This window comes from Garra rufa, chromosome 22 (genome assembly GCF_049309525.1).
Source record: "Garra rufa chromosome 22, GarRuf1.0, whole genome shotgun sequence".
Classification (NCBI taxonomy): Eukaryota; Metazoa; Chordata; class Actinopteri; order Cypriniformes; family Cyprinidae; genus Garra; species Garra rufa.
This window is the reverse complement of record NC_133382.1, coordinates 19,761,226-19,833,314: the sequence shown is the minus strand read 5'-3', so window position 1 is coordinate 19,833,314 and position 72,089 is coordinate 19,761,226. Positions and strand designations below refer to the sequence as shown.

The following is a 72,089-nucleotide window of genomic DNA, read 5'->3' as shown; positions in this document are numbered from 1 at the left end:
GAAGTTAATGATCAGTGTGACATAACTTAGCGACTCTCCCATAACAGGCTAACAAGTCGTGACAGGCCAGGTTTTAATACTCAGGCGGTACTGCAGTGATTTTTCAAGTTTCAAAGAATGTGCATTGTTTCATGGCAATTATTTAAATGTCGTCTCTAATGTCACAACAAATCAACAAAAGCAACCGTGTCCTAACCAGGCACACTGTGACAAATTTACAGCAGCAAACAGTTTCTCCACACTCAGTGTGAAATTTTTACATTACATTTTTGTTTTTCATTTCTGCTTTTTAATTTCAGTTTTGTTGTTATTATTCTTTCAATTTATTTTATTGTGCAGATATGTTTTATTGTTTCACTTCTGGTTATGACATGGTGCATCGTTTAGCCCTATAAAGCATGACGTGAAATAATAGTTGGAAAAAGTGTCATATTTCATGCTTTAGGCTTTTATGGCTCACATAGCATGATACAGAAGAATATGAAGCTTATACCCAAAGAACAACAACAACAAAAAATCTAATTTTTTTTAGAGGGACAAACTGAGCAGAAGTATGCAATTTGGTGCAGTTGCAGATATTGTGACTTATCTCGCAATTCTGACTTTCTTTTTCCTCAGTATTGCGTGATACAAACTCAGAATAGCGAAAAATGTTAGAATTGCGAGAAATAAACTAGCAATTGTGAGAAAATGTCAGTCTTTTTTTCCCTCAGAATTGGCCATCATAACTCGCAACCGTAAGAAAAAATTTTAGAATTGCGGATTTATATCTTGCAATAGTTTATATATAATAGTTTATATACCACAATTTAGACTTTTATACCATGCAATTCTGAGATAAAAAGTCTGAACTGCAAGATACAAACTCGCAATTGCGAGGAAAAACTCAAAATTTGAACTTTTTTCTTAGAATTGCTACTTTATATCTCATAATTCTGACTTTATAACACGTAATTGCGAGTTAAGTAAGAATGGTAAAATATGAACTCGCAAATCCGCGATTCCAGAACTGTAAATGAATATCTCACAATAGCAAGTTTATATACCGCAATTCATACTTTATAACTCAGAATTGTACATTTATATCACGCAAACTCGCAATTGCGAGAAAAAACAAGAATTCTTAGAATTGCAAATTTATTTTTCACACTTCTGATTAAACAAGCAATTGCGAGTTAGGTTGAATTGAAAATTTATATCTCGCAGTAGCGTGTTTATATATTCAGACTTTATACCTCACAATTGCGACTTTATAAATCATACAGTTGAGGAAAAAAAGTCTGAATTGTGAGATATAAACTCGCAATACTGAGAAAATTTCAGTCTTTTTCCCTCATAATTGGACATTATAATTCACAACTGCTAAAAAAAAGTCCAGAATTGCACATTTATATCTCACAATAGCGTTCTGACTGTATACCTCACAATTGCGACTTTATAAATCATGCAATTGAGGAAAAAAAAGATATAAACTTGCAATTTTGCGCTTTTTACAATTGCGAGCAATTCTGACTTTTTAAACTTGCAATTCTGAGAAAATATTAGTCTTTTTCTTCTCTCAGAATTGGACATTCTAACTCACAACTGCAAGGAAAAAAATCCAGAACTGTGAATGTATATCTTGCAATAGCAAGTTTATATACTGCAATTCAGACTTTATAACTTGAAATTGTGAGTTTATATCATGCAAACTTGCAATTCAAAACTCAGTATTGCTAAATATAAACAAGCAATTCCGATTTTTTCTTAAAATTGCTAATTTATATCTCACAATTCTGACTTTATAGTACGCAATTGCAAGTTAAGTAGGAATTGTGAAGTATAAACTCGCAATACTGAGAAAATGTCTTTTTTCCCCCAACATAATTGGACTTTAAAATTTGCAACTGCAAGAAAAAATCCAGAGTTGCGAATTTATTCAGAATTTATACCTCGCAATTGCGAGTTTATGTAATGCAATTCTGAGAAAAAAAGTCAGGATTACAAGATATAAACTCGCAATTTGCGAGAAAAAACTCTGAATTGCAAGATTTAAAGTCGCAGTTCTGAAAAAAAGTCTCATAATAGCGATTTATGAGGTATAAAGTCACAATTCTGAGCATATATCAGTCTTTTTTCCCCTCAGAATTGAACATTATAGCTTGCAACTGCGAGGAAAAAATTCAGAGTAGCTAATTTATCACAATAGCGAGTTCATATACCGCAATGCAGACTTTATAGCTTTCATAACAGTTCTGAGAAAATATCAGTTTTTTCCACTCAGAATTGGACATTATACCTTGCAACTGTTGCATTTCACAATTCTGACTTTATTTCTTGCAATTGTTTATATCTCTGCAAATGCGAGTTTTTGTCTTAAAGGAACACTCCACTTTTTTTGGAAATAGGCTCATTCTCCAACTCCTCTTGAGTTAATAAGTTGAGTTTTACCATTTTTGAATCCATTCAGCCGTTCTCCTGTTCTGGCGATATCACTTTTAGCATAGCTTAGCATAGATCATTGAATCCTATTAGACCAATATAGCATCGCATTCAAAAATGACCAACGAGTTTCGATATTTGTCCTATTTAAAACTTGACTCTTCTGTAGTTATATCGTGTAGTAAGACCGGTGGAAATGTAAAGCTGCGATTTTCTAGGCCGATAAGATTAGGAACTACACTCCCATTCCGGTGTAATAGTCAAGGAAGTTTGCTGCTGTAATATCGACTATTACACCGGAATGGGAGTGTAGTTCCTAATTTTATCGGCCTAGAAAATCGCAGCTTTACATTTTCTGCTAGTCTTAGTACTAGGGTTGTCACGATACCATAAAAATGACTTACGATACTATACCAGCTGAAGTATCACGATACCAAGTAGTATCACGATACCATGCAGTATTCTGTTATTTTAAAATTCAAATCTACAAAATGAATAAAAAAATTCATGAATAAAAAGATGTAAATGAAAACAGGCAAGATTTTTCTCTGAATACTTCACTAATGTGAATAAATGACTGGCTATTGTTATCCATGAAATCATGTCAACAAAAGTCATCTGAGCACTGCACAGAAGCTTCATAGAGTGACATTTAGATGTGGTATTTATGCATTTAGACTGTACTTATAATTGCATAAATAATGATATAAGATAAATGTTTTAAATACAAAACTCTGAATATAGAAATATGTTGGAAAAGAATGGAACATGACGGGAAACTTAAAACCGCCGGCAGATGGCAGCAGTGTTCATGATTGAATCACTGAGTTGTTCAAACGATTCTTTCAAAACGGCTGAATCATTCAGGGGTGAATCAAATGACTTGTTTTTATGAATGGCTTAGTGAATCAGTGATTCGCCCAAACTAACGCGAATTCAGATTCGAACACAGAAACGAAACTAAAACATCTTGCTCGTGTCTTATTGCTGAACTGTCACGGGCATTTTTGCTGCCATATCTTAAAATGTCCAATTTATATATATATAATGATTGATAAGAACCAAGGTCAAAACCACTATGTTAATGAATGGAATTGCATTCGTGATCGCAAAGATGCTTCCAGAAACAAATTATTACACATGTTCTAAAAGTGGGCAAATGAATAAAAATACGAAAATTCTGTCTAGTAAAATATTTTGATGTTTAATAATTGATTCTTGGGCTGATATTTTTTAAATAACATTAGACAGTCGTCTGAATCAGACCCTCTCTTCTGAAACTGCAGCGTGAACAAGGACGTGCGCGTGCAGCTTCTCATTTCAAACTGAACTGAAGCATGGTGAAACACTGAATAGCATAAAGCCTATACACCGCTTGTACTACACAAAGCACAGCAGAAAGACATTTTGGCAGTCAACTTGTAATGTTTCTGCTGGCGTGCATGAACGTTTTAAACAGTGTTCCTGCCGTGCATACAACATATCTTATGGTGCTACCGTTTGGACGATACTACCGTTTCAAAAATGCAATGGCACCGCGGGTATTTGTAAGCTTTAGTATCGCGATACTACCGTAGTACCGGTATACCGTGCAACCCTTCTTAGTACACGATATAACTACAGAAAAGTCAAGTTTTAATTAGGACAAATATCGAAACTCGTTGGTCTTTTTTGAACGCAATGCTATATTGGTCTCATAGGATTCAATGATCTATGCTAAAAGTGATATCACCAGAACAGGAGAACGGCTGAATGGATTTCAAAGCGGTAAAACTCAACTTATTAACTCGGGGGGAGTATAAAAAGTAGAGTGTTCCTTTAAGTCTGAGAAAAAGCCAGAATTCTGAAATATAAACTCGCAATTGAGAGAAAAAAGTCAGTATTTTGAGATAAAAAGTCACAATTGCCTTTTTGTTTTCTTTATTCAGTGGTGGAAACGGGCTTCCATAAAATGCTCCTCAGAAGCCTGATGCAGAACTTTTGACCCTCACATTTTACAGTGATTTTTGCTTCAGTCCGGTAGTGTTGATTTTTAAATATCACTAATGATTTAGAGTCTTATCTTTTTACTTTTATAACAATCTAGTTTTGCAGCATAAGGACATGTACCATGACCTGAAGAAAGGTGTTTTTAGAATTACTAAATGGCTGTTTACTTGCTAAAAAAAACCCATATAAACCATCAATCTGATGAAAGAAGGCATGTCATGTTTGTGTATCACATATTACACAGTAGGCTTTACAGGGTTAAAGCAGCTCTAAGGAAACTCTGTGGAATAGAACAAATTGTCATTTGTTATATCTATAACAGCAGGATGGAACATCATGTGAGAATGTTAAACGCAATCAAAACAAGAGTCATGATTTGCAGAGATGCTGGAAAGTAGGGTAGGAGGTGGAGAGGCTTGGATGAAATGAGTTCAGGAGGCTGTTATGTAACAAGCTCACAAAAACAGCAGAGCTTGGACGCAAACTTCTCTTTTTCACTCGTTCCTCCCATAACCTCATTTGCTGAGCTCAATCTAACGTCCCTTCTGCACTTCAACAGCTTATATTACTCGCGTCAGGCAGTTGGCCTAATTTTCTGTATACTCTGTTTCTCATTCCTTCAGATTTTCACTCATTTGAAAACTTGTTAGTGAAGTCCAATTTGAATCGAACTAAGGGGATTAGTTGTATAATCCTGTTTTGTGCGTCTGGCTCTCGTGTGGATAATATTTCGATGACTTTATGGCAGTGCAATGCCATGTGTCATTGTAGAAATATAGACAGCATGAAAACTAGTCTGCTAGGGCCTGTTTTTCTGGCTAGTGCTGGAAATGAAGTAACAGTGATGGTGTTTTTCAGAGGGTGATTGAAAGCAGAAAGGAAAAAAGCAGGAGAAAAGTGTGTTTTAATGTGGTGCAGATATCTAACCAAGATTGTTTACAGTGCTTAAAGAACTTTTTGAAAGTTAAGGCCTGGAAAACCCTTGAAAATGTTTAATTTTGTTAATAAGCGAATATCTTTTTACACAAAATTCACGCAATTCAAAAAGAGGATTGAAGTAGAGATGAACCACATCAATTGAGTCATTTACGCTGGAACCGCTCCGATTGATTCAAACTCGTGACTTTGATTATTCATTTCAAGCAATTGACTAGCAAAAATGAGATCAAATAAAAGAACCATTCATTTTCAATTTCAACATCACTTGTAATGATTTTAAAAAGCATGTAGTGATGGGTGAAATGGAGCTTTTCGAAATTCCGAACAATTGCGTTGCAAAATGATTCACTTTTTCGAAACGCTCCAATCAGATCGCAAATCATTTGTATCAGATCAGGACTTTAAATCACGTATCACAAATCATTTGCTTTAGATCGGAACAGGCTCCTGACTCATTTTGCAAATTGAATGATTCAAATCGAATGATCAAGGGAATCGCTAATCCTTTGCTTTTGTTCAGCACTTTGGAGCAGGTTAGCAAATCTTTTGCTTTAGGTCGGAACGGGTTCCTGAATCATTTCGCAAATTGAATGATTTGAATCAAATGATCGCATGGATCACAAATCTTTTGTTTAGTTCGGAACTTCGAAGCGGGTTCGCAAATCTTTTGCTTTAGATCGGAACGGGTTCCTGAATCATTTTGCAAATTGAATGATTCAAATCAAATGATTCGTAATCTGTGCCCGAGTCCTGATCTGAAATGATGGTTTGCAAATCATTATTCAGATCGGGACTTCAGAGTGTGGATCGCAAATCTTTTGCTTTAGTTTGGAACTTTGGAGCGGGTTCGCAAATCTTTCGCTTTAGATCGGGACTTCAGTACAGGTTTGTGAATCATTTGTTTCATATCAGGATTTCGTAGTGATTTTGCAAATCTTTTTTTTTTTTCTTCTTAAACAGTAGAAAACATCAAACCATTAAGGCAGTACAGTTATAAAAACAAAACAAAAGAAAAAAGAAAGTACTATAGTAAAAGTGTAGCATACTTTGTAATAATTTAGTAGCAATACTTTGCATGTGCTTATTTTTGCCTTTTTTATTAGTATATTTTTTATTTATCTGTTTCTATTTTTTAGAATTTGAAAAAAGACATAAATGAGATCTCTGATGGAGGTCCTTGAAAATCAAAAAAGCACTGCTTGAAAAGTCCTTGAAAGTCATGGAATTTCATTTTCCAGTATATGTATGATCCCTGCCTGATGGTAAAAAGAAGAGAACAACGTAGAATGCAGTTGAAAACAAACCATTTTGAGATACAGAAATGTTTCTCATGACTTTAAATATATATTTCAAAATAATTAGTGGTTGTTATGGAACAAGCTCATATTAAGTTAAACCTAAAATAATGCTGTAAATATAAAAGCGGATGTGGCAGCTCAGTTTGGTACTCCACCCTAAGTTAACCTTGCCCAATAAAGATCAGCCAGCAATGATTCTGACAGGTTTATTTGCATTGCTTGTAATAAAACTACATGTCATTAGTCATTTGGGTGTTTTTGATCTGTCCGAGAGCCTGGTGGACTATGACTGGATTATTTGATAATTGATAAAGATGGTGTTTTGTTCTTTATGGCGACTTATGAGCCATAGGCTGGCAGTAGACTCTCTCTGTGGTCATTTGGCACTTCGCAGTGCTGGGCCCTTGTGGATAGTGACAGCATGAGCGGCAACTGCTCCAACAAGTGATGATGACAGCGATGAGCTCGTGGGCTAAAAGCAGATCACGGTAATGTTTTTGTCTCTGGGGAGTTTGTGGTCTTCATTTCCCTATAATATGGAAAAGATTAGATGACTGTTTACATTAGCATATTCAATCTGAACGCACACAGGTCTTCTTAAAGTAATAGTTTAACACAAAAATGACATCATTTAGTCACCTTAATCATTCCAAACCTGTTTGACTTACTTTCTTCTGTGAATCACAGAATTAAATATTCAATTTTTTTTGGTCCAGTGTTATTTTGGACTCTCCAAAAACAGTTGATTAGTTCATATAGTCATACAATTTAGATCAACATGTTTGTGAGTAAATTACAGAATTTTCATATTTGAGTGAGCTGTTTCTTTAAGTGATTAGCATTCACTTTATCCATATTTTCAGTCACCATCCTTTAGTGTTTTGCTTTGTGGAATTCTGTTTTTGTGTGTGTTTCATGTTTGTGAAAATGTGTGTGAGTCATGTTTGCAAGAGCTGTAGCGCTGGGATAGCAGTGGGTAACCCTATCCAGTGCCTGCACAGGTGATACTGAGCTGAATATAGAGCCTTTTGGCCAGCTGGCCTTACTATTTAAAACTGAGAGAGGACCCAGGTGGGGGGGCGTGGGATGAGGGGGTTCGCCAGCAGTCCAACATGTGCGATGTATGTGAGCCTGTCAAGTCCTGACAGGCAAACTCCTCCTGTACATTATCTGCCAATAAGAAAGGAAAGGTCAAAGGAGACCTACATTCTTTCTGTGACCTCCTTCCTTCCACTCTCTCTGCTCATGTCACTGGGACTCCCGAGAGCTGTGCATGACACCATTTCTGAGAGCGATGTGAGAGTTTTTCATATTAAATGTGTTGGCTTGTTAACATAACAAAAAAAAATTCGTTTTTTTTTATTTGCAGTCAATTTTTACACTTCTTGTGCATGTGAAAAACACGATTAGAAGATGAACGTATTATAAAAGATCTAACAAGAACAAAGATTTTTTTGTCTGTATATAAATGAAAGTGTTACTGATTATGAAAACTGTTTTTTTTAATAAAATAAAAAGTAGCACTAACAATTGGAAGAACCCATATATATATACTTTGTTTTAAATTACTTTTGGCCTATGTAATTCTTAAAAATATGATACAAAATGTATGTATTATTATAGTATTACTGTTCAAAAATGTTTATTATGTATATAATTAAAAATATATACACTGCCGTTCAAAAGTTTTGGAACTGTAAGATATTTTTGTTTTTAAAGACATATCTTAGGTTCATCAAGGCATTTATTTGGTCTAAAAATGCAGAAAAAAAACAGCAATGTTGTAAAATATTATTACAGTTTAAAATAATGTTTTTTTTTATTTTAATATACTTTAAAATATATTTTATTCCTTTGATACAAAGCTGAATTTTCAGCATCATTACTTCAGTCTTCAGTGTCATATGATCCTTTAGAAATCATTCTAACATGCGGATTATTATTATTGTCATCAATGTTTGAAACAGTTGTGCTGCTTAATATTTTTTGGAACATGTGATTCTTTTTTTTTTCAGATTTATTTGATGAATAAAAAGTATTTCATTCAAATATTTTATAAAACAGAATTTATTCGCAATAAAATAAATAGACATTTTCTTACAATATAAGTCTTTACTATCACTATTTTATCATATTAACACATCCTTGCTGAATTGAAGTATTAATTTCTATAAATAAAAGTAGGAATAAAAATGTACTGGCCCCAAATTTTTAAACTGTGGCTTATATTCTTACAAAAGATTTCTATTTTAAATAAATGCTGTTTTTTTTTTTTTTAACTTTTCATTCATCAAAGAATCCTAAAAAATGTATCACAGATTCCAAAAAAATATTAAGCAGCACAACTGTTTCCAACATAGATAATAAATCAGCATATTAGAATGATTTCTGAAGGATTATGTGACAATGAAGACTGTAATGATGCTGAAAATTCAGCTTTGCGTCACAGGAATAAATTATATTTTAAAGGTTGTATCAGCGATTTCTAGCCTAAAACATAAAGTGTCAATTTCAGCTCACCTTTCTTCACGATCCGCTCGCTGCCTGCCCCATAAATTGTCTGTGAAAAAAACGCGTCTCTCTGGTCAGCCTAGGGTCCGAGATATGCCAAAAAAACAATCGACGCTGTTAACTATTCCACAGATAAACAAACAGCGTTCCAACCAATCAGCGTCAGGGGTTTGGTGTTGTGGACTTTCCTACTGGTGCAGGGATGTGAGGGAGGCGGAGCGAAAGTCCACAACACCAAACCCCTGACGCTGATTGGTTGGAACACTGTTTGTTTATGTGTGGAAAGGTTGGTAGTGCCGATTGTTTTTTTGGCATATCTCGGACCCTAGGCTGACCAGAGAGACGCGTTTTTTTCACAGACAATTTATGGGGCAGGCAGCGAGCGGATCGTGATGAAAGGTGAGCTGAATTTGACACTTTATGTTTCAGGCTAGAAATCGCTGATACAACCTTTAATGTATATTAAAAAATAGAAAGCAATTATTTTACATCGTAATAATATTTTACAATATAATTTTTTTTCCTGTATTTTTTTATCAAATAAAAGCAGCCGTGATGAGCATAAGAAACTTATTTTTAAAACATAAAAAATCTTACTGATCCAAAACATTTGAACAGTAAAAACATAAAAAAATACTTAGCAAGGATGCATTAACTTGATCAAAAGTAGCAAAAATACTTTTACATTGTTGCAAAACTCATATTTCAAAATAAATGCTTTTTCTTTTTGCTGTTTTTTAACAAAGAATACTAAAAATAATTGTTGTTTTCAACTTTTATAATAGGAAATGTTACTTCAATTCAAAATCTGCATATTAGCGTGATTTCTGAAGGATCATGTGATGCTAAAGACTGGAGTAATGATGCTGAAAATTCAGCTTTATTATGACACAAATAAATTACATTTGAAAGTGCATTAAAACAGAAAACAGCTATTTAAATTTATAATAATAATTCACAAAATTACTGTTTTTACTGTATTTCTAATCAAATAAATAGCCTTGGTGAGCATAAGTCTTTTTTAAAAGCATAGAAAGTGTACCTACCCCGAACTTTTGAATGCTAGTGTGTTATATATATATATATATATATATATATATATACAGCATATATATGCTGTCCTAATGAACCAGTGAAAAAGAGCTGAGGGAGTGAATGGGGGTCTGCCAGATTGTAGCGCGTAAACGAGAGGCAACAGCTGAGCCGAAGCAAGCAGTCATTGGCACTCAGCAGACCCTCCTCTCTGTTTGAGAGCGAGAGACGCGCTGTTCTGTGAATGTCTTCTGCTGAGTCCAGAGCAGGCTCTGTGCTCTGTCGTCCTCACCTATGTGCTTCAGCTTCATTTTCTGCCTCTGCGTGACGCAGCTGCAGAGCCTCTGCATCCACCTTTGAGGACAAAACCGAGGATCAGATTTTGGATGAGGAAGAAGCTGTCTGTTCTCAAATTCTGTGATTTGAAGCGCTGTAAATACCGTTGTTGTGGACTAACATACCTGCTACGGAATTCTTTGCATTTTCCTCACTTTGGACCACCAATGGAATATCAGTTTTGAGTTTTTTGAGATTTGCAGAGACACTGGATTCAAATATGTTGGACACAAACCACTGCCTTCACATTGATGCTTCCTCTTTTGAGGATCAACCCATCCGAAATGAAGATAAGATGTCTGTGGGTTTGGACTCTGACAAACATGCATATCATAACCTCAAAGAAGGTGGGCATTTTATGCTTTTATAGAGTATTAATAAGCAACCCTCCAGATGTGCACCTTAATATGTTTAATTTAGCTTCATTAGCGTTTATCCTAAGTCTTAACGTGTCAGATCTGATTATTCTAGTGTCTTAGTGGTGAGATCACCCTAGCTGCTCGTGCAGAGCCAAGAGCGAGCACCGGTTGACCCGTAAACCGTGCCAGGTCTGGGGGCTTTGAGGACAGTCAGCAAAAGGCGTGTTTAATTAAGACCCCAGACACACAAGCTCATGGATTAACCCAGTTGTCTGTATGATTCGATTCTTTCAACTCCCTTTTGTTTCAAGATGTTGACGCCACACTTTCCAGGTCTCCCACGGAATTTTCCAGCCTGGCGAAGAGAAGATGCTGAGAGTGTTGGCATTTCAAAGTGTCTGATTGATTTACAGTATCAGGCCAGGTTCTCGGAGAGGTGCGAGAGGTCTTGTGTTTCTCCTTCAGTGGGTACAAAAATAGTGCAGAGTAGCTCTAAGGAGTGGGTGGTCAAAAACAACTGTTAAGATGAAGCGGGAATAGGATGACTTTAGAACAAATAGCGAAACTTTTTGTATTCAATTTGCAAGTGAGAACCAGAGTGGGTGTTTTGGGATTTTACAGGAACTTGTGACAAAAAGGGGTCGTGATTTAAAAGTGCAGGACTCACATCCTCACAGCTGTTCACCAAATGATGCTGTTGAAGAACCATTCTGGGTTTCCCAAAGAACCTTTCAATGCACAGTTCCTAAAAGAACCATTTTAATACTCTAAGAGCCTTCCTCCACTATAAAGAACCTTTTGTACAATGGAAAGTTTCCATGGATGTTCAAAGCAGCGAATTTTACTTGCCTGATAGGACAACTAAGGAGCACCACAATTTTTGCGAGAATAATTTTTTGCTTTTGGTGAAAACGGCAATTGATAATGGATAATGTATTGACAGTAACAAGGTCACACCAGTTGAGGATCACGCAGCCTGTCTGTGTGTCTGTGGAGAACTCAACACAAATGAACACAACTGCACACAGAAGAAACATACTTTGGTAAAAATTTAGTTTTTATATAACATAGCCTAGCAACATGACACGACCAAGAGAGTGCAGTTTTCCCTGAAAACCATGATTGCAAATTTGAAATTGATTTTATACAATAGTTCAAACGAGTTGTTAATATACATTTTAGTACAATATTGTCAGTGCTGACACTTTTTGCTCAATTTGGTTAATGAAAATAGTTCAAAACAAAGACAGCAGAACACTCTCGTATCTCTGAGCAGCATACAGCTGTGTTTGGTTACTAAATGATTCTGCGTTTCTGAATTAATCATTTGAGTCAATTCAGCGGTCCGTTCATAAAGACACACACTTGCTTCATTCTTGAATGAATCAGCCGTCTGAATGAATTGTTTGAAGGCATGACTCAATGATTCATTCATTAAGCGTCACTTACTGCCACCTATTGGTGGTTTACTTTCGTATTTAAAAGTAGCTTATTTTTGCATTCTCATATTTTTATATTAAAATAACCTGATTTTAAACCCCAGGCTCATAACACTATTTATACTGTTGCAATTTTGCAATGTAAATGCTTTCATGCTACATTGTAGCTTCAATAAATGTGTATCTAAATGCCACTTCAGCTGCTTCGGTTTCTTCTGCAGTGGAAAGATTGGGCTTTTGTTAATACCGATTTCATTTGATTGGCAAAAGCTATATAGTGTCTTATTAAATTAAGTGAAATTATTAATATAATATAAGAATTTGAAATGAAAGATGACGCATGCATTTAATGACCTGGAAATCAATTTAAATACATTTTAGTGCGCAGTAACTTTAGTAATATAAAACGTAATTTCCCAACACCAAAATTGTGGCCACTGAAAATGCCGAGTAGCTAGTATTTTGGGAGTTTTGGAAAACCACTATCCACAGTGGCTGGTGAGCAAAGAAGTTAATGTCAAGCCCTGGTGTTGATGTAATTTCAACTGAAACAGGAAGACATTTTTTTTAAATAGCCAATAGAGTTACGTTTATATCACAGCTTAAGCCAGAGCCATTGAGCTCAGTAAAGTCACTTTTGACACAGTTACAATCTCATCCATATCTCTATAAAATACAGCATTTTGTGTAGAATTCAAAAGGGCCCAACACGTTTTGCGGTCTGTACTGATTCACGCATATGATCCGCTCCGTGCGGAACCAGCGGATCACGTGACACAGCACAAAAGCAGACTACATTCGCCACAACAGAAGGCATATTTACACATACAGAAAATACTAATTCTCTGAACAAGTGAGCGATTTTAGTCGCAGCTTCAGTGTGTAGGGGGCGGGAAGCTTCCGATTCTAGGGAGCATTTGATTGGACAGAAAAGCTGAAGTGCAGGGTGATGTCATCAAAATCGTGGATCCATATTGGCTATAAGATTTGAATGCTTATGTCTTCTAAATGCAAATTTTGTCATTGTTTTGGGGCACACTAGCTTATAGATAACCTTATGACTAACATATTCCTACTAAAAAGCCAACTTCTGATTTTGATTTCATGGGGACTTTAAAGATTCTTCATGGAAGCATTGATGCCAATGGAGAACCTTTATTTTATTTTATTTTTATTTTTTAATATGTAACAAAAAGGAGTGTTTGGCAGGTCTTGGCATGTGCAGACAATGTTCTGGTTTCCTTTTCCCCAGACGTTGTGAGTATGAAGGTCAGAACAGCTGACTAGTGCACACAAAGCAATGCCATGTGGGTAATGATGTCATTGCACCAGGACTGACAGGTGCACGCTTGCCTCTAAAGCGTCCCGTGATGCCATCAATACTCACGGGCCACATCCCTCTCAACGTGACATTTGACATAATAGCACTGTAACGGCTTTTTCTCTCAGAACAAAGCAATAATAACAAATCTCTCATGCTGTCTACACACCACCCTTTTTATAATCATTGAGCAACTTACCCGGTGTGTTGTGCCAGCACATAAGTTCCTGATTTGTAGAACGCCTATTGCCTCTCGGTTGCGCTTTTTTGAATTCAGGAAAGTAGTTGAATGTGCTGAAACGGGAAGTGTGAAAAACCACCCAAACAACTTAAATATTCACAGTCCCTCCCCTTAGCATTCACTCTTTAGTTAGAAAGAAACCGAAAGAGGGCCCTTTCGAGCTCTTGTCCTGACTATGTTGTAGTTATCTGGCTCTAGCTGTCCTGATGTGAATTTCGAATCTGTCATTCTTTGTATCTAAATCCATTTCCTTTTTCCCCATGCAGTTCTTCAGCTCAAACTACAACAGAGAAGGACGCGAGAGGAGCTGGTCAGCCAAGGAATCATGCCTCGTGAGTCAGATTTTACTCTTTTAGTTAGCCAAGCATCATGTTTACATATGTGTATGTATTTGCAGCAAAAGCAGATTGCAAACAAATAGGTTCATTTTGGGATTGTTTGTGAATGCTGCACATATAGTTGGGCACTCAAGTCTTTGCAAAATATAAAATATAACAATCTCAAACTAATGACATTTATAGTAATACAGCACAAATGCACTTTTCAGATTATAAAACAAACAACATATGCAAAATGAAGAAAGTATTTGCTGATAACTCATGTCCTCTGATAGTTTATACTTTATTTAGCAAGTAAAATAATTGTCACACCAGCAATGTTTGCACTAAATTGCGTATTTCTTATCAGTTTTGGCCTCTGCATAAAATTAAGATGTATTTTCGTCTTCGAGTATGAGTTCCACATTCTCACTATGAGCCGTAAAAGCCTGGCGTGTCAAATGTGACCCTGGACCACAAAACCAGTCATAAGGGTCAATTTCATCTGAAAGCTTAAAATAAATAAGCCTTCCATTGATATATGGTTTTGTTAGAATAGGACAATATTTGGCTGAGATACAACTATTTGAAAATCTAGAACCTGATTATCAAAATTAAAATATTGAGAAAATCACCTTTAAAGTTGTCCGGATGAAGTTCCTTGCAATGCATATTACTAATCAAAACTTATTTACGGTAGGAAATTTACTGAATGTCTTCATGGAACATGATCTTTACTTAATATCCTAATGATTTTTGCCATAAAAGAAAAATCGATCGTTTTGACCCATACGATGTATTTTTGACTTTCGCTACAAATATACCCATGCTACTTAAGACTGGTTTTGCATATGCAAATCTTTTTTTTCTGACTGTGATGCCATGCTTTATTTAGTCGTATAAACAAATTGTTTATGCATTACACAGTATTTGTGGATACTGACAGGAAAATCCCTTTTGGACAAGTTGATTTGGAAAAGTCATTGCAAAAATGGCTTTGAGAAAAGCTAGCATCATGTTTTCACATATCACTTGCATTGATATTTTTATATTTATAATATGCAGTGACATATATACATTTGTGCAAGTGTGACTTTTGTGTCCAAAAACTTATTCTGAGATTAAGCCACAATGACATGCATGCTCTTGATGTGCTTCTGTTTGTTGCTATGTCAATAAGTTGCTGTTGTGGTGCAGCTATGGCCGCAAGTATTTCATAGTACTATGAAGGATATTGCAACATTTACTGCCACTCATTCTGCATGAAATCGGCAATGAAATGAAATATTTAAAAAAAGCTTACTGTATGTGGCAATCAACACCCATTCAAAAGCAAAAATACTGAGCTGCCAGTTTACGCATTATGCTGCATAATGCACCAAAAGCATGCAGTTTGCTTATAGACTCCCTTCAGCGGGCATTAATTGATGGGACTGTTCTCTAGATGTGGTCTGGAATAGAAGACTGAGTCTTGATTGCTAACACTTAGTCATTGTGAAAGGCCCGTTGTTGTGTTATCAGGTGGATCTACTTCCCCTATTGTTTCCACTTCCTTATTCTGTGTTCTGCTCATCAGGCAAGAGGATTTGCAGTCTTCACACTGTGCTGTCTATGTGGCCTCTGTGGGAAGGAGGAAGTGCCCGAGCAGCTTTAGCTTTGCTCTTTAAAAGCGACAACCAAAAGCCAAAAATGAACTGTTTGGTTGACTTTAAACAGCACTAAATGCGTGTGTTACAATATTAGTTGACAGTTGCACTTGACAAAATTCTTACATTGCTGCACACATAAGCCTGCAGGATTACATTACCATTTCAAAACTGTTTAATGTAACTGCATGAGAGTAGTTGACACATAATGTGTCAACTGGCTTTTTCATCAAAGATTTTAGATTAAATATAAAAAATTCAATTTCATGTTTCATGCTAATGTTTTTAATGTCATTTATCCACAATGCGACTTTTTCCAAGCACACTGCTTTGAAATCATTCTAATATGCTGATAAAACCCTTCTGACCCCAAACGTTGTACGGTTTATTTTTGTGAGCCTCTGCTGCACAGAAACTAGGTGGATGATCATTGCTAACCCTACTTTGTGGTTTCAGAAATTTCAAGTTAGTTACACAATCTTGGCTGTTACATCACATGGTATCCCTTTAATTTTACAGCTCAGTCACATGTGCAGTTTACTGTCCTTGTTAGTAAATATATACTGTACATATACTGTACAAGTACAGTTTACTACCAGTGTAGGAATGTAGTTGTTTGGTATACTATAAGATAACCAGTACTATTTAGCAAAAAATGCATTTTTGTAAAAGTAAAGAGTAATAAATATAACTAAGTTATTTTATATCTGTAAAAATACATTGATTTTGACTTCCCAAGTGCATTTTTTTTAGGCAGATGGATGTACACACTTTCTGTTATTACACTGAACTCCCTTTGTTCTTCCAGCAGGTGATTTGACCCAATCTTATACAAGGGGATGTTCTCTTTTTTCACGTATGACCTTTTAGTATGACCTTTACTGTTGAGTTTTTCATTCTCCTTATGAGCATGAACCTAGTTCCTCAATATTAAAAATGATCCATTAAGGGAAACAGGTGGGCACAGATACATGACTGTTTAAAAAAACAAAACTTGGAAGTCATGGTAGTGATGGAGTGAAAACACAAATGAATTGGTTTATTGTTTGGAGCATTTCAGTTCACACAGAAAGCTACTCACACAGAATACTTTGTTGATTAATCTGTTGAGTACCTGGCAATCACAACGACTGAATAATAATAAAGTAAGATTGTTTCTGTTTCTGTTCTGTACATAGCACTGAAGAGTCCGGCTGCTTTCCACGAACAGAGGAGAAGTCTGGAGAGAGCACGCGTGAGTGACTTCATCTCTTTCCTTTTTCCCCCAAGAAAAATCACCTTTTTGTCATCTTTGATTGACACTTGTTTTCTTTTTTTACTGGTGCAGACTGAGGATTACCTGAAGAGGAAGATCAGGAGTCGGCCAGAGAGGTCAGAACTGGTTAGGATGCACATTCTCGAAGGTAAGTGTCACATCATTCTCTTTTAAATATGAAAATGTATTTATTTATTTAAATAAATCTATTGCAATGTAAATAGATTGCACTTCCAGTGTAATTGCAATGTAATCTATTGCAAGTCATGTTTCTGTTAGGCAATATCTGCCTCTTGCAGTGGACCTTTTTAACTGACTGTAATGACAGAATTTCAGTTATTAACATTATAAATCTAAAGTTATATATATATATATATATATATATATATATATATATATATTTAGAGGGAAATGCATACAAAATGCATGTTATTTTTTATTTAATACTGGCCTGAATAAGGTGCTTCAGAAGAAAACACTATGCGTTAAGAGCCGAGGGGTGAAAACTTGTTGAATTTGAAGATCAGGCTAAATTTAAACTTATTTTGCCTTCTGAGAAAGATGAAAGTATCTTCTGTAGCTTCTGAAGGGCAGTATTTAATGAAAAAATATATATTTAGGCAAAATAAGAAAATGTACACTGCTTTATTCTGTTAAAAAGACAGCAAAAGCATACAGTTATTGACTGTAAATGGGATAAATAGATCAAATGGGAATGCTAAAAATATATATTTGTTGTAGTTTTTGTTCACCACTATAAAGGTTTACCCAACTATGAGGACCTCTGCTTCTGAGAAAGCCATAAATGTGAAAGGGTCCATAGTCATAACCTTATCCTTATCTGTTCCTACTCAAGAGTGAAGTAGTTGTCTTACATTCCTTAGAATTGTTTCCATTTCTGTTACAACAGAAACAGGCAGTTGATCGACATGCAAAAATACTATAAAAATTGAGTCAGTAAACTTTCAGAGGGGAATTTAGGTGGCATTTACTTTAAAGGAAGTGATTCAGTTGTTAATGATTATATTTGTTTTACCCACAGAGACCTCAGCCGAGCCCTCACTGCAGGCCAAGCAGCTAAAGCTGAAAAGAGCTCGACTGGCAGATGATCTCAACGATAAGATTTCTCACCGCCCTGGTCCCATCGAGCTTGTCCACAAGAACATCCTCCCTGTGCACGCACTCATTGGTCAGTCTGTAACCACCGTCAAAAACTACATTTGTTGCATGCATTATTATTGCAATGTCAGCTATGTCAGTGTTACTTTTTAAAGACCATAAGCATTTTCTCCACGAATAACAACAGTGCAAATCTATTGTTTGCAAAGCTGACAAAAGAGGAAACTTTATCTACATTTATTGTCAATAAGGTTCCTGTGTCATTTTAATTGTATAGCAGTTCAGTAAACTTCAGTGAACAACATTTACTCATACTGTTTCGTTCACAACTCGAATCGCCACAAATTCTCAACACAAATTCTCTTAAATATAGTTACGTTTAAGTTTAACTGTCATCAATGTTTTAAAAGGATAGCTACCCAAAAATGAAAATCCTGTCATCAACACAATTTCTTATGTGCATTTTCAGGTACAGAGTCTCCGAAGGGTGAGAGCTCGTCACTGGACGAGGACAGTAGTGATGCCCTGTCACCAGATCCCCAGTGCAGTCAGGATTCTCCGTTGGGTCTTGCCCCTCAACACTCCCCATCTGATATGCTGAAAATAAATGGAGACCTCTCACCCACTCAGGTATATTGCTGTTTCAGTTGTTCAATGTTAGATCAATGGAATATTCATTGTGTGCTTTCAGTAAGCTAGAGGGCAGCACTGCTCTACAGTTTAGGAGATCTTGCATCCAGACTCACCCAACATGTTGTTGTTTTAAAGTTTGTTTCCAGAACAAAAATGTACTCACCCCCCTTGTCATCCAAGATGTTCATGTCTTTCTTTCTTTCTTTACTCATGAAGAAATTATGTTTTTTGAGGAAAACATTTCAGGGTTTTACTCCATATAGTGGATTTCTATGCTCCCCTGAGTTTGAACTTCCAAAATGCAATTTAAATGTGGCTTCGAACAACCATGAATGTGGTTAGCAATCCCAGCCAAGGAAGAAGGGTCTTATCTAGCGAAACTATCGTTTTTTTTTTTTTAAATACACTATTGTGTATTTTATTTTTGAAATGATTTTTGAAGTTGAGGGAGAAAATAAGATGGGAGTTTTTCAACATACCCTAACTGCCTTGAACTGCAAAAAATGTTCAGGCAGAGCAAAACAAGAAGATCGTTTGAGGTTAAAAAGTATATAAAATAAAAAGTAGTATAGTTTCGCTAGATAAGACCCTTCTTTCTTGGCGGGGATCGTTTAAAGATGCATTTAAACTGCATTTTGGAAGTTCAAACTCGGAGCACCACAGAAGTCCACGATATGGAAAAAAAAATCCTCAAAAAACATAATTTCTTTATGACTGAAGAAAGAAAGACATTAACATCTTAGAAGACAATAGGGTGAGTACATTTTTGTTCTGAAAGTGAACTTATCCTTTAAATCTGTGTGATTGTTTTCTTTTATGGTACACGAAAAGATGTCCGAGCTGCTTTTTTCCATTTGTATTTTATTTTTTTCAGTGAACTGTCCCTTTAAATTAGTATTATAAGCCACAAAGGAACATGTGCAGGGTTGAGAATATAGACGACAATGTGAGAAATGTATTTAAGAGCACATACTCTATTTAACCGATGTATTTTTTTTTTATAGTTCCTTGCTCAGGCCCCACCTCCTCTTCTCGTTGCGTCCGACGCCTCTCCACCACAAAATCTAACCAGTGAAACTCACATGACAAACTCTTCCCGTCCACCGACGGGACATAAGGTAAACTAATAGCCATCAAATCTATCATTGGTTTAGTTTTTTGGCCTGAACCCATACAAATTTTCATCACTCATTTTTCTTTTTATGTTCCTTTGCTCTCATCATAACCTGCAGTCCAAGTCCAGCACAGATCGGACATCTCAACGATCCAAGAAACCCAAAGATAACAAGCCCAAAGTGAAGAAACTCAAATATCATCAGTATATTCCACCTGACCAGAAGAACGACCGGGAGCCGCCCCCTCAGCTGGACTCTTCGTACGCAAAGATCCTCCACCAGCAGCAGCTTTTTCTTCAGCTTCAGATCATTAACCAGCAACAGCAGCACTACAACTACCACACTATCTTACCCGCGCCTCCAAAGTGAGTACAACCACACTTTATTGTTATGTTGTGTTACAATATTCTGTGTACCTATTGTGTCTGTGTATGGGGTCAGTAAGATTTTTTATCCAATTTAAATGATTAAAAAATGACATTTAAAAACAATATTATTGCAAAAATTTGATGAAATTTAAAATACCTCTTTTCCTTTTTAAGATATCTTTAATTTATTAAAGTGATGGCAAAGCTGAATAAAATATTAATTTCTAAATGTATGTAAACTAAATAAGACCCATATTACATGCAGGTTGCATGAACTGGGTTCTGATGCAAAACTAGTTGAGATTTCTAGTCCTAGATTTCAGGAGTTCTAGAGAAGTGTACACATGACTAACTGATTTAACTATAAATCAATCATTAATCTGTTCAAATTCAGACTTCCTGCTGAAAAGCAGCAACCATCCACCAATCCAGGCCCTTCCCCTTCCCAGACTATTTCCACAAGCTCTACAGTCTCCTCCAGTCAGAACGGGCCCAGTCGTCAGAGCCAGCCTACAGTGTGTGGAGCTAAGCCCAGCACTTTGCCTGCAAACCTGGATGAATTCAAAGTGAGTAACAGTTATAATTTATTTACTTACACTAAAGCAATAACACCAACCACTAATTGTGTCCATCTTGGTTCCAGTATTTTTTCCACTGGAACCTCATTAAATCCTCATTATATTTAAGCCATAAACCAAACCAACCAGTTCTGAAATGAATCGCAAACTTTGGAGAAAATTATGGAAAATGTCAAATCCAGCTATTTTGCTTTATGGTGGATAATGTGAAACTGATTTTTGTTCATCTCTCTTCCAGGTTGCTGAACTTAAACATGAGCTCAAATTGAGGCGATTGACAGTATCGGGCACCAAGAACGATCTCATCGAACGACTCAAGAACTACCAGGAGCAGAACAGTGGTTCATCATCCACTGCGAAAACCATCCCACAGGTGTCAGTTCAGTCATCTTGTGCTGCCCCGAAAGACACTGCTGTATCAATGTCAGCCTTTCCTGCAGCGGCTACCACTAGGGTCCACAGTACAACACCACCTCAAATTATGCGGTTCAGCAGCACTAGCTCCTCTCCTCCTGCATCTCCTACCCCCTCTGATCGCTCTCTGGCTGGATTAAGTCCTGATGAGACCAGCTGCAATGGCGATGTTTTTGGAGAAATGGTAGGTCTTTTCTTTTCAATAGGCTGTAATACTTAGAGGTTTATGTTCTTTTAAGAACTTGTGTTTCTCCATTAACAGGTTACTTCACCTCTCACCCAGCTCACCCTGCACCCTTCTCCAGACCACCCATCCCCAATTAAAGAGGAATCTCATGGGCAGATGCAGGGCTCCTGCAGCTTTTCTCACCTTGGTCCGCTGCCAGCTGCACAGCCTCAGGATCCAGGATCTGCTGGATCTCCTCTAGACAAAGACCAAATGCTTCAAGAGAAGGACAAGCAGATTGAGGAGTTGACACGGATGCTCAGGCAGAAGCAGAGGCTGGTGGAGACCCTGCGCTCTCAGCTAGAGCAGGGTAAGCGTGGAGCGGCCACAGAGGTTATGGACAACACTGACAGCGGTGAAATACCATTGCTGTCTAACGGAGTGGAAGTGAAGATAAAGGAAGAGATTAAGGATGAAATGGACACATCAGAGGACCTGCAGAAGCAAGTCCAGCCCCAGAAGAAGATCCAGACCCAGTGTTCACAGCAGACTCTACTCAGGCTGCAGCAGATTCACCGGCTGCAGGTGCAGCAGCAGCAGCAAATTCTGGTGGACTTACCAAACATACAGCAACAGAAGACACAGTTACTGCTACAGAATAAACAGCAGCAGATGGACATACCGAAACTGCAGCAAGATCAAGGAAAAGCACAGACTTTGCAGTTGCAGCAGCAGAAGATGCAGCTTCTGCAACAGCAGCAGAAGGCGCAATTACTGCAGCAGCAGAAGACGCAGTTACTGCAGCAGCAGAAGACGCAGTTACTGCAGCAGCAGAAAGTACAGTTACTACAACAGCAGCAACAGAAGACTCTGTTACAACAGCAGCAGCAAAAGACTCAGTTGCAGCAGCAAAAGAAAAAACAGTTACTTCAACAGCAGCAGCAGCAAAAGCTGCAGCAGCTCATCATTCAGCAAAAGCAGCTACAAAGCAATCAAAAGAAGCAGCAGCAGCCGCAAAATCAGTCACAGCAGCAGTTACAGACACCACAGGTCAACAACACTTCCAGCTCTTCTAATAGCTCAGATGTTTGTTTGGATGGCATTAATTCATGCAGTTCTTGCCAGGGTTTCACATTGGTTTTTTTTTGTTTGTTTTACAGGTTTCACAGGTGTTTGTCAACCAGCAGTCTAGCACTCAAATTACTACGTCTTTCCCACTGGATCTTCTGAAAGCTCATCCCACACCCACATTGGTCACTGACAGCAATGGCAACCGTTATCTGATTGCACTCACCAGTAATACTGTAGACAGCCTGACTGGAAAGTCTCCTCAGAGCAAATCCAATGGGCGGATCACTCTACAGGTGACTAAACAACAGTTCATCTATTAATATCTTATTGATTTAATTTATATATACAGTACTCTTCAAGTTTGGGGTCTGTAAAATTTTTAATGGTTTATAAAATGCTATTTGAATTTGAAATAACTTTTATTTATTTAACTTTGTATTTTTTATATATATATATATTTAAATGTATTTTATTTCTTCAAAGGCAAAGCTGTATTTTCAGCAGCCATTACTGCGGTCTTCAGTGTCACATGATCCTTTAGAAGTCATTCTAATATGCTGAAAAAAAAAGGTCTTCGTATCAATGCTGACATTTTTAGAGGTTCAAACGTGTAGCGCTGAAACCCTATTTTAATTGTTAGAGTGCCCGAGGATCAGCAATCTTCACGTAAAACTGATCGGGCAGACCAAACCTATAAATATGTCACATTTTTTGAGGGCGGAAACAATTGCATGTTGAACGTGCACAATGTTCATATCATGCAATAGACCTCCTCTTTCCAAACAACTTTGGCTCCAGAACCAGTGCTTTAAATCAAACCATTTGTTACATGATTGAGAAAATGTAAAAAACCTTTTTGCTCAATCTGGGAAAAACCACTGCATTGTAATACTCTGTGCTCTCTAGGTCAATTATCAAAATTTTAATGAAATGCACCCTCTGGGAAGCTATAATGGGGTTGTTTAGAAATGTGGCATACCCAAAAGCCTATAAAGACTAAATGAAAACACAAAACATCACGAAACCTTGTGTGATAGGTGATTCTAAGAAAAAAAACAAAAAAAACAAGCAAAGTTTTAGGGAGATCGGACCACAGCTGGAGGGTAGGTGGTTACACACTTGCTAAATAATATGTATTGTCTTTTTTATATGTGCTTAAATGCCTTAAAGCGATCGAACCCCAGTAATCGCTACTTGCAACTATTTTTTCTTAATATTTTTTAATATGAGTCACAATCATTGGTTTGTTGTCTTTCAGAGATTGCAGTCGACCCCTACCAAGCTCCCTAGCCAATCACCTGCTGATATGGCTAGTTCTACTAACCAATCACAAGCTGTCAGAGAGCCCATCACCAAAGTATGTGCATATATGAATGAATGTGCTTTTTCAAACTTGTTACAGTTCTGAAATATAGCATAAAATAGAGAACTCTTTGTTGATTTTAACTCGGAAGTCTTTAAAGGTTCATGAAATACTAAGATGTATAGCAGATATGTATGAATAGTGTACGACAATAAGCACGCATTATTTTCAATCTATAAGAATGAACATTACATGGATTTGAATGAGATTTGTTTGATTTACACCGTATTTGAACACAATCTCATTATTATTCAAAAGCAAGGGCTTTTTCAGTCAGACGTGTCAACAAATGCAAAAATGTTAGTTGTGCATTAAATTGCAGACATAAAATGACCTGTGTGCATTTGTGGATTGTATTATGAGCTAACAAAACAGTTTACATGTGTTATAATTATAGTAATTACTGGAATATAAGGAGCTGGGCTGCAGATAGTTGTGCTTTCTTTCCTTTCCACAACTGACCCATGGTAAATCTCCCATTTTTCAGGTTCAGAAAGTAGGGCTCCACTTGGAAACCACAAGTGTTAAAGAGTTTAGCCAGCCAGTGTCCGCACCACCCAGTTTTGAGCCCTTCTTCTGTGAGGAATCCAATCCACTGAGCAAACCCTCCTCACCCCCTTCGTTCAAGGTACTGCACGTTCATTAAAAATCTTATTACTCATTTTTCTTCAGTCTTTTTTTCTTTCTTGCTTTGTTTTGAGCTAAAGCTAGTATTTCTTTTTCCATCTTCCTTTACCCATCATCTCCGTCAATTTTTAGGAGGACATTTGCCCAACTTTCGATCGTCACACTTTATTCACCCCTTCCTCCCCAAAGCTGAGCCCTCACCCTCCTCAGCGTTTCAAAGTATGGCCTTTACTCTCATTCTTTCTTTCTCCTTTTCTTTCTTTCTCTTTCATTCTTTCACCTTTTTTTGTTTTAATCAATTGTTTTTCCTTGTGACGTTGGTGATATTGTCTGTTTACAGGATAATGTCTCAAACAACCAGCAAATAGATGATCTGTTTGAAATCCTGATCAAGAGTGGAGGTAAAAGAGACTTGATACTTTACAAATTGATCGTTTTATTTAGCAAGAATGCTTTAAAATAAATGTTTATAATATTTTAAAGAATTATATTTCAAATCAATGCCATTTTTTTTAAACTATGTATCAAAGAATCCTGAAATGGTTTCTACAAAAATAAAATGCTGATTTGCTGTTCAAGAAACATTTTTTTTATTATTATCATCAATATTTAAAGGATTTTCAGGATTTTTTGATGAATAGAGAGATCCAAAGATCAGCATTTATCTAAAATAAAAAGCTTTTGTAACATTATACATATTTTTTTATTATATTTTACACATACACTGCCATCTGGACCATTTCTAATGGTCAAAAATACCAAAAAACAATAAATAATATTGTGAAATATTATTTAAATTTAAAATAACTGTTTTCTATGTTAATGTATTTTAAAATTTTTGTTATTTCTGTGATACAAAGATGAATTTTCAGGATCATTACTCTAGTCTTCAGTGTCACATGATCCTTCAAAAATGTTGAAAACAATTGTGGTGCTTAATATTTTGTTGGAATATATTTTTTTTTTCTGCAGGATTCTTTAACAAATAAATTGTCAAAAAGAACAGCGTTTATTTAAAACTGAAATCTTTTGTAACAATATAAACTACTATCTAAAAGCTTGGGGGCAGTAAGTTTTTATTCTTTCTTTTTTGAAAGAAATTAATTCTTTTATTCACCAAGGTTGTGTTAAATTGATAAAGTAATAGCAAAGACTTATATTGTTAGAAAATATTTATATTTTGAATAAATGCTGTTCTTTTTAACCTTACATTTATTATCCTGAAAAAAAATATTAAGCAGCACAACTGTTTCCAATATTGATAATAACATAAATCAGCATATTAGAATGATTTTTGAAGAATCATGTGACACTAAAAAGTAATGGCTGAGAAAAATTCAGCTTTGCATCACAGGAATAAATTATATTTTAAAAATATATTAATATAGAACACCATTATTTTAAACTGTAATATTTCACAGTATTACTTTTTTCTGTATTTTTGATCAAGTTTAATCTTACTCTTAATCTTCCCAAACGTTTGAGCAGCAGTGTATTTATTATATTTTTTGAAAAAACAGTTATAATTTTATTTAGCAAGGATGCTTTAAATCGATCAAAAGTGACGATAAAGACATTTATAATGTTACAAAATATTTCTATTTCAGATAACTGCTATTCTTCTGAACTTTTCATCAAAGAAACCTGAAAAAATTCTACACAAGATAAAAAAAAAAAAAACGTTTTTGAGCAGCAAATCAGAATATTAGAATGATTTCTGAAAGATTGCGTGATTTCAAATTCAGCTTTGAACTCACAGGAATATATTACACTAAAATATGTTCAAATAGAAAACAGTTATTTTCAGTTATTTTTCAGATTTTTTTTTTTTTTTGGCTGTACTTTGGATCAAAAAAAGCAGGCTTGGTGAACTTTTGACTTGTAGTGTATGTATTAAATACTAATAAATCTCTCCTCTTTTCATTTGCAGAAATTTCATCTGGATTCAAAGCCAGTCAAGATCCCTCTCTGTCAGACCTCCGCTCCGGCCCACCCACTCCATCCCCACCTCCTTCTCCACTCCACCTCTCGCCACCCGCACATCACCCCGACCCCATCCCCGCCCCTTCCCAGCAGCTTTCGGACACCCAGGACAGGCCTTGCTCTGGAACCGGCCGTCTGGAGGACTTCCTAGAGAGCACCACCGGTGCTCCTCTTCTCGGCGTGGAGCCAGGCGGCCCGTTGACGTTAATCGATGACCTCCACAATCAAATGCTGAGCACTTCCAGTATTCTGGACCATCCCCCAACTCCAATGGACACCAGTGACCTGAGCTTCTCACCCCACCCAGCCAGCCTGGACTTTGAAGACCCCACCTTGGATGGCATGGATTGGCTAGACATCCCTGTGGTAGGAGGAGGCAGCAATTCTAACAGTGGGGGAATGGTTCTTGCCCCTCTGAGCTCGCACACCCCACCCAGTGTATTTTCTGCAGACTTTTTGGACAGTTCGGATCTGCAGCTCCACTGGGACTCATGTTTGTAGCTTTTGGTCTTAATTGCTCGACGACACAATTTAGCACCTTCAACCTTACTGTGTATATGCTGTACACAAAACACTCCAGACGCACATGCTGTTTCATATGCTGAAAAGCTTCATTTTTTTCTTCATATTCCAGTACCGAATGGTATTTAAACAGTTCCTGCGTCTGATAGGTTCTCTTAAGCACTGAATTTTAAGCTCTCATCATACCCAAATGTTTTCCATTTGCCAACAGAGAGACCAATCGGGAACCCCGCCACCAACTTCTCACACCTTAGACAGCTCAACTAAAAAAGAATCTGTAGTTTGGTCTAGCTTTTAGACTAGTTGTCTATGCTAGTTTAGGATCCTTTTTCACTTCAGGCACACGTTACTACTCTCCACTACTTGTCTTTAGCACCAAATAGTGTTATTTCCACCCATCTACATAGAGCTATAACCTCATAACAATCATTATATGAGGCTGTTTCTGCTTCACAGGTTTCACACTTTTCCTTCCCTCGACAAACTAAATGGAGTAAAAATATGAGATGTCATAGACATCCTTGCTTTTGAACCCTTTTGGCTTGTTAGTTCTTCCAACATTGCACTTAAGCCGACCCGACTGGTGCTCTGGTCAACAAGACCCAATGTAATGGGCTCTGCAGGGAACCAGGTTTGGTGACGTTCACCAGATCTCTATGCATTGCTGTACTTTAGGATCATGTATTGATGAAACCTTTGCTCCTTTCCCTCTGATTGTAGCGGTTCGCTGGTGGAGGTCAGTGCTGGGGTTCAGGTTTCAGAGTATTTGGAACTTCTTGTTTTTTAAAAAAGGAAAAAAAAAATAAAAGAAAAAAAAATGCAGTGTGGAGTGTGTTTTGTTGTATTTGTTCTCACATACACACAGTACATTCATCCAGCATGGTCTTTTCTTCTTTTGATATTGAAGCAAGTGGGGTTTTATTGCCTTATTTCTGTGGAGGCTAGTCTGTATAATATTAAAATAAAGTATTTCGATGAAAAAAAAAACTGAAAATGACCTTATTCATTAGTGGACATTTGGTATTTTTAAATACACAAATTAAAGCAACTTTATTTGGCAGTTGCTTTTGTCTGAAAATAATCTGAAAACTTGTGTTGCTTTCAAAATATGTAACTCTGGACCACAAAACCAGTCGTAAGTAGCACAGGTATATTTGTAGCAATAGCCAGCAATAAATTGTATGGGTCAAAATTATTGATTTTTCTTTTATGCCACAAATCATTATGATATTAAAGGAACACTCCACTTTTTTTGGAAATAAGCTCATAGGCTCATGCAGCTTTACATTTTCCACCGGTATTATTACACGATATAACTACAGAAGAGTCAAGTTTTAAATAGGAAAAATATCGAAACTCGTTGGTCATTTTTGAAAGCGATGCTATTGGTCTAATAGGATTCAATGATCTATGCTAAGCTATGCTAAAAGTGATATCGCCAGAACAGGAGAACGGCTGAATGGATTTCAAAATGGTAAAACTCAACTTATTAACTCGGAGGAGTTGGAGAATGAGCCTATTTCCAAAAAAAGTGGAGTGTTCATATAAGGAAAGATATTTTTCATGAAATTTCCTACATAAACATGTCAAAACTTAATATTTGATTAGTAATATGCATTGCTAAGAACTTAATTTTGACAACTTTAAATTTTTTGCACCCTCATTTTCTAGATTTTCAAATAGTTGTATCTTAGCCATATTGTCATATCCTAACAAACCATACATCAAGGGAAAGCTTATTTCGCTTCCAGGTCTGTTCTTGACCTTGCCATTGCAAATGCCATTCTTTACTCTTTGAGCTATACAGCAAAAATCTAGGCCGTTTTCTATCCATTTTAACCTTGCAGCAAAAACATAAAACATACATTTTACACAGTTATCATTTTAAATATCATTTTAGTTGCTCAATTAGACAATTGAAAAACCCTAAAAAAAAAACAAATGTGTGCTGTGTGAAGGATTGAGATTTCTGTTGATAGGAGAGAAAATGCTGGAGCCTAAATTAGTGGGATATTTTGGTTAAAATTTAAATTCTGTCATAATTTTCTCACCATTAATCTATATGATTTTCTAAAGATGTTGATGACTGACAGTCTCAGTCACCAGAAGCTACACTCTTAAAAATAAAGGTGCTTCAAATGGTTCTTCAAGTGATGCCATAGAAGAATCATTTTTTCGTTCCACACACAAAAAAAAAACATTTCTTGCTTACCTTTTTATAATCTGAAGAACCTTATTAGCCACAAAGAACCTTTTGTGAAACAGAAAGGTTCTTCAGATTTTAAAGGTTCTTTATGGAACCATTTAGACAAAAAGATTGTTCTATGGCATCGTGAAGCACCTTTATTTTTTAAGAGTGTACTCAAGTATATTTGGAATGAATAGCATATATTTGAATAATATTTATTTAATATTTTTAATGTTACACTTTTAATGTCACACTTTGATGTGCGATATCATCGGTGACCAAAAGAGTGCGCAAGAGATCTACAGCCCAGATTATTATATGACCAGCAGAGGCTCACTGATGCTGAAGCCACCGAGGTCAAAATCTTTCAAATATGCTGCAGTTTTCTGCATCAATAACCATGACCGACGCGTTGAATTTTACCTGCCTGTTGTGCCTGGTGAGTGCTGACAGTTTAAGGGAATTCGGGAATGAGTCACCCCCCAAATGTTAGGTTATTGTGGGGCCCAGGGCTCCAACGCTGTCTCTTCTGAGGTAAATCATATTACATTAATATTCACAAACTGTTTTACTCACGGTATGAATGTTTGGAAATAATATTTAACGTTTTTGTAGCACGCCAGCAGTCACCTAATAATTCAACGTAAAAACAAACGTAAAGTAGCTGCTGGAACACCAAAAAACCTGGTCAACCAACCTGGTTTTAGCTGGTTATAGCTGGTCAGCAGGCTGGTTTTAGAGGGGTTTTGGCCACTGTCAGGTCAGACTGGGAAACCACCAGCTAAAACCAGCCTGACCAGGCTGGGAGACCAGCTAAAACCAGCTAAGACCAGCCAACCAGCTGGAGATTATTAGCTGTTCTTTTCAGCAGGGGATCTTAAGGACAATTTCGAAACATTTATGTAAATCACATTTAAATAATAAATGTGGCTCCAACACTCCTTATTGTTGTCTTTTCTGCAGTAAATCACATTACATGACCATTTACAAGCTGTTTTATTGACGTATAAGTATAAGTGCTTGGAAATAATATTTGACATTTTCAAGTCTATTACCCTGTTAAAAAAACAGCATATACTGGTTAGGTTTTGATGCTGGGATGCTGGTTTATGCTGGTCCTTAGCTGGTTTATGCTGGTACCTAGCTGGTCCTTAGCTGGTTTATGCTGGTCCTTAGCTGGTTTAAGCTGGTCCTTAGCTAGTCATGTGCTGGTCCTGAGCAGGATGAACCAGTTTAGGACCAGCACATAGCCAGCTAAGGACTAACTTAAACCAGCTAAGGACAAGCTAAATCCAGCATCCCAGCATCAAAACCTACCTAACCAGCATATGCTTTTTTTTAACAGGTTTTATTATTTGTACAAATCATAGCCTTTAAATTCTGTCAATTTTATCACAAAATACAAAGAATAAATGTGTTTTTCCACTCTTTAATGTGGTGTGAGATCACTGTATTTTAGTTCAAGCAGCATGTGAATCAGTCATCTTTTTGTCTTTTCTACTAGTTATAGCAGGAAATAAACAGGAATAAATATCAAAAGACATGTTGAAACAAGTGTCTCATGTACTTAAATGTCAATAAGACAGCTTGTAAATTGCATAACAATTGTAACCTAACCGCAGAAATGACAACAATATAACTTTGCCAGCATTGCTTTATTGTTTTTATAAATCACATTTTTTGTTTGTTTGTTTTTTTTTGGAGTAGGTGGAATTTTCTCAATTATTAACTTTATTCACACAGTATAACACAACTTTAAACTTATTTTAAATTTTTTGGTACAAAAACATGGCCCAACATGCAAAAAGACTGAAATAATGTAAAAAAAAACCAAACAAAAAAACTACTCACTACTCACATTTTAGGTGTAATCAATTAAATTAAATTTAATTATTTCAGCAAATTCATCCACAGTGTCCTCTGTGTTAAATGTAAGGCTTTGTGTAGCCAAGTCTCAATGGAAAGAATGGCTTCTTTTGATGAAAAAGAAAATTAAAATGAAAGAAAGAGAATGAAAACGTGAGCTACCAGTCTTACGAGTTTTTTTTTTTAAATTAATTAATATTTCATTTGGCCGTGGCAGTGCAGCGTTTGCAATAGGGCTGCAACGATTCGTCGACGTTGTCGACAAAAATCGATAATAGAAATAGTCGACAATGAATTTAATTGTCGATGTTGTCGCCAGACAACCGAGTGAGGCATCTTTCTGCCGAGAGTCGCACATACGCAGCTTCTATGCTGAGCGATAACATACAGAAATGGCGGCGTCCAACGCAGCAGCTGCGCGTACCAAAACACGCCCGTTTCACACATACTCCGTCTCCGTTTTTTTTTCCCACACCCATGTTAACGGATTAGAACGTTCACAATGTACGGACTGCAAACGCGTTCTGTGTGAAAGCAAAACGAGTCTGTGCTTCTTCTGCACCGCATACGTAACGCACACGGACTGTAGACGCACTGCAGACTGAGTATGTATGAAACAGGAGTAAAGTTTGTGAGCATTTTAGCCTGCTACGGCGAATTAAAATATTACCTGCATGCATGGGCGTAAATCCCGGGGGGGACGGGGGGGACATGTCCCCCCCCATCCGAGGGTTGTCCCCCCCCCCCCCCCCCTCTAAAAAAATTATTTAAAAAAAATCGCACTCTCTATTGTGAAAAATATATGTATGTATACCTACTCGTGTAAGTAGAAAAACCCCCAAAAAAATGCATTTAGAAACAGTTGAGTTCCCCCTCCCCTTCCTTACAGTGGTTTGGCCCACTGCCTGCTTTACACACACGAGTCAGGTGTGTGGCTGCGGCTCAATTAATGCTGAACTCCAGTAATGCTGAACTCCAGTAAATAGGGTATTTCATTAACTTTAAATAAAGCGATTCTCTTTAATGTAGTTGATGCAGACTCATTTATAAATTAGTTGCGGCAAAAATGCTGATTACCGATGTAATTTTCCATGAATCTGCTATATTAGCAATTAAAACATTACTTATCTAGTTAACGTTAGCTTGTTTACCATAGCTTGTTGCATAATGCAATGCAAGACGCCAAAGCAGTTTCCCATGCATTGTTTTATTTGTGACGACTTGGCATAATGTTAACTTAACATTAACGGCCACAATTAGAATGTTGCAGGTATACCTCACTTCCCTGATGTCAAGAGATAAACTATCGAGCGTTATTAGTAGGTCCAGCGTTTAGCCCTTTTGTTAGCGCGTCCGCCTCCCGTGCCGGAGACCCGGGTTCGAGACCCGCTCGTCGCGAGCGTGTGGCGTTTCATTTAGCTGTGCATTTACTAAATGAGCACTGTGTTACGTCCGAACAAACCTCACTATAAATAAAATTGTAAACCTTTTTTTGTTTTTGTTTTTATTGTTGTCTATCTTTATAAGTACAATTTGACTGTATTATTTTGCGTCCCCTTCAAAAATTGCTCATGAGAAATTTTATATTTATTGTCCCCCCCTACTGTTAAATGAAATTTACGCCCATGCCTGCATGGTTTGTAAAGCAGTCCTTGCGCATCACGGCAGCACCTCTGTGATGCACGAACATTTAAAGAGAAAGCACGTCGGACAGTTGAATGAAACGGAGTTTGGCTGGCCTCGGTAAGATTTAAATAACATGGAAGCCAATACGTTTTGTTTTGGATATACATTTTTGTTTACTGTTTTATTGCTGCTGATGGTTTACAGGAAGAAAATGTTTACTTGATTTTAATTTATTTTTTCTTATAAAACAAATGTGCCTGTCCATTAAAAAAATTATAGAGTTTCTTAATTTATGCATTTATGTCTGTACTGACCGAGCACTGTGCCTAATTGGTTTTAGACAGGGCATTTTTATTTACTTTTAGGATGAATTGGCCTATCAGCAGCAAAATATGCATTTTTTATTGAAGTACCCCCTTCTTTCTTGTGTTTACTATAATTTTCCACATAATTAAAGCAATCTCATGCTAAATTTGAGAAAAATTGAATAATTATCCGATTAGTCGACTAATCGTTTCAATAGTCGGTGACTAGTCGACTATTAAAATAGTCGTTAGTTGCAGCCCTAGTTTGCAAGTCGTTTTAAAGAATGACGCAGTTCTATGGACGTCTGAAAAGTTTTATTTTGCAAAGAGACATTGTTTGTGGTACAAATCCACATTTGAATACGTCAAATCCAGCCAATAACTTTGATTCTCAATTTCAAGCGTTACTTTTTTGGTGTTATTGGTGGTTCTGCGACTCATATTTACTCAAAAATGTAAATATAAAATTTACTTTCAAAATAAATGTTATGTAGCCTCTCTAGTTTTGGCTTTTCCAATCGTTGTTAAAAGCCCTTATATAACTAGTTAATTAACCTAACACAGTGTTTACACAATACTGCAGGCATTACCAACGTAACAAAGAGTAGTTTATACAAACACTCCAATGTCAGATATCTTTAAACGTTACAAAGCGTCTGTGTAGTTCCTAAATACAATTCTCATATAATTAAATAATACAATTAATGTACATGAATACAGAAATATATTTAATATGCTTAATAGAAAGTTGAAAACAGGAGGGATAAATAAAAGCAAAACACAACGCAGTACAGGAACAAATAGGAAGCACTTTTAAGTACATATATTTGTAATACTACAAACTTTTAAGGAATATCACATTAGCAAGAGTGCTGCTGGTCTGAATGATCAGCACAGCTCTGCTAATATTCAGACAGTAAGTGTGATATATTACTATTATACGACAATTTAACAAATAACAGTGCACAACGTGGAGTAACAGTGATTTCCCTTCCTCGCTCAAAAAGCTCTGTAATCACTATGCTTTTACATTTCTCAATCCCGCTAGCTGGGGATTTTAGTCATACCAGAATCTGAATTAGAATCTCCAGGTGCTTAGCGACACAGTTATCTTGGATTCTGAAGTATCAGACTTTTCCCCTTCATGGTATTGAAGTAGATCTTGTTTTTGTATTTGGATACATTGTTACTGAGGTAAAAGTTCTGGTAACTCACTCCAGTGATCCAAGTGAAAGGAAGGACACACAAGTAGAAGGTAAACAGTGCAAGACTCACCTAAATCTTGATTTCAAGGATGGTCAATTCACTAGAGTTGATATTTTTGCCATTGCATAGCTTGTTTTACAAGAATGATGAGCTTCATTCCTAGTTCCAAGGTCCAGATTATTGCTCAGAGCTGCTGGCATCATTTCTTCAGCCTCACACTATGAGGCAATCCTCCTTGGTCAGCTACCTAGCATGACAGTGAGGACTTGAGTAACAGAGGAGATAGTGAAGATCAGACTCTTTTAAGCAAACAAGAGATAAAAACAGGAAGATTAGATGAAGTTAGATGGTTGATGATGTTCTCACCCCATGAGCGGAGTGGTTTGAATGTTAAACTAATGAAGACTCATAAAACAAGACTTTCTTTCTTATGTTTCCACAGAAAAGTCATCCAGGACAGCATTTCTTCATGTAGTGAGATTCCAGATGGGTGACCCGAGTTTGAGTCCTTGTGGTCCTTTCACAGTCCCAACCTTCTATCTTTCCCACTTTGCTCTCTGTTAAGTCCTTTCCCAAGAAAAGGTAAACATGCCAAAAACAGATCTAAAAATATAGGTGCATAAAAACGACATTTAGACAGTTCTCAGCTTCAAGTACTGTCTTTTAAATATAAACATGTTTCATGGTGCTTTATCAGATTTGTTGTGAATTTTGTGTCATTTTCACTGACAACTCAACTTGATTCTTTCATACAAAGGTGATTGTTATGGAAGCCCATTTCACTATGAATAAAAAAATTTAAAAGTTAATTGCGAGTTTTTATCTCACAATTCGGACCCTTTTCCTCATAAATGCAAGGTTGTATCTCGCAATTCTTACTTTTTTCTCGCAGTTCTGGGTTTATATCTCGCAATTCTGACTTTTTTTTACTTAGAATTTAAAATTTAACTCACAACTGCAAGTTTATATTTCACATTTCTGAGTGAAAAAAAGCCCCTTAGTCAGACTTTTTTCTCGTAAATGCAAGTTTTTATCTTGGAAATTCTGACTTTATTTCTTACAGTTCTTACTTTTTTCTCGTAAATGCAAGGTTGTATCTCACAATTTTTACCCTTTTATCGCAGTTCTGATTTTTTTCTCAGAATTGTGAGACATAAACTCAATTTTTTTCTCGTAAATGCGATTTTATATCTTACAATTCTGACATTTTTCTTGTAAATGCGAGGTTGCATCTAATTCTGACTTTTTTCTCATAAATGCGATGTTGTATCTCACAATTCTGACTATTGTCTCGTAAATGCACAATTCTGACAATTTTTTTGCAGTTCCAAGTTTTTTTTACAATTCAGATTTTTTTCTTGCAATTCTGAGATATGAATTAGCAATTTTGACATTTTGTTTCATAAATGCGATTTTGTATCTCACAATTTTGACATTTTTCTTGTGAATACAAGTTTGTATGTCATAATTTTGACTTTTTTCCCATAAATGCACAATTCTAACTTTTTCTCTTGTAGTTCCATTTTGTATCCTATAATTCTGACATTTTGCTCTTGCAATACTGATTTTTTTTCTCAGAATTTTGAGATATAAACTCACAATGTGAGATAAACTCACAATTCTGACTTTTTTTCCTGTAAATGCGATTTTGTATCTCACAATTCTGAAATTTTTCTTGTAAATGCAAGGTTGTATCTCACAATTCAGACTTTTTTCTCGTAAATGCACAGTTCTGACTTTTTTGTAATTCTGTTTAATATCTCGCAATTTTGACTATTTTCTTGTAAATGCGATTTTGTATCTCACAATTCTGACATTTTTCCTGTAAATGTGGTTATATCTCACAATTCCGACTTTTTTCTTGTAAATGCGATTTTGTATCTCATAATTCTGACATTTTTCTAGCAAATGCACAACTCTGACTTTTTGTCTAGAAATTCTAAGTTTATATCTCACAATTCTGACTTTTTTTCTTGTAAATGCCAGTTTGTATCTCACAATTCTGACATTTTTCCTGTAAATGTGGTTATATCTCACAATTCCGACTTTTTTCTTGTAAATGCACAACTCTGACTTTTTCACTTGAAATTCTAAGTTTATATCTGACAATTCTGACTTTTTTCTTGTAAATGCAAGTTTGTATCTCACAATTCTGATATTTTTTCTTGCAATTCTGACTTTTTTCTCATATATGCGATTTTGTATCTTACAATTCTGACTTTTTCGTAAATGCAAGTTTGTATCTCACAATTCTGAATTTTTAATTGCAATTCTAACTTTTTCTCTGAACTGCCAGTTATAAAGTTTAGCATCTGCGAGTTATAAAGTCCTAGAGATTATATTACGCAATACTGACTTTATAACTCACAATTGCGAGTTTATATCTCACATTTCTGGAAAAAAAGTCAGAATTGCGAGATAAAAAGTTGTAATTATTTTTACATTTTTATTCAGTGGCGAAAACGGGCTTCCATAGATTGTAACCCACAGGAACCAGATTGGTATGCCTTATGGTTTTTCTCAACCTCATTCCGCTAAAACAAATGAGTGATTTAATGAGTGACTTTCTCACAACGAGACTGCCCAAGCCGGAGAGGAAGACCGTGAAATTTGCTCAAACTCAAAAAACCTTTCTTCATGAGCACAAAATCCTCAACTCAAATAGCAAAGCTTATACTTAAATCCTAGTGTGAGACCAAGCACATGGGTGTTGCTCTTTGCCTCTTCTTGGGCAAGAGAATGAGTTTGCTTTTTTCACATAACTGATCCTGAGGTTCTGTATACATAAAGATGGCCAGGATAATGTCTCTTAATGACTTAGATTTAGGCTGACGTGATGATGGCATTGTCCCCGTTGAGTTAATGTGGCCTTGGGCGCCATTCCTGTGTTCCGATGTGAACATTCACCTCGTTGTCAGTGACACAGAGGCCAGAGATGAACTCAGAAAAGTAGGACGCATAAGAAAATATATAAACTTAAAGGAGTTTAGCACTGAAAGTAGGGATGACTACACAGTCTTGTCATTTGTGCATACAGTCTGTTAACAGTCAGCGGTCTTGTTTCGTTCTTTCACATTTCCTCAGACAGTGACCTCCGTCTTGCTGTTGGTCTGGTAGGCCTTAAGTTTGGGATGTGGCTGGTAAAGTAGTTGTCCCCCATAGCCTGTGGGCTGGGAGAGGAACTCTGGTAGTGTTTCTATGCTGTACTGTCTTCTACTGTAGGTCTGGTGGCGAGCAGAGTGTCCTGGATGCGAGATCTGCCGTTGAACATGTCTTTGTCCAGAATCCCAAGCTTTGAAGGCTGAACTGGAAAGCTGAGGGTGGGTGATGGTTTTTGGGATGCGGGTCCTCTCCAGCTGGTTGGTTGGGATTGAGATCGAAAGTGGGGAATGAATGTCATGGGAAGGAAGTACCTGGTGAAGATAGGACTTGTCTTTCTGGTGCATCGGCACTGGTTGGAAAGGTGCAGGAGTGGAATGATGCTGAGAGAAATCCATTAGAGGATAACTTTTGTAGTAGCTCCTGCTTGCAGTATCAGCTGTAAGGGAAAAGAAGAAATAGATAAGTTAGCGAGGTACATTGCACAATTATAAGAATAAGCTAATTCAAACTTTCTCGGGGGAACTTAGCAAATAAGTGCAAAGTTTCTTGAGAGAACACAGAACTATTGTGATCAAAGTTGGGTAATGTGAATGTTTGGAAAACAAATTCAGACCTACAACAAAAAAGTTTTCCCTCCGTTTAGTTTCCGTTGTTCGTTCAGTGTTTTTTTTTCCTCCAGTTCTCCAGGATCCCTTCAAGTCCTTTTCCCTTCCTAGATACTTTCTCCTCCTGTTGGAGCAGGGGAAAAAGTCGCTCGACAATACCAGACTGTTCCTGGACATTGCTTATCTTACCAGCTACCTGGACAATGCGCTCTGCGTGTTCTATGACACCAACCTGAATCCCTCGTACAGAGCACCGTCGTCCGAAAATGGTCCTCAAGCAGATTTCACCACCTTTCTGGAGTGGATTCTGGTGAGAAACAGATCTCTGTTTCAGGGAAATTCCACTCCAGACCCAGAGTCGAGCCTACTATCTCCCCACTGTGCGGACCTTAAGTCCGAGCCCACCAATGAGAGAGAACCTGAGCTCGCCGCGACCGACGAGCCATCGCCACATGGAGCGGCAGAGCCGAGAATCGCAGCGGAGCCGGAGCTGCAAGTGATGTCAGAGCAGGTGCGAGAGCCGGCTACAGTGCCCACCACGAGGGAGGAAGCCGTGGACAGTGATATCGCGGAGAGGAGCTTCGCCCACTGCGCCATGGCTGAGGGTGAGCTAGTTGTGGATCTGGGACAGTTGGAGGTTGAGGTTTTTTTTGATATGGACCAGTGATGGAGTACTCGAGTCCTGGACTCGGACTCGAGTCCGACTCGAGTCACTATTCTTTGGACTCGAGTCCGACTCGAGAATCCACTCTCTGGACTTGTGACTCGACTTGGACTCGCGGATTGATGACTCGTACTTGGACTCGGACTCGAGGATAAATACAATCGGACTTGAGCGTTCATCACTTTGTTTTTGACTAACTATGTTATAAAAAATTATATAAGGTGTTAAACTTTTCCTGTTTCATGCCCAAGACCGGCCGCGATCTCCCTTCACAGACACTGCTACCTCTCGCTCTCTTTGCTTGACAACACACTCACTGACGTCACTCACTTTTACGCTCGTGCAATGAATGATGCATGATTCGCGGGCTAAATGTTCACATTTGTAAAATGCAGAAAGACGTGCCCCGGATCGTGAAGTTCGCCTACGCAAATTTTGCTTCTAATGCTGGAAAGAGCAGCGCTATGTTGTGTGTGTAATCGCACAATTGAGGAAAAGACTGGGACAACCTCAAACTTTAACAGACACCTGTCACGGATGCACCCAGAAACATAAGCAAAATGCTTTCCATTGCCTAACGTTAGCTTTTTTCAAAAAAATATTATTGACTAATGCATATATGATAACAAATAGAAGAAGCTAGGGTTAATGTATGTCTGGTTCAGATTACAGCATTTTTTTTGTCTGTTGATAACTTAACGTTACTAGTCACTGTGCCGGATCAGATTTTTGCGATATTTGTCTGTTGCGATAGTCACTGTGTCAGATTAAACATTTTTTTTGCAATTTTGACTCTTAAAATCCTGTGGTGTCGACAAGAAACATGTCAGATGTTACACGTTGCTTTCTGACCAGTCGCTTGCCGTCACACACACACACACACACACACACACACACACACACACACACACACACACACACACGTTAAATAGTTCTGTCACACACACAATCTCTCTCTCTCTCTCTCTCTCTCTCTCTCTGCATTTCGTATTGATTTTTACGTTTTAAGTATCTTTAAAATACAGTGTCCTGTAAAATGCAGGTTTCTTTTTTTCGCTGAGTGTATTTCTGTAATACAGTGTTAAAGGATTAGTTCACACAAAAATGGAAATCTCCTAATCATGTACTCCTCCCATTGCCATACAGGATCTTTTTTTTTTTTCAGTGGAAAATATATATATATTTTTTAAAGAAAATCATTTCAGGATGTTTACTTAATGGACTTCAATGCCAACTCAGTTGGTTGTTCTTGTTTCTTCGTCAGGGTGAGTAAATTATTAGGAAATTTTCATTTTGAGGTAAACTAATCCTTTAATGTTACTTATATATCAGAAATATATAAAAAAATATTTAAACTATTAAATATAATCGTGCCACAACTGGAGACATGTAGACTCGAACACTGGGGACTTGAGACTCGACTCGGACTCGAACTCTGGTAATGGTGACTCGACTTGGACTCGACTCGGACTCTTCTTTGGTGACTCGGACTTGGACTCGGACTCGAACACTGGGACTCGAGACTCGACTCGGACTCGACAGTTGGTGACTCGACTACAACACTGATATGGACTAATATGCCGACATGCCCCCTCTTCTCCCATCTTGTCTGAGCCCCCTGTCATCCCTATTTCGGCCATGGAGGCTGTTTGTGAGCTGTCTGTCAGCCCTGAGAGCCCGGAGGCTTACAAATAACCACCAACCCTCCCGCTCCTGCCTTTTCCACCGCTGTTGTCTGGCAGCCCCTCTGCTCACCCTCAGCCCACCATATGTGCGGTAGGCTCTGGCGGGTCTTCCAGTCTCCATCGGTGTTGTGGCTGGAGGATCCCCTGTCTCTGCCTTCAGCCTTAGAGTCCAGAACTCTGCCTTGGCCCGTCGACCGAAGCAGCTCCACCATGGCTCCTAGCTCCCTCCTCTCCACCGGGCTCCCTCATCCCTCCAGCTCCACCTTGGTCTGACGTTGATCATCCTTTGCCTCGGTACTCCACTCATCCGGCTTCGCCTTGTCCCTCTGGCTCCATCAGGCTCCTCCATCCTTTCGGCTCCACCTTGGTCCACTGTCGCTCCGGCTCCACCACGGCCTTCCGGATCCCTGCCTCAACCTTGGTCGCCTGAGCTATCTGTTCCGCCTTGGCCATCTGGATCCTCATGTCCCTCTGGCTCAGTGGCTCACCATCTTCGCCTCAGGCTCCTCCACCACCCGCTCCGCCCCCCTAAAGTCGTCAGCCCTTCTTCCTCTGTGGCTCCTTCCTCCTGTTTGGACTATTAAAGACTGTTGATCATTACATTCCTTCGTCTCCTTATTCCTTGCTCCTCGCAGTAGCATAACTTTGACACTTGGGGGAATTTGAAAGTTTTGTGAGCAAATGAAAGTTACTCAAGAGAACGGATACGTTTTATGAGGAAAGTTAGTTTGTTGGGCAAAGTTTTGCATCTGATGCAGAGTTTCTTTGGGAAGTGCAAAGTTCTGCAAAAAAATGTTTCTTGGGGGAATTTGAAAGTTTTGCAAACAAATTTGAAGTTTCTTGGGGTAACAAAAATTTTTTGTATGATGCTAAATTTCTCAGGCAGGTGCAAAAGTTTTGCAAATAAACCGAAAGTTTCACGGTGGAATTCAAAAATTTTGTGAGCGAATGCAAAGTTTCTTGAGAGAACGCAGAAGTTATGTGATCAAACCAATTTTGTTGGGTAATGCGAAAGTTTTGCAAACAAATCCAGAGTTTCTCAAGGGAACAAAAAGTTTTGCGTGTGATGCACAATTTCTCTGGGAAGTCCAAAAGTTTTGCAAATAAATGCAAAGTTTCTCTGGGAAATTTGAAAGTTTTGTGAGCAAATGCAAACTTTCTCGAGAGAATTCAGAAGTTTTGTGATTGGGTAATTTGAAAGTTTTAGAAACAAATTCAAAGTTTCTCCGCAAGTCCAAAATGTTTGTGTGTGATGCAAAATTTCTTGGGGAAGCGCAAAGGTTTTGGAAATAAATACAAAGTTTCTCTGATGAATTCGAAAGTGTTGTGAGTGAATACAGTTTCTCAGGGACTTCCAAAAATTTGGGAGAATGTGAAATATTTGAAGAAAATGCAAAGCTTTTTGAAGCAGTGTAACAGTTTTGCGAGTAAATGCAAAAGTCAGTTTCTTAAAGCAACAGAAACATTTTGTGGACAAACATTAAAGCATTAAAATACAATTTTTCCATCACCATGTATCCTTAGGGGACTTTTGACATATTTGAAGAATTAAATTCATGTTGCATATCACCTCTGTCTTTTGGAGCATGTGCAAAGGGACGAGGCCAGTTTTAGTATGATAAATCTATATATGTTGGACAAAGATCGCATTAGGTCTGTTAGTCTCTGACTTCACAATAGACAAACTGGTATTATTTCAGTCTCACCGAAACATCATGTTATCTTTGACTTCAAAGAACGAATGTTATATTGTGCATCACTTGAAATCCGTCCAATGAAACCCTAAGTTGGATGTATCATCTTTCACTCAGGTTTTGATGAAGCACATGAAACAGCAGTGTCTTTATTCCTGTTGAGATGTCCACTGAGAGCTTGTCCATTTTATTAAGCACAGACTTTATGTTGCATGAAATGTTTAAAGGTCATGCCTTGGACGTGAGTTATCTTTCTTCTCACGGCATTTACCTGCAAGCTGCTCGCTCTGTCTTGTCGCATTAATGTCTGCTATCTGCACTTGTTCTTTTTGTTCTTGCAGTAAATCTTGAGGTTTTAGGAGGTGTGTACATATATCAGGAGACAAAAAAAAAAGATTCTTGTGGATGCTTTTTTGTTCTTAGCCTCAACAAATCCAGTATCAAATGTATCAACTTTACAAACTGATGTCAGATGGCATTCATTCAAATAACAGTCATCAAGTTATTTTTTTGGTTCTTTTCTCATTTATTACTTTCTTTTTGCCACAAGGTGATTCAAACAGATGACATCTGAACTGAACATCCTTGAGATTACTCCAAAGGCTGATTTGTCAGTGTGTATCATCATCATCATCATCATCAACGGTGTGCTGATTGCAGACCATCCTGGCATCGGATCTTTGTTTGGTAGCAGTCAGATACAGACGTGTTCATATGTGTAAGTAGCTAATAATGTGACTGAATCACTGTGATCCAGAAACTATTGGCTTAACATGTTCCCAGAATGTAGGGCAGGCTAATGCTTCTGCCTAAAAGTAAATGGACTACAAGAATCAACTCTCAAGCCCACAGATCTCTTTCTTTGGGAAAATGCAATGAGATCTCTTCATTATTTTTTTTATTAAACTTGAGAAATCTACAACAGTAATGAGTCACTTTCACACAAACAGCCTATTTTTGTGAATTTAACAACATTTCACGTTTAGAGGTCATGTGTGAAAAACACCCATTGTTGAAATGCAGCAAAAAAGCTCCACTAATTTGATGGCTGAAGCATTATAACACTACAAAAAATACGTGTGAACAAGTGCCATAAGATAAAGTTTAAGTACATAAGTAAAAAAAAATAAGAAAAGTTTTGAAAGTATCCCAAAGTTTTAAACCAGTTTTCTACATTGAACTTGAAAGGAAGGAGATAGCATTTGTAAATTGCAAATGTGGTACATTTACTGGAATAAGTCATTTTCCTGCAATTCAGTGGATTTTGTGTGTACAGATAAAATATAAAATTTAAATATTATGCATCTTTCTTGAATAATAAAAGCTTCAGTCTGAATAAAGATGCAAAAATGCAGGTTAGACTGAAAATAAAACTGTATTCCATTTCTCTTGTCATTTAAATGTCTAAAAATTCAGTGATGCAGAAAATAAAATATTTTGTGTAATAAGGTTTATGTGTATAAATCTGACAAAACACTTGAATATGCAACTCTGTCTAGATGTCTAGTCACCAGTATTGCAATGTTAAATTGAGTACCCGGGGTGAAACAGAGTAACCTTGTAGTGCCCCAACTGTGGTCCTCACCACACCAGAGGGCTTCCCTGATTCTGTCAGTCAAACTTAGGGACTGTTGTTTATGGTATCCAGCAGAGCATGAAATAATTCAACATCTGTGAATGAAGTGTGCTTGTGCGCATAGTAACATGCTGTGGTTCTTACCAACTGCTTTCAGAGAGTTGTACTTATTCAGTGCCAGGCCTGGTATACTGAGATTGCTTTGAGGATGAGAGAGTCCGGCTGATGTACCAAAACCCAAGCCAGCGTTGTTTAGATGGTACTGCTCTGGAATACAGAAAATCATAGAAATGCATGTTATTTTTTATGTTTGTACTGACCTGAATAAGATATTTCACATAATAGATGTTTACATATAGTCCACAAGAGAAAATAATAGTTGAATTTATAAAAATGATCCTGTTCAAAAGTTTACACACGCTTGATTTTTTAATACTGTGTTGTTACTTGAATGATCGACAGCTGTGGGTTTTTTTTTTGGTTAGTGATAGGTGTTCATGAGTCCTTTGTTTGTCCTGAACAAATTTTGTGGTTTTTGTTCTGAAGAACAGTGAACAGTTTAACTGTTCAGGACAAACAAGGGATTCATGAACAACTGTCACAAAAAAAAAAAAAAAAAACACAGCTGTGGATCATTCAGGTAACAACACAGTATTGAGAATCAAGTGTATGTAAACTTTTGAACAGGATCATTTTTATAAATTCAACTATTATTCTCTTGTGGACTGTATGTAAATGTCTTTAATGCAAAATATAAAGTATATAATAAAAATAAACCTTCATTTGTATGATCCCTCTTACAGTTTTTTGGTAAAATAATTAACATTTTGCAGATTCTGCAAGGTGTATGTGTAAACTTTTGACTTCAGCTGTATACAGTAAAGTTCAAAAGTTTGGGATCAGTTTTTTTTTTTAATAATTAATACTTTTATTCAGCAAGGATGCAATAAATTAATCAAACCGACAGTAAAGACTTTTATAATGCTACAAAAGATGTTTCAAATAAATGCTGTTCTTTTGAACTTTCTAAAAGAAATGGTGAAATATATCACAGTTTCCAAAAATATATAAAGCAGCACCTAATTAGAATACTAGAATTGTTTATTTGCCATCAAATGAATAAATCATTTAAAAATATGAAACTTAAATTTTAATAATATTACATTTTTTCAGATACAGACCCCAATTCTTTAATTAACAAAATTTTACAACAGTTCTTTCTGATCCTCGAACCTGAATTGCTGAGAGCCTTTTCCAGGAGTGCGATATAGTGATAACAGCACTCCAACCATTTTGTATTACTCCGCTTGTGGCATTTCTCAGCGAGTGTCATGGTGGATTTTATAAATAATACTGTTTTTTTGTGTCATAGAATGTAATTTAAAAAGATTTTTAGGCGAGAATGTACTTGTTTAGACTTTAATTATGCGGTTTGTTAATAAAGATAATGTTTTCGACAATGTTTTCTGAGATGTGAACTCCAAGGCGTCAGCGGGCGTTCAGCGCTCATGAAGCCACCGAGAGCAGCCTTACCTCGGCCAGATCTTCTGGAATTTGCTGCTGGATCTGTTGGCTCTATATCGGTTAAACATGAGATATAATTTGTTTTGGGTAAATCTAATGGTAAGTTTTGGTCTCAATAATCTATTATTTGTTCCACAGCAAGTTTTGGCCAAGGACAAAATCTCATCAAGCTGTACTTTATGTAACTTTAATGCTGTAAAGGATAGTATGACAAAGATATCACTTTCCTCTGTGGACATTCAAACTAATGTTTTATTGTGAATATGAGATTAAGCTGTAGAATAAATCCTGTGTCAGATATAGGTAGTCGCACTCGCTCAGTCCGTCTCTCTCATATAATACAGTGAGCTTTTAATACAGTAATACGAAAAGCTTTTAATGAAGCAACTCAATGTTCCTTCGTTACGAGTTCTAAAGTGACATTTTCAAATTAGTAACGGAAGCTTGGGCTAAGCTGTTAAATGGTCAACTTAAAATTTGAATCTGTGCTGGAAGGAACAGGTTTCACACAAAAGAGGGTTTTTAAAGTCACACTATTGTTGTTTATGTATTTACACTCTTGTGCCGTCGAACTGTTGGATAAACACAATATCACACTTGCGTTATGTAAGGGATAATGTACAGGCAGCCGGTAGTTATCGCAGAAATAAGCCCCGACAGCCTGTGATCAGACTTGTATCACACTGAAGGGGCTTATTTCGCGATAACTACAGGCTGCCTGTACATTATCCCGCTTATTACACGGCTACTTGCCACATAAGGAAAAAAACTGGACATGAATATGAATTTGAAACCTTTTATTGGCATATTTGTTTTAAATTAACATTTTTATCCTTCCGCGAAACGATATAGTACTACGTGACTAACATTCAAACTATGTACGTTAGTAAGACAATTTAAATAGATTAATGTCGAAATTTTCCATTGTTAATTGTGGTTGTCTAGTGTTTGTCACAAGATGGCGCCAAACGGTAATCTTTGTTGGCACGGAGGGATTTTAAACATACAAGTAGTACCGGCTATGCGTTATTACTTTGGAGCGGTGATTATTTGAAAAGAACGAACCTGCAAATGTCTCAACTGACCAATCAGAATCAAGCATTCCAAAGAGCCGTGTAATAAGGTTGTATATCGGCACACTGTGTTTACCTACAGTCGAATTAAATGTATTGATATTGATATTGCTTATATAATATATATTTGTGTGTGTTTTTTCTAGTTTGAAATATCAGCCATCTTACTTTCAGGTGAGAGCATCAATTTATTAGTGCTAACTACACAATATGTGCAGGATATTAGTGGAAAAACATGCTGTGTCTGTGTTGGACTCACTTTGTAGACCTGCAATAGAGACCTATTTAAATCCGTTCTATATGCAGCGACCCTATATTGACCACTGAGATGTGGTTCAGCCTGAATGACCTATTTTTCCTTGTAAGCTGTGGGTGACAGCACAGGAAGGACATTGATGCAATTAATGAACGTTAGCTGTTGCTTTTCTTCTTTCCTGTTTGTTCCATTAGTCATTAGTCACATTTCATTTAACATGAGCGATGTGTTGAGAGATTTGGACAGCCGTACTTTTAGGGTGAACGTGTGTTACAAATTCTGAAATCACTCTGGCATTTCCTAGTAGCGGTAAACAGTTTTTTTTAATGCTTTAAATGAATGTTTCATGAAAGCCAAAAGCATACCCTTCAGTGTGTTAATTCGGACAAGTACGCTTAGACCCAGAGTGCCTGCAAAACCACTGTCTGACTGTTCTGACGTCATAGTGCATCAAAGGCACATCTGAGTAATTCTGATAGTTTACCCAAAAATGAAAATTCTGTCATTAATCACTCACCCTCACGTCTTTCCAAACCTATAAGAACTTTGTTCATCTTCGGAACTCAAATTAAGATATTTTTGATGCAATCCAAGAGCTTTCTGACTCTCCATAGACAGCACAGGACATTCCACGGTCAAGGCACAGAGACATAGTAACATTGTTAAAATTGTAATTAATACAGAATTTTCATTTTTTGATGAACTATGCCTTTAATTTGCATTCTTGGTTAAACCAAGCTTGCTTGAGATGTTTTGTGGTGTTAGTGTGCTTTTTAGTCTCGGCAGGTGTAGATTAGTCTTTTATGTTCTTAAGGGAAGTATTACCAGCTCTTTTTTCTAAACCTTGATCAACTGAGAGTGTGCTGCCCTGAGGACATTAGCTTTAATACAACATTAGCAGTGCCGTTAACCACCATTTACTGTCTGTGTGCCTTCTTGACACTCTCTGCTGTCTTTGATAATGATGAAGCGTAAAGGGAGAAACTAATGAACAGGGTTTTTCAGGGTAATGCATCTCAGGGCGCAAGACTTCACATCTTCACAAGGCATCACAAAGAGAAATCAAACCAGATTTTTCGTAAGATTAAATATATGTGATGTAATTGTAAGAGAGGGATAGAAAAGTGAGGGGGATGTTCTCTGCGCACGTTAATGTCTTCATTAGGTATTTCTGACTAGACCTTTGAAGTCAAAATAATTGTCAGGACGTCCAGAGGGGAAATAGCTTTTGATGCATTATGTAATTTTTCGGGCTGTGTGTATTGTGTTCTGTGCATTTTAGCTGGATATTATTATATTATATTATTATAATTTCAGATTACTGAAGGTCCTAAAGCACAGCATTAATGGCGTTCATGTGAAGATGCGGGTACATTTTGAAATCTAATGTGTGATAAAATGTTATCAAACTGATATGATTTTGGGATTTACAAAAAATATTCCATAACTGCAGGGATGAACTAGAATTAAAAAATACTAAGGCTCACTACAACCAGTGTTATTGTTAACAAAAACTGAAACTATTAAAAATAGTTTTCATTTGTTGAAATTAAACTAATATGAAATCAAATGTAAATACTAGATGCAAAAACATAAACAAAAATGAGAAATGTTAAAATAAAACTAAAAGAATTTAGAATTAAATTAAATATTTTAAATAACAGAAAAACCAAACACCTTTGGAGCCCATAGACACAAAAAAAAATCCAAAAATTCAAATAAAATAAAATGAAGCGCTGAATGTGTGTTCCAGTCAACAATAAGTAATCAATAAAATACATAATAAGAATATAATGTAATAAAAATATACACTGCCAGTCAAAAGTTTTTGAACAGTAAGATGTTTTATTTTTTTAAAGAGGTCTCTTCTGCTCACAAAGCCTGCCTTTATTTGACCCAAAGTACAGCAAAAGAGTAAAATTTAGAAATATTTTAATATTTAAAATAACTGCTTTCTACTTGAATATGTTTTAAAATGTAATTTATTCCTGATTTCAAGGCTGAATTTTTAGCATTACTCCAGTCACATGATCTTTCAGAAATCATTTTAATATTCTGATTTGCTGCTCAAAACACATTCATTATTATTATTATTATTATTATTATTATTTTTTTTTTTTTTTTTTTTTTTTTTTTATTATGTTGAAAACAGCTGAGTAAATTTCTTTTCAGGTTCTTTGATGAATAGAAAGTTCAGAAGAACAGCGTTTAGCTGAAATATAAATCTTTTGTATCATTATAAATGTCTTTATTATCACTTTTGATCAATTTAAAACATTCTTGCTAAATAAAAGTATTATTTTTTTATCATTTCTTTAACACTAAAAACATTTGAATGGTATGTTGTGTAATGTTCCAAAAGCTTTTTTTTCTGATAAATGCTAATCTTTGACTCTTTCTATTCATCAAAGAATCCTGAAAAAAATTTACTCAACTGTTTTAAATATTAATAATAATAATAATAATAATAATAATAATAAATTGAACAGCAAACCAACATATTAGAATGATTTTTGAAGAATTATGTGACACTAAAGACTGGAGTAATGCTGAAAATGTAGCTTTGTTCACTGGAAAAAAAATACATTTTAAAATATATTCAAATAGAAAGCAGTTATTTTAAATAGTAAAAATACTTCACTATATTATTGCTTTTGCTATATTTTGGATAAAAACAATACAGACTTATGTTCAAAAACTTTTGACTGGTAGTGTAATAAAAATACATGTAATATTCTAAGTATACTTTAAAATGTATTATGTAATATATATATTAAAAAAGTGCAACTCAGTGTAACATTTCAACAACCTACAAGTCTGAGTGCAGCCTATAGCCACTCTATTCCTCCATAACTATGTCTCATTTTTACCAAAGCATCCATGTTAATGTTGTGTAGTACTGCTGATGGGTTTAAAGTGAGTTACCATTTAGTTGAGGTTTGGCTTCAGGGACACACTGATGTGTAATTCAAAACAAAATGAGAGCCCAAAATTGTCCAAAAGTGAAACCTCATGTCCATATAAGCTCAAAGGTAAACATCCTGCCAGTCATATTTTGGAAGGGCAATGTGAATTGAATGGGGGATTGAGAATGTGCAGCAGAGAAGCACTAATATGGGACTGGGTGGCATCTGTGTATTTGTGCGTCATTGTTCACGCTCTTCATTGGAGTGCCACCATCTCCTACTATGAGGGACTGTTGTGTATGTTCTTAGCCCTGAAGCAATAGAGATGATGTATGCTGTAGTGTGAGGTGTGTGTGTGTGTGTGTGTGTGTGTGTGTGTGTGTGTGTGTGTGTTTGTGTAGTGGCATATAAAAACAAAGCCTGAAATGCCGGAGGCAGAGAATTAAAGAGCGGACTGCATAAGGGGAAGTCTAAAATTGGACGGTTCGTCTTTGTGTATGAAACTGTCATACCATAGCACATGTGCTCACGTAAACACACATGCTGGCTCACAAGCTTTTATACCTACCTAATATACCTCTGAGATATCTGAATTCATCTTTGTTATTTAATTTCTTTTGCCACACTCCTAAAACTAAAGATTCTGAAAGGTTTTTGCATTGAAACCATAGTCCTTAAAATAACCATTTTATTCTTAGTGTGATGAACATTTTAATATGTTTAATTATTTTTTTCCAATATAAAGAACCTTTTGTCCATGGAAAGGTTCCATGGATGTTAAAGGTTCTTCACAGAAGCATAGATGCCAATAAAGAACCTTTATTTTTAAGGGTACAAAGTGAAAAGGGGTTTAAGGGGAGACACTGCATGGCAAAAACGCTGTTTTTTTCATGCACCTTTCAGGTTTGAGAATTTTGACTTTTTGGTTTTTCATAGTTTTTTTTTTAGACTAGTGAAAAGAAAACATCTAAAAAAAACACTGTTAAGTGTTTCTTTTATAGCACTTTATCAGTTTGTGTCAATAGATTTCAATTACAATGCATATTTTTAAAGGCTGTTTTCTCAAAATGAGTTTTTTCTCCCACACTGAGCCATAAATCTCTATTTCAGTAGCACTTACACACACCAAACTTTACATTTTTATTCATGTCTACATCCTGAAGGTTTTTACAGAGGGATTTGTTCATATACAATTTGCTTGATTTTATAGAACATTTTATTCCTTTTTTGAAATGCGTTTTTCTGGATTTTTTTGGATGTTATTCTGTCTCTCACTGTTAAAATAAACCTATCATTAAAATTATAGACTGATAATTTCTTTGTCAGTGGGTAAACATGCAAAATCACCAGGGGATCAAATAATTATTTTCCCCACTGTACATGTATATAATTATAATTATACAAACATATGGTTATTTTATATTTAATTAATTTACAGAACTATATTATGGCATCAAACCTTAAACTCCTCTAAAGGTGTCTTTACACAGCTGAGTTAAGGCTGCTCTGTGCCTGCTTAAAACGCAGTGCCACATAAATCCTGATTAAATGATGTCTGTTCAGACCCACCTCAGTCCCTAGTATCAAAGTATTCAGTTGTAACTGCCATGTAAATGCATTTAAGCCACCTCTGAGCAGCAGTAAACAGTGTAAATGCCACTTCAGATATACTTCTGTGCCACCTTTACCCCTCCACAGAAGAAGAAAGTCATAGAGGTTTCCCTATTTGAAAATCATTCACTGTTGAATTGATTTTAATTAAATCGTAAATAAGGTTCATCTTGATTTCATATTGACTGAAATGAAAAGGGATGTTGTTGACCTGTGGAGCTTTATTGCTAAATGCAATGTCAACTTGCGCTGATATACAACATACTGTTATTCTTTTCCAGGCTTCTTGTGATCACACAGCCTTTTAACCATCTTGCTCTTCCAGGCAATGTGGCAGTTTTAAAATTCCCAATTTAACCTTACGCAGATGAAAGCCAACATTAAGACATGTCTTTTGAACCCTGGCATTAAACATCACCTTCCCAGTGCAAGACCTAGAACTGCACAAGCGGTATATAATCTTCACACCATTACTCAGGACGCATAGAGATGTGTACAGTCACATCGCTAAAGCCTCTAAGCACTGCGAAACTTAAATCCTCCTCATAAAGAGGAGAGGAAAGTGTGCCACTTAAGCCTGGCACAGACGCTGGTTATCAGCATAAACCCTACATCAACTGTCGGTCTGAAGCCCGCTGCATCTCACGCCTGTGTAAATCCACCGAGTGGAATCACAGATGAGACGACCTCGCTTGCGTTTATAGATGAGTATGAAAAAGGAGGTTACAGATGTATTTTCCTCTGGCTCTTGAGGAGAAATGAAAATGATGAGGGAGGAAACCAAAGATAAAAAGGGAGGTGTAGAAAGAGACAGAAGGGAAATTCTAGATCAGTAGATCAAGATAAATAATCAATATTCAGTAAAAATTAGAGAACAACCTGTAATTTCCTAAATTTCAAGGTCACTGCTTAGTCCTATTTGAAAGGGCAAGTTTTAAAGCATATTTCTTAAATGAAATGTATTCTGAAGCACAGTATAAAAACTTAAATGAGATATTTGAAAATTAGAGAACACTTACAGATATGTAATTAGTAATTACAGATAATTTTGATCTCTACTGTATGTATATGTTATTTAATGCTATCCAAAATCTCTTTTAAAGTTCTACAGAAGAAACAACAGGTTCGCAATGACGTGAGTGTGAGTAAATGATGACAGAACTTGTATTTTTGTGAACTGTCCCTTTAAGATGAGATTTCTAACAGCTGTGACGTTTTAGGATTTAAACCTACAACCTTTTAGTTACCAGCCATTCATTGCCATTCATTCTCTATGAGTAAACTCATGCAGTTTATTTAATTTGTCTTGTTTATTTATTTATTTGTTGTTTTTTTGCTATTAACAAGAACAGAAAGAACTAAGCAGCTGTGAGCCAGTGATTAACAGTGCGAGTTGTCATGCAAAACTCTTGGGAAGTGAGCCCCTTGGGAAGCGGTGTGAGAAGATGTGTACAAAAGAGATGCGTCCACAAATGCAGAATCTATAGCCATTTTTTCTGTAGTATGTTTGTTTGTGGGAAAAACAGCAGAGTAATTAATCTCACCGCTGCGGCTGCGGAGCATCCTGGCAGAGATACCATTTGCTCCGATAGATGTGCTGCTCAGAGGTCCATCCACAGGATTCACCTCCCCACCTGGCTGCTTCAGCAACTCCTGCAGAGTCCTGTGAGAAGACAAGAGAAATCATTTACCTGACCGTTTTATCCAACAGAGATTCAGAATTAAATTAAGAATGCTTCCTAATTTATGATTAACTTCTGAATTTAAATGGACGTAGCAAACAGGAATTAGAATAGAGGTTCATAAGTTAAATTTTGTAGTGCAGTCGTTAAATTTTTATGTTTATGAGTGAAGTGTGTAATGCTCACCAAGTTGAGGTCAAAAGTTTACATACACCTTGTAGAGTCTGCAAAATTTTACCAAAATAAGAGGGATCGTACAAAATGCATGTTATTTTTTTATTTAGTACTGACCTGAGTAAGATACTTCACATAAAATAAGTTTACATATAGTCCGCAAGAGAAAATAAAAGTTGAATTCATTATAATGACACTGTTCAAAAGTTTACATACACTTGATTCTTAATTAATGTGTTGTTACCTGAATGATCCACAGCTGTGTTTTTTGTTTAGGGATAGTTGTTCTTGAGTCCCTTGATCTTCAAAATAAATTCTTCAGGTCCCACAAATTCTTTGGTTTTTCATCATTTTTGTGTATTTGAACCCTTTCAAACAATGACTATAATTTTAAGATCCATCTTTCCCCACTGAAGACAACTGATTAACTCCTATGCAACTATTACAGAAGGTTCAAACGCTCACTGATGCTCCAGAAGGAAAAATAATTCATTTAAAGCCAGGAGTGTAAACTTTTGAACAGAATAAAGATGTGTAGATTTTTCTCATTTTGCCTAAATATCATATTTTCTTCATTTAGTACCGCCTTTCAGAAGCTACAAAAGATAATTACATATTTCCCAGAAGACAAAATAAGTTACATTTACCCTGATCTTCAAATTCAAAAAGTTTTCACCCCCTTAATGTATTTTATTTCCTTCTGAAGCACCAGTGAGCGTTTGAACCACAGTTGCCCTCAGTGTGAAAAGATGGATCTCAAAATCATACAGTCGTTGGGTTCAAATACACAAAAAAGAATTTGTGAGACCTGAAGAATTTTTCTGAGGAACAATGGGCAGTTTAACTGTGCAAGTGTATGTAAACTTTTGAACGGGGTCATTTTTATAAACTCAGCTATTATTTTCTCTTGTGGACTATATGTAAACATCTTTTATGTGTAATATCTTATTCAGGTCAGTACTAAATAAAAAATAAGATGCATTTTGTATGACCCCTATTATTTTGGTAAAATAATTAACATTTTGCAGATTCTGGAATCTCAATTGTATTTGATAAAAATAATGTAATAAGAATATTATTAGAATATATTTTAAAATATAATTTATTGCTGTGATGGCAAACCTGAATTTTCAGCAGCCATCACTCCAGTCTTCAGTGTCACATGATGCCGTTAGAAATCATTATAATATGCTGATTTGGTGCTTAATAAAAATCAGAAACAAGATCAGGACATGACCCGGGCTGGGTTTAAATTCGTGTCATGGACAAGTGCACTACCATCTGCATCACTAAGTCTGATAGAAATATAAAATTTTGAAGTATGTTTGATGTTCTAATCCCATATAATCCCATATAATAGGTTGGATCAGTGACACTAACTGGATTTGATATCAGGTTGCTGACCTAAGGCACTTCATCGGAGCAGTGTACTGGCCATAAGGTCACATCCCATACATTTTGTTGAAAAAGTGATGGTAAGGGTTTGCAGCTAGGGCTGTGTAGATCAGTGTATCATTATGTGGAGCTGAGCCCTTATGTGAGCCCTGAGGCTGACAATCAGCGTATTGTCATATTTTATCAATACAGTCATTTAGTATCAGCTGGCAGGCAACAGACTGTTTGTGTAGCAGGCAGTCAATGGTTTCAAACTCAATATGTTACACTTTATATCCATTACACTGGTCAAATTAAAAAATGGCATCCACAGGATTGCCTAATTTTGAGGGCTGTGTGGCTTGCTCTTGTCCTAGAGTTCACAAATCCATTTTTGCATCCCTGGGTCCTCCTGGGTGTTGTGTTCCTCAAATCCTTGACACTCCATTATTGCTCTATTTCCTACGGCCTCCGCTTGTATCCCTGGTGAGGTCTCTAATTCTGTCCAACACCCTTTAACCAACAAGGGACTGTGATGAGATCTAATGTGATTGTCAAGCACAAGCGCACTGGCCCTTGGCTGGCCAATGCCAATGGCAGTAGGCCACTGCGGCCTAAGAAAAACATGTCAGAAAGGCATGAGAATATATTCACCCCGGTGATGAGGTTTTCCAGGGAGGACAGAAAAGGCATCTGCAGTGGAGCAGAGAAATGGATAGCAAAGAAATTGGATGGCAGGAACTGTTCCTATGCCGTCTCTGTTTAAATCTCACCCTAGTGCTTTTGGAATTCTCTCGAGGAAAGTAAAACGGAAGTCAAACTAGATGATAAACATCATCTGTTTGTTCTAGATCGCTCTGGGGAGCTCACACCTATTGGTCATTTGGCTGCACGAGTTAAATAAAGCATTTTTGGTCTTTTTGGCAGAAATGAGTCAGATATAGTTTAAAGGAGAGGACATTGCATAGAAATGGTTTTCGTGTTTTTAGAACCAAAAATTGTTCTTGTAGCTTCATACAACTAAGGTTGAACCACTATAGGTTGAACTATCTTTACAATGTTCTCACTACCTTTCTCGACCTTGAACGTGTCAGTTCTGTTGCTGTCTATGCAGGGTCAGAAGCTCTCAGATTTCATCAAAAGTATCTTCATTTGTGTTCTGAAGATGAACAAAGTTCTTACAGGTTTGGAACGACATTAAGGTCAGCAATTAATGACAGATTTTTTGTCCAGCTTCTACCTTGTAAGGGGATATCAACCTATCTCTAGATGTTTTTCCCAGTCATGTCGACATGATTGAGGGTGACTTTAAGGATGTGCTTTGCTTATGCTCAGTATGCTCAGTCATTGACTGACTTCACCCTTCCAGCATGCCTCAATGCATACAGACTCAGTCCTGACTCCCGGTGCCTTGATGTCTCACTCACACACTGAATATGAGTTGTACAGGGTGACACACATTTATTTCAGCCGCAACAAAAAAAAAATAGACCAGGGTCTATGAGACAGTGAGATCTGAAAACAAGGGCATCATAGGATAGCACCATTGAGTCCTTCCTGAAGGGTTCAGATATACATGTCCTGAAAGCCAGCCATGCTTGGTCAGAAGGAATGCTATCTGACGTGGTTGTTCAATCACAATAGAGCCTATTTGTATTGTTTTCTGCAGCCTAGTCTTTATTGGAAATACATGCCTTTATATACCTTTCTGCAAAATAAAAAAAAACAGTACCTAAATGTATGAATCACTACAGTTCCAGTTAAAATGAACACTAGAGGCAGTAAAACTCTGACAGCTTTTATTCCTTTTCACACAAAGTATGATTTAAAAGTAAATAGTTTTGATTAATAAAGGCTAATTTTCACACAATTAACTTGCAGAATATTATGTTATGACTTCAAAACAATTTTAACATCCTGCACGATTTGAAAACTGATTGAATGTTGTCATGACATATACAGCTTCATATGCATGAGTTTTCTAATTCAGTAGGTTTGCTCGGTAGCTCATGCAATACAGTGTTGCACTTGCGAGATGGGAAACGAACCCCGTGAAACTGTGGTTCGACGAAACAGCTCAAATCCGCATACGGAAGTTTAAATAGCATGGAAGCATGAATAAATGCGTTTTTATATCATTTTTGCATTTGTTAACAGTATCAGGTAGGTTTAGGGTTGAGTTTGGTGTAGTAGGAGATATTTCCAACATGATAGAGCAACCTTTAGTGACACTCCCCGGATATTTGGATTCTGAATGGCAGCAATACATATCTCAAGCAGTTATGAAGTTAGCCGTTACGCTTTCTTCATTAGTAAGTACAGGCCCTCTCATCTCCCTCTGAAAAACTTGCTACAGTCACATTTTAACGTGTTTTTTATGGCACTCTCTGGACATTTCACTTTGAAACTGCCATGAAACATGAGCCTGGGTTAGTTTTCTATTACTAAATCATCCTTCTTTTCATATTGCAACTATACATTGCAATTTTTTGCTTACAAACTTACAACAAACAACTAGCTAATTGTCAGGATTTAGTCTTGTCTGTTCTGTTTTCCTAGTGTCTTTCCCCCTATTTCCTATGTATTTGGTTTAGTCCGTGTTGTCCCCTTTAGTTTTGTATTAATTTGGTATAATCTTGCCCATATTTGTATTTCCCCCTAGTCATCTCGTTTGTTACCACGCCCCATTTTCTGTGTATTTAAGTCTGTGTCAGTTCACACCCCAGTGTCCGTCGATGATTGTTACTTCTGTTTTGTTTAACTCCATGTTCTTCGTTTAATTTCTAAATAAATATCAGTTTTGAATTACTCCGGTTCCCAGCATCTCCATCTCCACTCCTCAACCTGATATTTGTGACACTAATATGGACATGTGTCCACTTATTAGACCAGAGAACTTGTTTTAGTCCAGATGACCTTTAACGATTAGTTCACTTCCAGAATAAAAATGTACTCACCCTCATGTCATCCAAGATGTTCATTTCTTTCTTTGTTCAGTCAAGAAATTATGGTTTTAGAGGAAAACATTCCAGGATTTTTCTCCATATCATGAACTTCAATGGTGGCTAACAGACTGAAGGTCCGAATTGCAGTTTTAGTGCAGCTTCAAAGGGCTCTACATGATCCCAGACGTGAAATAAGGGTCTTATCTAGTGAAACAATCAGTCATTTAAAAAAAAAAAATTAATAAACATGTATGTTCTTTTTAACCACAAATGCTCATCTTGCACTAGCCCGACCTCATGCCCTTTACAAAAAAAAAGATAAAACAGTGATGTTGAACAATTTAGAAGTTGGAGGAGAAAATGAAATAGTTTTTCACCCTACCCTACCTTTTTGAACTAGAGTACACAGACGAAGAACTAAACGCACGTGACTTTTCCAACATGTTTACGTAATTCGTGAAGTTCTAGACGTGCATTGCAGAGCTAGTGCAAGACGAGCATTTGTGGTTAAAAAATAAATACAGTTTTAGTTTTTTTTTTTTACAAAATGACTGATTGTTTTGCTAGACAAGACATTTATTCCTCAGCTGGGATCGTGTAGAGCCCTTTGAAGCTGCATTAAAACTGCAATTTGGCCCTTCAACCTGTTGGCTTCCATTAAAGTCCACTATATTGGAAAAAATTCTGCAATTTTTTTCTCGACTGAAGAAAGAAAGTGTTTGGCTTTGTTGTTTCACTTCTTTTGCATGCATACAGTAGATATCAATAAAACAATGGGAGCCCAATGAGGTTCACCCCTTTAATAAAGATCTGATAGCTACACTAACACAAATTACAGAGCTATGTCTTTTTGATTCAAAGCTATAATTAGTATGATTGTCTCATTTAATTGTAATTATCATTACTACATAATTTATTGCAGTTAAATAACTAGTTGTAGTGCATTCATCCCAATAAGAGCGTGTACAGACAGCCCTGTCACATTTCCTCTGTGCAGTTGCATTTTGTGTGGAATAGGAATCTGGTTCTTTAGATCTGTGTTGAGTAATTTTATCAGCAATTATTCGTAGGGTGCCGCATCTAATTATATTGCAGGAGGAACATCTTCGCCTTGCTTAATGCTGTGTAGAACTGAATTACACTTGTAATGCGTAACCCGCAGATTACCAATTAGTCAAATTCACGTTGTGCCATCCCAATAAGCCCTCATGTCATTTACTTAATGTGCACAGATTTATATGAAATTTGTATTATACTCACAGCAGACGTAGACTGAATTATTCATAGTGGTTGTTTTTAATCATTTTAGTTTAACATGGTTAAACTTTCTTTGCTTCTCAAGTGAAAAAGAGTTGCCATATCAACGGACAATGAATATAGTCTGTTATTTCTGCATATATTGTAAGAGTCAGAAAGTTTTGTATTAGACCATCATGTCAAGTACAGCAGCCTGCACAAATCCCTCTCAGCCAGAGGGCAAATACACGGCTAGAGAAAAGCCCAAAGAGAGAGGTAATGAGTAGTTTTGTCATAGAGCATAGACCCTCACGTTAACCTTAGAGGAACAGGAGGGCCTTGAAGTCACGATGGAGATGAGAGAGAGGCAGGGGGCCAGCAGGACGAAAATGTCAGTGCACACCCACTAAGACTCAACCATGCGGGAGAGACGTCTCCAGAATCTGAGAGACACAAAGACACACTTGTACATACACATTAACACACAGCACACAGGCATGAGCAGCCACATCTCATTCATGTGAAATGAGTTCAGACAGTTTGGAGCCACAGGAAAGACACAGGTTAAAATCTGACAAACAAGCTCAGGGGTTTGAAGGAGGAGAGGGGGCTGGAGGAAAAACAGTAAGCTTAAAGGGATAGTTCACCCAAAAATAAACAATTCTGTCATTAATTACTCACCCTCATGTCGTTCCAAACCCGTAAGACTTTTGTTCATCTTCAGAACACAAATGAAGATATTTTTGCTGAAATCTAACAGCTCCAATGTCCTTACTACCTTTCTGGGACTTAAACATGGTTGTGTTGCTGCCTGCCGGGTCAGAAGGCTCTTAGATTTCATCAAAAATATCGCAATTTGTGTTCCAAAGATGATCGAAGATCTTTGAAAAGATACAAGGGTGAATAATTAAAGGCATGATATTTAAGTTTTCGCCACTAGAGGGTCGCAAATTCAAAACAAACAATTGAAACGAAGGCATAGTTTGATGACGCTGTGATTGAGTGCTGAATCATGGGAGTTATTGTCTTCATCCTCACAGCCGATGGCCAGAAATCATGTTCATGGATGAGTTAATCTATTAAAGGGATAGTTCACCCAAAAATGAAAATATGATGTTTATCTGCTTTCCACTCAGGGCATCCAAGAAGTAGGTTACTTTTTTACGCAAACCATTAAAAAAGTTGCATTCTGTCAGTCATGTAATGGCAGTCAATGGACTCCATGGTTTGAGTGTCAAAAAAACATACACAGAAAAAAAACAAATTAAACCCTGTGGTGGAAGCGATCTGTGGAGTGGCGTATATGTGCGACATATCGCTTCTGTGCATGTCTCTACTATGCCAGAGCATGTTGACGCGTCACATGCTTGCTGTTGTGAACATGCTCAGGACAATTGGACATTTGCGGTAGATCAGAGGTAAAAATTTTAATAAACACTGTTCAGTTTCTTGCACAGACCAATTGTTTCGTGTCTTAAAGGGGTCATTGGATGGCCATTTTCCACAAGTTCATATGAATCTTTAGGGTCTTAATAAAAAAGTTAATAAAAAGTCTGTAATATACTTTGGTTAAAAATTCTCAATAGTAGTGTAAAAAAACACCCTTTTACCTTGTCAAAATCAGCTGTGCAAAGTATCAGCTAATTTTATTGCATGGGCCCTTTAAATGCAAATGGGCTCTGCTCGCTCCGCCCCTCTCTGCTGTGGGATTATGAGGTGTAATGTTTACTTTAGCCGCGTTTAGCAGCATTTAGCTGCGTTTATCGGCGAAACTTGCCAACAAGCACATTATTTAGAAAGGCCATTTGCAAAGATGCATAAAAAACCCTTAAATACTCATTTCTGCTGTGGGTGAAGCTGCATCACAAATGACTTACACGAACATAGACGCATATGTAGATCGGGATTGGCGCTTTCCTTTTAAAACCGAAAGTAACGTTAATCCTCTGCGTCTTCAGCGGCTCAGATGTCGGGAGTAAATGATGACTGTTATGTTCATTATTATATCCAACAACAGAACACCTCAACAGTGATGATGCAGTCAGCGCCGTGGCGCCGACTTGCTTTGAAATATATTTGATGATTGCGCCTGCACCCGCTCCATCTCCCGCACCCCAGTAATTTGAATCAGTACATAAATACGAAAAAAATACCTGGCCATTTGAGGGAATTCATAAATGAAGCGTATACTTTTCCAGGCACCACTACACCACTGGTTAAAACTGCTTATTTATCTGCATTTTTTTTAAACATTTGGAATAATGTAATACAAGTCAGCAAAATATATAACACTGTTCTAGTGGTGTTTGGATATTTTTAATAATAAAATCTTACATATTCTGCCTTTAATGACAAGATTTTTTTTTTTGAGTGAACTATACCTTTAATATTGTTAAATTCAGAAAATAAACCGAATTTATGTGTACCTGGATGCTTTAATGGAGACTCTCATCCAAATAATGCCTTTAGAAATATGAAAAGTTTCATATATATCCAGTCAGTGAATTTCCTTTGTATTATAGTCAAAAATGCTATTTATCTTTTTCTGTTCTGCGGTATCTAAGTTGTTTTGACTTCCACGACTTCCAAAATTAGTAACTGAAATATTTATATTTATTTGTCATTGTACTATAGCCAAAAACATTTTATGAATGAATTAAATGCAAATATCTCAAAAATATTTGCATTTCATACGCGTATATTTTTTCCACTTCCAGTGGACGTCAATGGGGATCAACGGGTTGAAGGGTCAAACTGCAGTTTCAATGCAGCTTAAAAGGGCTCTACACGATCCCAGCCGAGGAATAAGGGTCTTATGTAGCAAAACGATCAGTCATTTTCTAAAAAAAAAAAAAAGCAAATTATGTAATTTTTAAACACATGCTCATCTTGCACTAGCTCGACTTCACGCATTACGTAATCACATTGGAAAAGTCATGCGTGACGTAGGCGAACTTGCAAAGAAAATCAAACGCCCTTTACAAAAAAAGGTAAACCATCGCTGTTAAAGTTTTTGAAGTGAAGTACACAGACAAAGAACTAACCATGCATGACCTTTCCAACATAATTTATCAAATTGCAGAGCTAGTGCAAGATGAGCAGTTGTGGTTAAAAAGTATATAATTTACTTTTTTTTTTTTTTTTTTTTAGAAAAACCTGTTGATCCCCATTGAAGTCCACTATATAAAAAAAAATTCTGGAATGTTTTCCTCAAAAACCTTTAAAGAAAGAAAGACACAAACATCTTGGATGACATGGGGGTGAGTAAATGATCAAGAAATTTTAATCCAGGAGTGAACTTATCCTTTAAAGAAAATAATGCACAACAATCAGATGAGATAAAGGTGATTGGCAAGGAACAACTCTACAGTTTTATTTTTTTACTGTTACAACACATTTCAAACTTTTTTCCCTCAATTTTACACAGCCTCTGGAAGTCTCCGAAGGGCAACTAAACCCAGAGTCAATTAAAAATGCAACTGTACTTGACAGCCAGTGATAAATGGGAAAAGACTTTGGGGCTTTGACGTTTTGATAACTACCCGTATGAAGTGACAGGAGATTGAGTAAACCATGACAGAATTGTCAGTTTTAAGTAAATGGCCTGCAGAATGTATGACTTGATTGGAATATGAATGTAATCATCAATAACAATTTATGGGGTGAGTTGCATTCAAAATCCAGTTGACTCAAAAAAAAATCTATGCCCCCCTCAGATCCAGAAGGTCTCACATTATATAAATGTGATATATCTGAAAGATTTCAGCCCCTTGGGACACCCATATGGTGAAGTACCCTGCCCAGCATGAGAATTATTTTCTTTAACTGTAGATGGAATATTGCATGGCACAGAATCTTGCCTTTGGCCTCAGCATGCTGTTTAAGATGTGATCTGAATTATGGATTTCAGTATCACTGCTGGAATCCACAGTGAATTATGTCTCACATAATCATGACTCACATTTTGTATGTTGTCTATATTATTCCGTCCCTATTTATGTATTTTATTGTTCAGCAATGACACACATTAAATGAAAACAGGCCATTCCTGTGTTTCGTGACAAAACTATGACTACAAAGTTTAGATGGAGTGTGTAAGTTCAGCCTGAGAGATAAAATCAGTTTTTCTCTTAACTGTTTGGCTTAAGTTGGAGAGTTCTGAGGAATATGATATGCTAGTGTAACATTTAAATATTAAGACATAACTGGAAATGAAAGTGGGAAATTATTTAGGAGCCCAGTTCGACATCTAGGCGAAATGCTGTTCTTTTTAATGGTGTGAATGAAAATGTAGAAATTAGTTCTCTAGAGCTGCGAAGTCTAGCAGTAGCCTCAAAAAGAGTTAATCTGTAGAGAAGTTGGTTTAATCTTAAAGCAGAGTGTTAATCTTAGCAGAAGTCTTAATCTTGTAAGAAGAGTTAATCTGGTGTGCAGTGTTCAGCGTGTGGGAAATGCTTTTGGAGAGGTGTTAACCTCGGAAAAGTGCTAATCTTCGGATGAGTATTTTCGTCCTCCAAATGTGTTCATCTCGATAGGGCTGTTTGCATTAGTGGGTCATTTCTTGTCTAAAGTGGGGTTACGGCACAACGCTGGGAGAATTATAAATTCTCTGTATTTTGTTATATTGCTCATGACAGGTAATTTGATATTCATAAAGGATTTTGAATATTTAGAACGATGAGAACAAAAGGTCCCATTTGACGTTTGGAGGGAAAGGAACAGAGAAGGAGAACTGGGAATTGAGACATAAGAAAGAAATATTCAAGTGGGATGGGCTTTTTAATGCATTGATGCCATGAATATTAAAATAACCTTAGGACAACACTCTGCAAATTTTCTTTCACTCTTTTTATGTCTCTAGTACTGATGATTGTGAAATTCAGTAGTGCAGCATACATATTAATGGATTTATCTTGGCTGGATGGTGTTACCTGATTTACTACGTAATGTATGTGATACACATGTTAAGACTGACCAAAATAGCTTTGGTCAACCTACAAATACACTATTAGCATCTTTAAAGGGATAGTTCACCCAAAATTTTTGTCATTAATTATTCACCCTCACATAGTTCCAAACCCGTTAAGACCTTTGTTTATCTTATGAATCTTCGAGGGCTTTCTGACCCTGCATAGACAGCAACACAACTGACACATTCAAGGCCCAGAAAGGTAGTCAGGACATTGTTAAAATAGTCCATGCTAAATCAGTGGTTGAACCATAATGTTATAAAGCTTCGAGAATACTTTTGTGTGCAAAGAAAAAAAAAATAACAACTTCATGAAACAATTTCTTCCTTTCCATGTCAGTTTTCAATGTGTGCCTGGTTTGCAATAAGAAGACCTCGGTTGAACCACTGATGTCACATTGGACTTTTTTAACAATGTTCTTACTACCTTTCTGGCCCTTGAATGTGTCAGTTACATTGTTGTCTTTGCAGGGTCAGAAAGCTCTTGGATTTCATTAAAGAATTCTTAATTTGTGTTCCTAATTTATTCATTTGTAATTTGTATTTTCAGTTTTGGGTGAACTATCCCTTTAAGATACCTTCTTTTACCCAAAATTTAAAACATCCTCACATTTATCATTTGTGGAGAAGTCAGCTCCCTACTTCAAATCTTATAAGTAATAAAATTAAAGTGAAATAAAAGTGTACTTAAAGAGAATACTCTTACAGGACTATGTTAAATGCACTTCGTAAGAGTGTTAAATAAAAAATTTTACTTAAAATATTTTGATGTGTTGACCAACATACTAAAGCTCTTGTAAAGTATAAATTTTTTTACTTGATGTTTTTAACTGCATAGTGTGTTATTTGCTGTTACATTCAGATTTAAATGTAAGTAAATGTAAGTGCAACTTAATTATTAAGTGTGTAATTAATCATATATTTAAATACATGAAATAAATGTTTATAACGTTTAAAAGTATAGTTTAAATATGGATATTTTTCTACCAAAAAGCATCAGTTCGCTACAGGAGGCCTTTATTAACCCCATGGAGCCGTGTGAGGCACTTTTTATTATGGATGGATGCACTTTATTGGACTTGTTTTGGACTGATGATAATATAACTCTGATTGGATTCATCTGAAAGAAGAAAGCCATATACACCTTGGGTTAACTAACTCTTAAACATTCCTACTTAAGTGGTTAAAAAACACTCTTAGTTTCAACTAAATGCATTTAATAAAAATTTAAGTTATAATACATTTTCTTTTCATTGTAAATAACATGCAGTTAAGTGTCCAAAAACATTATATTATAGGGAAAGTTCACCTAAAAATGAAAATTCTGTCACGAATTACTCACCCTCATATCATTCCAAATCCGTAAAATAAAATAATAATGTGATATCAGTGGTTCAACCGTAATTTTACAAAGCTACGACAATACTTTTTGTGTGCAAAGAAAACAAAAATAACGACTTTGTCCAACAGTTTTTCTTCCCTGTTATTGTCACGGCACTCTCGATAATGGCGACAGATAGTATTGGGGGAGAAGAATTGTTGAAACAAGCCGTTATGTTTGTTTTCTTTGTGCACAAAAAGTATTCTCGTAGCTTCGTAAAATCACATGGACTTAATGATGTCCTTAAGGCCTTTCTGGGCCTTAAACGTGGTAGGTGCATTGCTGTCTATGGAAAGTCAGAAAGCTCTCGGAATTCATCAAAAATATCTTAATTTGTGTTCTGAAGATGAAGAAAGGTCTTACAGGTTTGGAACGACATAAGGGTGAATAATTAATGACAGAATTTTCATTTTTCTGGTAAACTATCCCTTTAAGTTTGCATGTATTCAAATATATTCCATTAATTGGTACACTTTTTAAAAAGTATGCTAAAGGATGATTCCTTTTGACAAGGAAGTCTCAGAATGTATTGTGAAAATCAGTGTTGGGGTAACGTATTACAAGAAATCGAGTTACGAGTTACGTAATCAGATTCCTTTTTTCAAGTAACTAGTAAAGTAACGCATTACTTTTTAATTTACAAGAAAATTCTACTTTTTCTTTGAAACCTCTCCTGTATTGAGAGAAATCAGGCGTAAGATGTTACTTTAGTATCTCTCTCAGAAAAACAGTATTCCTCAAAATGAATAAAAACAGTGAAATGCAACTGCAAACCTGCAATAATTAAATATGTTAAATAATATCAAAATATACAATTATCCTTTATGTTTTCAATCCCATTTTGTCTTGGCTGCTGGCCTTCGATGATCCAATTCAACCATACTAATAAGCAAAAATTACTCAGGACAACATTTGTTGTTCTTTTTTTTTAATTGTTGAAGTGTTAAACTTTCTTCTCATGTGTTAAACTGTATAGATTTGAATATTGAATTTATATTTCCTTCGGGCTTTTGGTGTGTTCATTTGCCAAAAATATAACTTTTTATATTACAAACAAACAAGCAAGCCCTGCTCAGATTTAAAAAGTAACACAAAAGTAATGTAATTAGTTACTTTTTTAGGGAGAAACGCAATATTGTAATGCATTACTTTTAAAAGTAACTTTCCCCATCACTGGTGAAAATGTCCAAGATGTGGTCGAGCAAAGTGAAATATCAATTATGAATCAACAAAAAGTTTTAAATGACTCTTTACCTCATATTGAGGAGTGTTTTGTGTTTTTTATAGTATTCTAGTCACCCATGTGGAGCACTATTTCTGTAGCATGTATTTGCCCACTATCAAGTTTTATGGAGTTCCATTTTGGTTTTCCATTTTGCAGCTCACTATATTTTCTACTCACCTAGAGTTATTGAGGTCGTTCTGTCCTCCACGGCTCTTTTCCAGCCCCAGTTTGGTAAAGATTCCCACCAGGACCATGATGGCCACCACACCACAGATGATGTACACAATCATGTGAGTCCGATCCCGCTCATGGTCTGGCTGCACCTCAGTGTTGGTGGCCACAGGTTTTCCAGTGTTGGCCCAGATTGGAGTATCGTAGTTGGAGCAGGCGGTCTGATCAAGTCGCTGCTGACGGAACTGACAGCAGAACCGGTAGAAACAGGTGCCGCAACAGTACAAGAAGATACCTGCGTTACAATTAAAAGGAGGGTCCCACTGGCCCATAACATCATAGTAACCCCGGCAGCGGGTGCCAGTGGACGGGACAGTATCCTCCTCCACCTCCAAAGGCGTGGTCAAAGTTTGAGGCCCCTCTGATGTCACAGAAATTAACAGAGGATCTATAGTCTGATTGGCTGTTTGGATGTCCATGTCAGTAGAAGTCTCATCCTGTGCTTTAGCAGCCCGTCCCACAATGGCAGTGAGCAGAAGACGTAGCAAAAAACAATTTCCAGCCATGGTTCACCCAACACAAGGCGTCCAATGATTTACCTCACTTTGAGAGTGAAGATACCTAGCATAAATATTAAAAAAATAATTCTAGAAAGCGCTGAATGACATAATTACAGCTATGGTCAAAAAAGTATTTTAAAATTATAAAATTATAATAATTTAATACATTAATTTCATTGAACATTTTTTTCAACTAATAAAAATGCATCTTACCAAAATATAATCCTGTTTAAGTACATAAAACAATTTTAAGGACAAAAAAAAACAACAACCTAAAAACGTTTACTAAAACAAAAACAGTATTTTTTTTTTTTTTTTCAATTACAACAACATTACCTTTGTCCTTTGAGAGAGAAATTAAATACTTGGACATTTGTTGTCTTGCCCTGGTCCAGATGTGCATCTCGTCTTATGTTTCCAATCACTGTTCAACACTTGTCCATGCTCACCAGTAGTAAGATTTTCTTTTCAGTTTCCTTTTTACGGTAAACAACCAGTCACATTAATTTGCCATAAAAAAAATCCTTTCCTGAGGTGCGAGCGAACCCACAGACAGGTGTTTTAATCCACAGCGATCTACTCGGAGTGCTGTCTTTGAGCCTTGTGAAGGGCAACAGTTCAGGATTCAAATTAAAACTCCTCCCTTCTGTTCTCAGCATATCAGAGAGAGAGAGAAAAGAGAGAGAAAAGAGAGAGAAAGAGAGAGAGATTGTGGTGGGGGGCATATTTTCCATCCAGCTGCTGGTTATATTGTGAAAGGGGAGGAGACATTATGTTACTGCAGGGCTTAGATCACAGGCTTTTATAGATACTGAAAATTTACACAATATTTTTTTTTGCTTGCATAAATCTAATTTAGAGTGAAATAGAACATGCAAAAAAGAGTAAAACATATATTATGGCCAGCTCTATCATGACATGAGGTTCAGGTTGTGTATTATTATTTTATGTGTCAGTTGGTTCTGCAGCTGTAACATCTGATCTCACCATTAATAATGTTAATAATAATCATCCAGAGCAGTGTGTTCTGGAGGCTTCAACCATTCCGTCAGCAGAGACTAGACTATTGTTTGTGTGTAAGGTCTTTTTCACGACTTACTCATTAGAGATTAAAAGGTGACTATAAAAGATACTACCATTCAAGTTTGGGTTCAATCTCTTTTTTTCTGCAAAAGTATTAATGCAGATTAAAATTATTATTATTATTTTTTTTTTATCAAAAGTGACAGTGAAGTATGGGGAGAATTGCAAGATACAAACACGTAATTGTGTTTGAATTGTAAAAAGAACTGTGAGATACTAATTCTTGGTTCAATTAAAATTTGATTAATGTTTTTAATTCTATGTGATTAAAGAGTAAAAGGTGACTTTAAAAAATACTGGCATTCAAGTTTGGGTTCGATCTCTTTTTTTCTGCAAAAGAAGTATTAATGCAGAGTACTTTTTTTTATTTGATCAAAAGTGACTGAAGTATTTGAAGAATTGCGAGACAGACACGTAATTTCTAGAAAAAAAAATGTCAGAATTGCGAGACATAAACTCACGATTGTGAGAAAAAAAGGTTAAAATTGCGAGATACAAACTCGCATTTGCAAGAGAAAAATCTGAATTGCTAGATACAAACACGCTATTGTGAGAAAAAAAAAGCCAGAATTGCAAGATACAAACATGCAATCATGAGAAAAAAAGTCTGAATAACAAGATATAAATACGCAATTGTGGGGGGAAAAAAAGCCAGAATTGCAGGATACAAACAAGCAATTGCAAGAAAAAAAGTCAGAATTGCTAGATACATACAGCTGCTGTTACAGTCTGGCTGGGTTGAGGAGTGGAGAAGGAGCAGGATAACCGGAGTAGATGAATATATAAAGAAGTTTATTAAATAAAACACTGCAAATGAATACAAACAAACAAAAACCGGGAGCAAGAAGGAGCACATGAAACATAAGACATTATCATTGACCGACTGTCACAGGGAGTCAGACTGAGACGTGCGGATCCATTTGCAGCATTTATTGAGAATAGTCAACAGGCAGGAATAATCACCGGAAAACAGGAACAACGTAGGAAATCCAGGAAACAGTTCGATACACAGGCAATGGTCGCAATGGCAGGTAGCAGGAATCGTCAACGGGGTACACAGTCCAGAGTCATACACAGAGAAACCAACACAAGGGAAAACGCTCGGAATTACGACCATAGGGAACGGTAAGACTTCGCAGAGTGGCTGTGTGTGTGTGAAGCTTAAATGCAGTCAGTGTGATGAGGTGCAGCTGTGAGCAGTAATCAGTAAAGTGAGAGCAGGTGAATGCAGTGATTAGTGCAGTGGCTTGTGGGGAATGAAGTCCATGATGTGTGGTGCAAGAGTTCATGATGACAGGATAGACCAGATACGTGACACCGACAAACGAGGTGTGCAAACACACACTGCGTCCCAATTCGCATACTATCCGTCCTAAATAGTATTCGAAAATAGAATTAGTATGTCCCAAATCGTAGTATGTTCAAAAAAGTATTCCAAAGATTCCCGGATGGTCTACTACTTCACTTCAGAATCCGAAGTGCGGATCAATGCACACTCTAACGGCTAATATTGCCCACAACACATTGCGCGGTGAACGAGGATTCGATTAGAACTACAAACACGCATAAAAAGTGTTAAAAAACTACAACAATGAAGGATATGTGCGAACAACGGACAGGTAGAGAAAGGGGTTTGAGTGATAAATAATCGTGTAACCTGATAAAAAAATATATATTTTAAATGTTATCCTCGTTATATTTCATGTGCAGCAACATTATGAACTTTTTTAATGATAGGTTTGGTCATTAACGTTTAAATGCATAATTATGCAAACACGAGCAGAGTTCTCGGCATGAAAGACTCCTGAAAGAACGTGCCTCTCAGGAAATTAAATTAAACGAAATGTAGATAATGTTAACTGTGATGATTGACAGGGCAGTTTAAACAGTGACAGGATTCAGGTAACTACGCAACAGAGCGTCCGTTAAAGAAGCAGTTATGACGAAGTAGTATGTCCCAAAGCTTGCCTACTATTCTGCTACATACTCAAAAGTATGTACTTTTTCTTCACAAAAAGAGTACATACTTTTAGGGCGTAGTATAAGTAGGCGAATTGGGACGCAGCTACAGACTCTAAATACACTGAAAAACAAGGCGTGGTCTCAAACAAGCTAACAAGATGACGAGGGGGAAATCCAAATATGGGCATGACTAAACCAAAAGAACATCAAAAGGGGGAGACAAGGACTAAACCAATAGAACTGGAAACAGAGGGGGAAAAACACTGGGAAAACAGAACAGGACAGGACAAAATACTGACAGCTGCGAGAAAAAAGTTAGAATTGCAAGGAACACACAACTGCGAGGAAGTCAGAATTGCATCAGAATTGTGACATTCAAACTCGCAATAGTGAGAAAAAAAATGTCCTAGTTGTGAGATACAAATTGAGAAAAAAAGTCAGAAATGCATTACAAACAATTGTGAGAAAAAAGTCAGCGAGATAAAAACTCACAATTGCAAGAAAAAAAGTTAGAATTGAGAGATACAAACACGCAATTGCAAGAAAAAGTCAGCGAGATACAAACTCACAATTGCAAGAGAAAAGTTAGAATTGCGAGATACAAATGCAATTGCGAGAAAAAAAAAAAACAATTGCGAGATACAAACATGCAACTGCGAAAAATCGCAAGTTTATATCTTAATTACTTCTGAGGAATTGTGAGATATAAAAAGTTGCAATTACGTTTTTTACCAGAAATAAATTGCGCCTTTAAATTGTAAAATTATTTCACAATATGCAGTTGTTACTGTATTTGTAACTAAATAAGTTCTGCCTTGGTGAGCATAAGAGACTTTTTTTAAAAACATTAAATCTTACAGACCTCAAACCTTCGAACATGTACAGTACATGAATATGCAAATAATTTTTTTGTATTAATATAGTAACTGCTTTTGAAGCAGAAAAATTAGTTAAAAAACATGACACTTTTATGTAACTTGGTTTTAAAGGGGTCATCGGATGCAAAACTAACTTTCACATTGCTGTTTGCACATTAATGTGTGTTGGTAGTTTGTGTACACAACCACCCTACAATGATAAAAATCCACCCAGTAGTATTTTTTTAATCTTAAGTAATATCCCCTTTTTTAAAATCAGGTCATTCTCAGCTTCTTGTCTGTGTGACGGCACACCGACAGAGGCCGCTCCCAGAGAGTAGATTGACATGAGCGCCTTACCTTAGACCCGTCCTCACTGAGCTGAAACAGTCCGACTCCGACCACCATTGTGTGACTCAGGTGCAGACAAGAATGTTTCCGATTGAGCGATTGAGGTGTTCTGTTGTTGGATGTAATAATCATTTACTGAAGACGCAGAGGAACTTTCGTTACTTTCGTTTTAAAAGGAAAGCGCCGATCCCGATCAACATATGCTCTATGTTCATGCGAATCGTTCCTGATACAGCTTCACCCACAGCAGAAGTGGGTATAAAGGATTTTATTACGTCTCATAATCCCAGAGAGGGGCGGGGCGAGCAGAGCTTGGTGGCATTTAAAGGGGCCATGTCTTAAAATGAGTTGAGTTTTTGCAGAGCTGATTTTGACAAGGTAAAAGGCTGTTTTTTTACACTACTATTGAGAATTTTTAACCAAAGTATATTAGAGACTTTTCATTAAGACCCTAAAGAATTATATGAACTTGTGGAAAATGGGCATCTGATGATGTGTAATGTAAACTGCAATATAAACATATAGTTTTGGTTGCTTTGTAATGTATACTGTTCCACACAGTACATCAAATGGACCTGGAACATGAATTTACAGTTGACATGTTTTGATGCCAAAGTCCTCTTGAAGTGTCCCCCACCCCCTGTCCATCAGCACATCAGTATGCACCATACCTTATAACCATTCCTCTGCAATGATGTATGTGCTAAACAGATATTTTACGCAAAAACAGAAAATGTCCAAACTGTCCGATATCAAAATATAAAATGATTAAGCCACTTATTTTAATTCTTTTACAAGGTTATTGCCGTTTTTCTGCAGTTCTCTTCCATTCTTCACGTACAGTGTGTTTGTGATAGGCTCTGTGGGGACTTGTGTCTTTGATCAGCTCTGTACACAGGGTTAAGATGTGACAAACACAACCTGGAGTTCTGAAGAGAGGAAGGAGGACAGGATGAATAAGGCATCATACAGATCTCTTTGGTCCTCTCAAACTAATTCTCACTTCTTTTCTTTTTTTTCAATCTGTATCTACTACTCTTCCCTTTTTTGTCTCTGTTTTTTGAGAACGCAAAGCATCTTCAATCAAAAAAACATACATTTGTATTGCATGTTGTCCTACTTTCTTCTTGAGCATAACAAACAATAACATGGTCCAGTTACACGGTAAA

General features: G+C 36.7%; 2 protein-coding genes across 5 annotated transcripts in view; one reads left to right on the top strand and one right to left on the bottom strand.

Annotated features, from left to right (window-relative positions):
* Window positions 1-27,885, top strand: part of mrtfab (myocardin related transcription factor Ab) — a 48,573-nt gene extending 20,688 nt beyond the window's left edge. For 2 of the 4 annotated variants that reach the window (XM_073828205.1, XM_073828207.1), the window contains 16 exons: window positions 14,153-14,218; window positions 17,028-17,083; window positions 17,177-17,252; window positions 18,147-18,293; window positions 18,693-18,853; window positions 19,861-19,974; window positions 20,089-20,336; window positions 20,734-20,905; window positions 21,156-21,515; window positions 21,594-22,547; window positions 22,658-22,861; window positions 23,827-23,925; window positions 24,419-24,559; window positions 24,691-24,777; window positions 24,899-24,959; window positions 26,489-27,885. In XM_073828205.1, the coding sequence (XP_073684306.1) occupies window positions 14,153-14,218; window positions 17,028-17,083; window positions 17,177-17,252; window positions 18,147-18,293; window positions 18,693-18,853; window positions 19,861-19,974; window positions 20,089-20,336; window positions 20,734-20,905; window positions 21,156-21,515; window positions 21,594-22,547; window positions 22,658-22,861; window positions 23,827-23,925; window positions 24,419-24,559; window positions 24,691-24,777; window positions 24,899-24,959; window positions 26,489-27,042 (3,500 nt within the window). In that variant the 3' untranslated portion in view covers window positions 27,043-27,885. Of the gene's footprint in view, window positions 1-10,494; window positions 10,874-14,152; window positions 14,219-17,027; window positions 17,084-17,176; window positions 17,253-18,146; window positions 18,294-18,692; window positions 18,854-19,860; window positions 19,975-20,088; window positions 20,337-20,733; window positions 20,906-21,155; window positions 21,516-21,593; window positions 22,548-22,657; window positions 22,862-23,826; window positions 23,926-24,418; window positions 24,560-24,690; window positions 24,778-24,898; window positions 24,960-26,488 lie in introns of those variants that run through there. The other 2 variants (XM_073828204.1, XM_073828206.1) reach the window with 2 other exon arrangements.
* Window positions 27,886-36,286: 8,401 nt separating this feature from the next.
* Window positions 36,287-66,722, bottom strand: shisa8b (shisa family member 8b). The gene is made up of 4 exons (XM_073828952.1): window positions 66,114-66,722; window positions 52,495-52,613; window positions 43,725-43,847; window positions 36,287-37,792 (listed from the first exon to the last, which is right to left on the bottom strand). Exons 1-4 carry the CDS (start codon window positions 66,671-66,673, stop codon window positions 37,335-37,337), a joined length of 1,260 nt encoding a protein of 419 aa, XP_073685053.1. The 5' UTR covers window positions 66,674-66,722; the 3' UTR covers window positions 36,287-37,334.
* Between the last annotated feature and the right edge of the window lie 5,367 nt (window positions 66,723-72,089).

Excerpts from the sequence above, each read along its gene's own strand:
- shisa8b (XM_073828952.1), bottom strand. The coding sequence starts at position 66,673 with ATGGCTGGAAATTGTTTTTTGCTACGTCTTCTGCTCACTGCCATTGTG. Across the intron at positions 52,614-66,113 it reads AACGACCTCAATAACTCTAG|GACTCTGCAGGAGTTGCTGA; the intron begins GTGAGTAGAAAA and ends GTCTTCTCACAG. Across the intron at positions 43,848-52,494 it reads GATGCTCCGCAGCCGCAGCG|AGCAGTACCATCTAAACAAC; the intron begins GTGAGATTAATT and ends TCTGTATTCCAG.